Genomic DNA, 72,089 nt, shown 5'->3' on the forward strand with positions numbered 1-72,089 from the left:
CTCAAAGAATTCAATTAGGCTTGTGAGGCATGATCGCCCCTCAGAAAGCCATGCTGACTATTTCTAATCAAACTGTGCTTTTCCAAATAATGGTAAATATTATCTTTCGGAATACTGTCTAATAATTTGCCCACCACAGACATAAGACAGACTGGTCTGTAATTCCCAGGATTATCCCTATTCCCTTTCTTGAACAAAGGAATAACATTTGCCACCCTCCAATCTTCTGGTACTACCCCAGTGGACAGTGAGGATGCAAAGATCATCGCCAAAGGCACAGCAATCTCTTCCCTCGCTTCCCGTAGTAACCTTGGGTATATCCTGTTTGGACCAGGGGACTAATCTATCCTCATGTTTTTCAAAATTTCTAGCACAATCTAATCTCCTTCCTAACATTAACCTGTTTGAGCATATCTGCCTGTTTCACACTGTCCTCACAAACTGAGTTCCTTCTCACAGGTCAATACTGAAGCAAAGTATTCATTAAGGACCTTCCGTACCTCCTCTGACTCCAGGCTCAAGTTCCCTCCACTGTCCCTAGTTGGCCCTATCCTCACTCTGGCCATCCTCTTGTTCCTCACATAAGTATAGAAAGCCTTGGGGTTTTCCTTAATCCTACCCACCACGGTTTTCTCATACCCGCTTCTAGCTCTCCTAAGTCCATTCTTCAGTTCCTTCCTGGTTACCTTGTAACCCTCTAGAGCCCTGTCCGATCCTTGCTTCCTTCTTCCTCTTGACTAGATATTCCACATACCTTGTCATCTAAGGTTCCTTCACCTTACCATCCCTTCCTTGCCTCAGTGGGACAAAACTCATAGCAACTGCTCCCTAAACAACCTCCACATTTCTGTCATGCATGTCCCGGAGAACATCTGTTCACAATTTATGCTATTAGGCAAGAGCTGTGGAGCATTGTAATTCCCTCTCCCCCAATTAAATACTTTTCCATACCGTCTGCTCCTATCCCTCTCAAAGACTATAATAAAGGTCAGGAAGTTGTGATCGCTATCACCGAAATGCTTGCCTACTGAGAGATCTGACACCTGGCCTGGTTCGTTGCCAAGCACTAAATCCAATATGGCCTCCCCTCTAGTTGGCCTATCTACATATTGAGTCAGAAATCCTTCTGGAAACACCTGACAAAATCTGCTCCATCCAAATTATTTGTGTTTAGGAGGTTCCAGTCTATATTAGGGAAGTTGAAGTTGCCTGTGACAACAACCCTATTACTTCTGCACCTTTCCAAAATCTGCCTCCCAATCTGTTCCTCAGTGTCTCTGTTGCTATTGGGGGGTCTACAGAAAACTCCCAATAAAGTGACTGCTCCATTCCTGTTTCTGATTTCCACTGATACTGACTCAGTAGACAAACCCTCATCGATGACCTCCCTTTCTCCAGCTGATACTATCCCTGATTAACAATGCCACTCCCCACCTCTTTTATCTCCCTCCCTATTTCTTTTGAAACATCTAAACCCCGGAACATCCAACAGCTATTCTTGCCCCTGTGTTATCCAAGTCTCTGTAATGGCCAGAACATTGTAGCTCCAAGTACTGATCTATGCTTTTAGTTCATCACCCTTATTCCTGACACTTCTTGCATTAAAATAGATACACTTCAACCCGTCACACTGACAGCAACTTTGCCCTATCAACTGTCTATCCTTCCTCACAGACTGTCTGCATACTGTATCTGCCTGTGCACCAGCTACCCAATCCTCTGATCCGTAGCTCCGGTTCCCATTCCCCTGCCAAACTAGTTTAAACCCTCCCAAAGAGCTCTGGCAAACCTCCCGCCCAGGATATTGGTGCCCCTCCAGTTCAGGTGCAACCCGTCCTTCTTGTACAGGTCCCACCTTCCCCAGAAGGTATCCCAATGATCCATATATCTGAAGCCCTCCCTCCTACACCAGCTCTGTAGCCATGTGTTCAGCTGCACTCGCTCACTATTCCTAGCCTCACCAGCCTGTGGCACCGGTAGTAATCCTGAGATTACTACTTTGCCCATCCTGCCTTTTAGCTTCCAACCTAACTCCCTATATTCACTTTTCAGGTCCTCATCCCTTTTCCTGGTTATGTCATTGGTACCGATGTGTACCACGACTTCTGGCTGCTCTCCCTCCCCCTTAAGACTCCTGTAGACTCGATCCGAGACATCCCTGACCCTGGCACCCGGGAGGCAACATACCATCCGGGAGTCTCATTCGCGACTAAAGAATCTCCTGTCTATTCCCTAACCATTGAATCTCCTATCACTATCGCTGTCCTATTTTCCTCCATTCCCTTCTGAGCCACAGAGCCAGGCTCATTGCCAGAGACCTGACCACTATGGCTTTCCCCAGGTAGGTCGTCCAAACCAATCATAATTAACCAGGAAGTTAAGGATAGCATGAGATTGAATGAAAACAAACATATAATGTGGCAAAGGTTAGTGGTAAGCCAAAGGATTGCGAAAATTATGAAAAACCAACAAACGACAACCAAAAAAAAGGGCGGAAATAAACTTTGAATGTAAATTAAGAGTTTTGTAGGCCCCTTAGAGAATGAAGTTTGGGAAATAATTGGGAACCAGGAAGTAGCAGAGGAGGTAAATAAATAGCTCGCATTAGTCTTCACCGTAGAATACACTAATAGCGTCCCGACATTTCTAAATATTCAAGGAGCAAAAGGACGGGAAATAAATGCAAAGACAATCCCTAAAGTGCTGGGGAAACAATGGGGCTAAAGACTGATAAGGAAGTGGCTCCAGAGATAGCGAATGCACTGGTAAGAAGCTTCTGATAATCTTTAGATTCTGGAAAAGAACTGGAGGGTTTGAAAACTAACAATCTAACACCTTTATTTACAAAGGGAAAGAGGCAAAAAAAATTAGTATCAGTTATTGGGAAAATTTTAGAATCTATTATAAAGGATGTAATAGTAGAGCATTTTAAAATGCATAAAATGATCAAGCAAAGTCAGCATAGCTTCATGAGGGAGAAATCATGCCTGACAAATTTACTAGGATTCTTTGAGGAGGTAACAAAGCAGTAACAGACAAAGGGGAATTAGCAGGTATATATTTGGTTGTTCAGAAGGCGTTTGATAAGGTATCACACATTAAGCTACTTAAGCTATGAACCCATGGTGTTGGAGGTAGAAATTTAACATGGAAAGAGGATTGGATAACTAATAGAAGGCAGAGAGTTGGAATAAGAGGGGTAATTTCAGGATGGCAACTTGTAACTAGTCGTGTGCCACAGGGATCAATGCTGGAGTCACAATTATTTGTAATATATATTGAGGAGTTGGGCGAGGAAAGTGTACGTACTGTAGCCAAGTTTGCTGATCACAGAAATAGGTGGAAAAACAAGTGGTGAGGATGTCACCAAGGGTCTGCAGATGGATATGGTCTGGTTAAGTGAATGGGCAGGAACTTGGCAGATGGAATATAAAGTGCAGAAAATGTGAGGTGATGCATTTTGGTAGGAAGAACGGAAGAGCTGAATATGATTCAAATGCAGAAAGTTATGGAACAAGGGGATTTGGGAGTCCTCGTCTGTAAATCAGAAAAAGCTAGAATGGCAGAGCAGACTCAATGGGCTTAATGGCCTACTCCTGCTTCTGGCTGTTATGGTCTTATTTTGGGAAGAAAGCTGCAACTTTTGTTTTTAAATGAAATAGAAGGCTTCTACCTTAGGTCAGGAACTTAAACTAGAAAGAAAATAATGGCTATTTAAGTTGGTGGTCTGTACTCAAATAAATCTGTTGTCAAAATGCTTTATAATCCAGGGCTTTAGTGAGGATTCTTATATAAGCACTTAATGGTACTCACTGGTGCTACTGTGGTGTGATGTGACGTGATGACTCATGATCTTCAACTATTATCTTGTGATACTTACATTGGCTCCTGTAACATACAAATGTGATGTAGGTAACCTAGTGCTGAAGAATTCCATAAACCCTTATTAAAGCATCTGATATCTACATTTGCACACTGCAATCACAAGCACTTGAGAGTTCAGATATACTGTAGCATGCTTCCCTCATATGCCGTGCTGCAAGTGGGTTCAGTAAGATGGAGATTGAGACCTTTAGTCTATGGCATCACATGCCACGTTATGGTGATGAAATTATGAGCATTTCCCTTAAAGGTATATTAATTACCTGTTGTGGACATAACAATGATGGTGTTCCCTCAAGAATTTGCAGCTTGACCTCAGTTTAATAATGCATTAGCAACTGCTACAGATTTATAAGTACAAATTTGCCATTATCCCACTCTTTCCTTAGACAGAGAGACAACTTGTCATGAATGTAACCTGGGGGTCACTACTACTCAGGTGAGGGATGAGTTTGAGAAGGCATGACTGTCATTGTGACCTTAACCAGTGCAAAAACATAACCCATGCTGTTGGTGTCGTTCTGCATCTCAAACCAGCCGTCCAGCCAACTAAGCTAACTGATGTATAGGCCGCAGATTTATAAACTGGTTTAAACTACATCCTTTTGCACTCACGTTCTTCTCTAATTCCAAACTTATTTAGCTTTACTTTCTCCATTGGTAGGCCAGAGGTTGGGATTATTATTCATTAATTAACAGCTATCATTAATTCAGCTCAGAGTATTAAAAAAAACACTTTTTATTTTTCTGTGTTTTTGATTACCATTTTCTCCCCCCATTTTTGATTGCAAAGGAATTGTTGCAAGCTGTTGGGGATGTGAGATAAGATGGCACAGCACGGGGATGTGAGTGGAGAATGAGATTTGGCCAGCAACAGATAGCTGTTTGGTTTGGTAAATTGTGACCAGTTGTGGATGCTGAAGATCATAAGCCTGACAAAAGGTCTCTGATTGGATGCTGGGCAGATGAACAGTTGGTGTCTGTAAATGATACAGGGGCAGAAAGTCTCCGGATAAGAAGAAGCAGGGTCTGTTATGTCAAACTTTACCTCAGTAACATCAGATTTGAACACATAGACAGCCCAAAGATCACAAAGTAGGGATTCTTCATACCCTTGGCATCAGGTCAACTCCAACATGAAGGGAAATTAAGATTAACCAAGGAAGTATTCACAGTTGTTAGATAGAACAAAGCCTATAGTTTACATTGGGTCACAGAATCCTTCATCCATTTATACTTGACTTAACCCTTGAGGAACTTTGGATGTTTCTTTCAGGTGGTATGTTAGCAAAGTGCTTGATTGTTCTCAAAAGCCTCCTGATTCACTGACATTCTTTAGGGAATGGAACCTCTATCAGAATGGCCTGCACGTGACTCTAGTTGTTGATTCTTAATACTCTAAGCCACAAGCCGTGGGCAATAAATGCCACTTCCACTTAAACCCCAAGAAAAAATGATTTAGAAACAGTAGACTTAAAAGACAAGTAGATTATATACCAGAACTAAAAACAAATCATCATGAAAAAGTTACTCCATATCTGGCTTTATTTTGGAAGAGGATGTGCAGTCATTCAGGCATTTGACTGGATTTACATTGTCAGCAGGAGAGGAGAAATTACGAAATAGAAACATACTAATGTTGTTTGATTTTCAAAGGACCTCGGAATGACTTTGCACTGCAGCAAAATGCAGACACAAAGTGAAAGCACAGAAATCATCAACAAGATTGCTTGTACTGCAATGCTGAAAATAGCCTCTGTGGGTTGAATTACAAAGGAACAGATGGTGAGCAGACTATTGATCTGTACCTCGAGCCTTATGTCATCAGAAAGTGCTGACTGATTCCCAATGTCAGTTCATTTACACTGAAGCGACAGCTTGCCAGAACCATGGGCCTGCCAGGCCTGATTACTCAGCAGATCACAAGTGGCCTTGTCACGTCCGTCTTATGCCCTTGTGTTCATTCACCGCTGTAAAATAATGTCCATTTAGAATGTTGTGTTCATGAAAGGATCTCTGCTGATGCTGTGCTTCAGTTCTGCTTCTGATTTTGTGTTTGTTAAAATGGCACCGTGCTACTGGGATGGGGGTTAGCCCTCGTCCTCTTCCTGGAGAGTACTTCATCCAGTTCCTCATTTTCCTTCCTAGAGCATTGATTTTCTTTAAGGGGTACGAGCATTCCCATATTTATTGCACATTCCTCATTACGCTTGAGAAATTGTTGTTGATAGATCAATAATTCCAGGGTTTTGGCCCAGTGATGATGGCTGTGCAGTGCCACAACGATGCTACCCGAAGGTTGTAGGAACAGCAACTCATATTCCGCTTGGGAACCCTGCAGCCCAATGGTATCAATGTGGACTTCACAAGCTTCAAAATCTACCCCCCACTACCGCATCCCAAAATCAGGCCAGCCTGACCCCACCTCTCTAACCTGTCCTTCCTCCCACCTATCCCCTCCTCTCACCTCAAGCCCCACCCCCATCTCCTACCTACTAACCTCATCCAGCCCCCTTGACCTGTCCGTCCTCCCTGGACTGACCTATCTCCTCCCTACCTCCCCACCTACACTCACCCTTACTGGCTCCATCCCCGCCTCTTTGACCTGTCTGTCTTCTCTCCACCTATCTTCTCCTCTATCCATCTTCTATCCGCCTCCCCCTCTCTCCCTATTTATTTCAGAACCCCCTTACCCTCCCCCATTTCAGAAGAAGGGTCTAGGCCCGAAACATCAGCTTTCCTGCTCCTCTGACGCTGCTTGGCCTGCTGTGTTCATCCAGCTCTGCACCTTGTTGTCTTAGGGTAGTTAGTCACTTGTGTATCCTGATTCAATACCTCATGTGGGAACACAAATCAGGATGTTCAAACTGTGTGATATTTGCACTCACAGTTTGATGTGTGATTGATGCACCAGCACTAACTCTCAGGTAGCAATGCTCTTTTGCTACTCCAATGAGTAATACAAGGTTGGAGTAGGTCAGACAGCAAACAGTTCTCCTTTTCCCAGAGGACAATAGACCTATGGAACAAACTGTGAGTATTGACTGTCTTCACATGAGAGCTGGGCTAGTTCCTCACTGCGTGAAAAAAAAACAAGCTTTTTGTTGAATATAGCCTATTAGGGTAATTTTCATCTCTTTAAGTGGTGTGTGTGAGAGAGTCGGTAAGAGAAAGGTAAATATTAGCTATCTTCCAGATTCTTTTCCAAATTGATCTGTTTTTTTGTTACTTTCCCCAGGAGCCTACATGGGTTGTTAAATCATGATCCCTAAAGTATCACAAACTGATTTTTCTGCCTGCCATTTTATTTATTTGTCTATTTCTATACATGAGAAGAAAGTTATCCCCCCAGTCAATACTATCAGACTTAAGAATTAGGAACACTCTGGACTGAGAATGAACCATTGTGAGCCTTCAACCTCTCCTGATGAATTGACCTTGTCCACATATTTAGTCATTTCTTTTGTCAAATATTCAGCTCCTGCTTGAATTTTGTCAGGTCTTTGCCACCCTCATTCTCCCCTACTTTATTCACACAGTCTGTCTTTCTTTATCAATTCTCATTTGAACCTTAGTGCTCAGAGAAGGAAATCAAAGGGACAATACACAAGTTCCTATAAACAACCTGGAGGAATTTAAAACCTATTTTGTATCTTTTCTCAGTAATGAATGCAAAAGCCTTAAGAAGAAAAATGGTGTCAAACATAATTCCAGGCTTCAATAAATGGTAAAGGGCTTATGTTTTGATAGAGTTGCTGCTTCTGTGAATTCAAGGCACAGCCTGAGGTGCCCACATATTTGAGGCTAAAGACTAGAACTAGGGTCAAAAGAAGGATCTTTCATTTACGACAGATGAGGAGGGTCATTAGTGTTTGAAATTCTCTCTCCCAGCAAGCAGCCATGGCTCATTGTATATACTGAAGGGGGACTTAGACTGATTTTCTTTTATTGTTGAAAGATATAGAGGGCAGGCTGAAAGTTCAGCCAAAGTCAAATCAAATCAGACAGCAGTTTATTGAATGGCAGATGAGGCTCAAGGAGCAAAATGACATCTTATGGCATGGCAGAACTTTACTGAGGATGGCAGCACAGTTAGAGGTGCCAATTTTCCAGATAAGATTCATTTGCCCCCTCAAGTGAACATAAAAAATGCTTTGGATTTATTGGGTGGACATAAGGAGGGTTTGTAGATTCAGTTAACCAGTATGGAAAACAAATTGTCTGGTTATTTATCATATTGTGTACAGGTTGGCTGTTACATTTCGCTACATAACAATAAACCCCACATGTCGAAGATTTTTCTCAATTAGCCATGAAACACTTTCAGGCATTGAGACATTCTGAGCTCGTGATAAGTTTTTTTACTTACATAAGCACCTTAAAAGAAGAAGATTGAACTGTAAAGTCAAATACGTCTTACATTGGGTCAAAATTAAAATTCAACCTTAAGGCTTCTCAGCAGGAGATAACGAACTCTTGTACTACATGGTTTTTAAACAACAAAGTGTATTGTAGGTGTTCTGGTGTCTGAATCTACACCCCGTAGCACAAAGCCTGCACAGTTATTGTTTAAAGAGATGGGGCAAGAAATGGGCAGACACTTCACACATGGATGATGGTGCTGTTTACAGAAGTCTAGTCCTAGAACAATTGGTAGAAATTGTTTTGGAGCCTGTGCCACTGAATCCAGCCACCACTGAACATCCGAAACAGGATACACATCCACTAGAATTAGAAGGAGAATGAGAAATAATGGGAAAACTTGCTTTTATTAGTGACCTCCAATTCAAAGTCACCAGAATTTATTTAGTGTCACAACAAAACAAGTATATAGTGCTTAGAGAGAAAAGAGGCAGAAAAATCAAAAGTGTAATCATATTACATTTGAGATTTATTTGCTACAGGGACAACAATAGACACACTGGGATCAAACAGTGAAAGGGAGCAGGAGAATCAGAATCCCTCTCAGTACAACACTATTCGCACACAAATCAGATGGAGTACTGTATTTACTATAGCCAGATGATGTAAAACAGGACTCAGTTCCTGGTCATTGAGCTTTGACAAGATTTCATGTGGAGAGGAGGCCAAAAGTGAACTTATTGGACAAATTTTAGTGGATTCTGAAGAAAAGTCATAACAGGTTCAAAACAAAAACAAACAATGCTGGAGAAACTCACCTGTGGAGAAAAAAAAAAAAATGGAGTTAAAAGGGGTTCTCATTTGGAAGAAGTGCAGCACCAGTGAAATAGTCACTCGGGCATGCATGCTGAACCTGGTGGTTGTAGTGACTATGTTGGGGACTTTGGTATGTATTACAACATGGGGAACATACAGATCAAGATTTTAGCTAACATTTCAGATTGCTCGAGATTAAGAATATTCTGAAATTGAACCTTCCTCACTCAGCAGTGATACCAAAGAAAGGTCAGTAGTCGATACATGTAACCTTGAAAATAGAATACCTATCTTCCATTCCACATTCAAAACTTGGTTGTTCTTATCCTTTAAATCAGCATGCTTTAGTTCTTGTTTTCCCCTCATTTATTGTTTGAGGATTAGTCACACCAAGACAATAAGAATTACAAGATCTCTAGGATAGTTAACTGGTAATCCCTCAGGCATAAAAGAGTTACAACCTCTTGAGTCAGGTCACTTGTGGTACTTAATTCTTTATACTATGTTTTATTACTACCTCTTCAAAACTATTACTTCCTAAAAGGCAGTGTGCAAAAACAGTGATCACTGAGAATGTTCAGCTGTCAAAGCTTATTGAATCTCAATAAGCAATCGCTAAGTGAGGGATAGTGTTGAACAGCAGTATATTGTGGGTTTAAAGCTCTAAATTAATGACCTGCAATGGTTAATTTAGTTTATCTTGAATTATGCAAGGCAATATTAGACCACTAAATAGGATATATATTTGCAATTTGGAGTCTTGGTATCATTTACATTCACAACAGACATTTTGACACAAGTATCTTGGCTTAATGTTGACAGATGTGCTTTCAAGCCAATGTTGGTTGCCTCAAGAGAATGAGTAATCATTAAAACAATGCTTTATTCTTGAAGGAGGTCAATATATTGAAGAGGTTTTTGCAAACATCAAAAGGAACCCTGAATGAAATTTAAGCTGATTTAATGTTGAAAGCGATAGAGACTATGGACAGGATTTGGGAAAAACAAATGGATTCAAGTTTCTGTTTACACACTGGATTTTGTGTATATCAACTAGAACATGAACGTCTATCTTAATATAATAAACCTCTTGACAGCATAATCAAGAAAAATGGCAAGTTAAAGCATTTTAAGGCAATATTCTACTTAGACAGCCTGGACATTCACACATTACAGAACAAGCTCAGATCAAAAGCACTTTCGATGGACTATTGATGGACCTGACTCATCATATTCTTGTTTGGTGATCCACATTTGTTGGAATGTGGAGAGAGAAGCCAAGATAGACCCACCAATCCACACTGAATACTTCCTTTCAGGTGGAGCAATGATTTTAATCTTCATTGTGCTTGGAGCCAAGGCTGTGATTTCTTTTTGCATTCGATCAGCAATACCTGGGTACATGGTGGATCCACCCGACAAGACTGTATTGGCATACAGATCCTTCCTGATGTCTATGTCACATTTCATAATGCTGTTGAAGGTGGTCTCATGGATTCCAGTTGTCTCCATTCCTAGGAAGGAAGGTTGGAAGAGAGCCTCTGGGCATCTGAAACGTTCATTGCCGATGGTGATGACTTGACCATCTGGTAGCTCATAGCTTTTCTCTAGGGTTGACGAGGATGCAGCCATAACCATCTCAGACTCAAAGTCAAGAGCCACATAGCATAACTTTTCTTTGATGTCACGGACAATCTCCCTTTCAGCTGTGGTTGTGAAAGAGTACCCACGTTCAGTCAGAATCTTCATCAGGTAGTCAGTCAGGTCCCTGCCAGCCAGGTCTAGTCGCAGAATGGCATGGGGCAAGGCATACCCTTCATAAATAGGTACTGTGTGAGTCACACCATCACCAGAGTCCATTACAATACCTGTCGTGCGGCCAGAGGCATACAAGGACAGGACAGCCTGAATGGAGACATACATAGCTGGCGTGTTAAAGGTCTCAAACATAATCTGAGTCATCTTCTCCCGGTTAGCTTTGGGGTTGAGAGGTGCCTCTGTGAGGAGAACGGGATGTTCCTCTGGGGCAACTCGCAGCTCATTGTAGAAGGTGTGATGCCAGATCTTCTCCATGTCATCCCAGTTGGTCACAACCCCATGCTCAATTGGATACTTCAGGGTCAGAATCCCTCTCTTGCTCTGGGCTTCATCACCAACATAACTGTCTTTCTGACCCATTCCCACCATCACTCCCTGAAATTAGGAGAAGAGGATCATGAGCAAGGCCAGAATCAAACATGTTTCAGCTGGTGGAACACACGCAAGGTGCATTTAGACTTGGGCACGAACCAAAAGATTGACACTAATTCAACAGGAAGGGTGTGTTGCACATTCAGAGGTGCTACTTTTCATGAAATGTAATACCAAGACTCCTATTTGCTTTCTCATGTGGATATAGATTTTAAAAAATGGGAGTATTTTAAAGTACAGCAAAGGAATTACACGTGTTCTGGCCAACAGTTCTTCTTCAATCAACATCACAAAAAGCAGATTTTGTTCATTGACATAGTTTCCTAAATTGCAATGACTATATTTCAAAAGTCTTTCATTTCTTGTAAAAGGGCTTTGGGACTTGGGGGAAGGACTATGTAAATGCAAGTCTCTCTTTCCAAAACAATGTAAATGGAATCTCAATATGATCTTGAATGGGAAGAGACACATGGCAAAAATGAATAGACAGTGCTTTAGGGCTAAATGTTGGTCAGGACCAATAGGATAGGAGATGCAATTAAATCAAGTGGATCACAGCATTTCAAGGGAACAGCTCACCAGTTTCACTTAATTGTAGAAGTCATAGTCGTGTGACTAGGATAAATTAAAAAAAAGACACTTGTAATGTGTGTCAGGGAAGAAGTAAGTCATTGAAGGTTCTTTCGCTGTTGGGCACTGAACTGAGAGAGGATAACTTTTCATTCAGTATCAAACTAATTTATTCCCAGATCTGGGTGTTGATAGCAAAATTGGGATTATCTGCTGGCCTGCAAGGTGGCTCAATGGTTAGCATTGTTGCCTCACAGCACCAGGGACCCAGGTTTGATTCCACCCTCAGGCAACTGTCTATGTGGAGTTTGTACATTCTCCCCATGTCTCGTGGGTTTCCTCCCATAGTCCAAAGATGTGCAGCGTAAGTGGGTTGGCCAAGCTAAATTGCCCGTATTGTCCAGGGATGTTTAGGTTAGGTGGGTTAAACATGGGGAAATGCAGGGGAATTGGTCTGGGTGGAATGCTGTTTGGAGGGGTGGTGCCGACTTGTTGGGCCAAATGGCCTGTTTCCACACTGTAGGGACTCCGACTCTTTGTCTGCTTGGTCACAAAAAAACAGAAGGTGACTACAGCTGAATTGCTCACTAGGTCATTTCAGAGGACAACCAAGTCACTATGGGACCAGGATCATCAGCCTGAATGGTATTTTCTGCCCTGGAAATAAAAGGACGTTGTTGAACAAATTTTACTTTATCAGCAGAGTGCTTCAATATCACTTTTACTGACAGTAGCTTTTTGTTCCCAGATATTTTAAACTGGGATTGTAATTCATATTCTCTGGATTCTGAACTGCTACTCTAGTAACAGCCACTGCTTTTGTCATAGTTAGTTTGCAAGCTTCCTTTTTAGCTCAAGCACGGAAAGACACAGGTTAACGTTTTGTTGCTGAGCCTGAATGCTTTCAAGCAAATCCGAGTAAAGAACTGCAATACAAAGGAAATCTAACATTATTTCTCATGTTAAAATCAGCTTAGTTTTTGACCTTAATCTTGGAGTTGTAGGTGAGGAATGAAGTTTACAGTTTACAAATCCTGGTTCAACCAATAGAAGTATTCCCATTATTATCTCTTCCAAAAATAAAAATCAAAGTCCTTGTTAAAATACAAAAAGCAAAATATGAAAGATACTAGTTTGTCAAAATACTTAGGTTCTTTTATTGTAGTTATTTGTAAACTAGATCAGGATGGAACAAATGTTTTTAATTAAAAATGCATTTTGACCTTTGCCCAAAAGAGAGAATATCCTTTTTGAAGGATTTCTCTTGCTCCTGTAAATGATGGGTTAACATAGAACAACAGGATGCAGTCATGTTTCCTAGCAACCCAACTGCTGGTCCACGTAGCCCAACCTAGCATTGCATTCCCAACCTTCACAGACCTCCGCAAACTCCCCACTACCAAGAGTCTTGCTCATTCCCAGTAACCCTGCTTCAGATGTCAGATGCAATTGAATGGCTTCATAGGCCATTTCTGAAAGCAGTTAAGAGCCACTCTAAGTCAGTGGGAGTTAAATCGAAAACAAATTGAATAGAAACAGAAGAGATTGTCCTTGAAAAAGACTATATAAATGCAATTCTCTTTCCCATACAATGCAAATGGAAACTCAATATGATGTATTTGAAGATACATGTGGAAAGATGCACAGACAATGTTTTAGGGCAAATAGGAGATGCAACTTACAGAACAATCATTACTGTAAAAAAAGAGAACTTAACAGTTGAAAACAGTACTAAAAGCAACAAAATCTTAGTTTTCTTTCCAAACATGATTTTGTATTGTTATGGGATTTGAACTCATGTTTTCTCAGATAAGTATCTGGATTGTTAATCTAGTAATATAACCAATATCCTTTACAGATCATGCAAAGGAGAGCAAGAGCGAGAGAGCAAGCCCCAGAGACTACTTCAAACTCTTCCTCAAAAGTATAAACTAAAATTTGAAAATCTTCTTAAAATATTTTATTTTGAATAATAATTGGAATAAAATTACCTGGTGGCGAGGCCTTCCAATGATGGAAGGAAATACAGCTCTAGGAGCATCATCCCCTGCAAACCCAGCCTTACACATCCCAGATCCATTATCCACAACCAGAGCTGCAATCTCCTCATCCCCCATGACTCAGAATCTGCTAGAAAATCACTGCAAAGAGAACCAAAAATCACAACATTTCACAGACAGAAAGAAAAGCAAACCACATTCTTGCAGTAAGTTCACCAGCAAATCTTACCTTCAAAGATAAGCCCAGCACAACTCCTCTTGCATTACAGCACTCAGCAAATATGATTACTCATACATTCCTCAGCTCATTCACTGTTCTTTTATACTGCATCAGATTCAGCTCACTTATATCACATGGGGGGAGGAGCTAAAAATACTTCTATTAAATTCATGTTTAAACCTTTTAGTTTCAATTTTAAACAATTACCCCCATTTTAATTTGCCTTTTCTTTAATGTAAATGAAAAAAATTCTTTAAATCGGATGTTAGGTTTAACATCCTAATTGTCTTGCTTACATTTGCATGGAACATTTTGAAATGTAGACTCAAGCTGAACAGAATTTACCAACATTGAATTGCTTTGAAATGGCTGGCTGTTGTTGTGTAATCATTGTGTGCACATCATGATCCCACAAATAAGGATAAAAATGAAGTGTAGTTGAATAAATTTTTATTTTTGAAAGTTTAATATTGACCAGGACAGTGATACAATGACAGTGGAATTGTTGGCTGATCATGGCACTTGATTTGTTATCAATGAAACAATAACAGAGCCAGGCATAACACTCAGAAGTGGAGAGCTTCGGGCCATTGGTCTAAAGTGGCTCCCAAGTAATGCTCACAACATGCTATTCCTCATGTACTGTATTACAAGACACTATTTTCCCAAATAAATCAAGCTTGTATTTGAATGAATCAATACCATCCACACCCACCTTTTTCTTCAGCATACTATTTCCTAGATTAACCGCACTATAGCAACAATTCCCTACATTTATACCAAATTTCCCTTGCAATAAATACTAGCATTCCATTTACTTTCCAATCCTTTGACCTACGTTCATAAAAACTTCCTCTGATTTGTGTACTGGAACAATTAATTCCCTCTGTACCATGGAGTTATGCAGTCCCTCTTCATTTAAGTAGTATATTGCTTTTTATTCTTCCTGACAAAGTGGACACACATTTTCCTGCATTAAACTCAATCTATCAATTTTTGCATTCACTTAACCAATCTAAATTCCTTTGTAGTCTTATGTCCTCTTGACAACTTACTTTTCAACCTACCCCTCTGACAAACTGTCATTGCTTTTTAAAACTAAAGTAGATGGATTTGCAATCTCATTTTGAATTGAAGCATGGAACAACAAAGATAAACTGGAGATTAATCCTATCAGTGTCTATTTTGTACATAAAGGGCAATGTCAAGATTGCAAGAAACACACATAATCTAACTATTCTCCTGGAGGCAGAGTTTCTGGAAATTGCATGAATCCACTGTATGTGTATGGAAGCTCTTCTGTTTGTTTGTTTGTTTGTTATAAAAACAATGGCGAAGGAAATAAAGGCCCTTTCTCAAGGTGAAACTAACAATTAAAGTACACACTTAGAAGATATCAATTAAGTCAGGCAGAGTCATAATGATTTTATGAAAGGGAAATTATTTTTGACTAATTTATTTGAGTTCTTTTAAAAGAAATAACACACAATGTAGATAAAGGAGAACCAGATTATGTGGTATATGAAGATTTCCAGAAGGCATTTGACAACTAGTAGGTTGCTAGAAAAAACAATGGATGTGTTTTCGGATTTTGAAAAAAAAAATTGGCAATGTGTTTCATAAAAGCTTATTTTTAAAAAAATGAGTTTGCAGCTAATGCATTAGCATGGTCAGAATGGTATGAAGATTCAGCCCACAATCATTATGAATGAATGTAGGTCATTTTCAAATTCTAGGTTTGACCATAATTGGGAATGGCAAATCTGAAACAAAACACTACTGGTAGTTGCGTGTTCCACAATTGTTCGTCTGAATGACATCTGGAGAGTACCAACATCAGTCTAAACTTGAAAAAAACAACTGACAGAACCCTTGAAGTGGTGCATTGTAGTGTAAGGGACTGAAAGCTGGAATCTTGGGAAGGCTGATGAGAACAGGATTTTGCACAGTGGCTCTGGTGGAGCATCCTTAAATCAGTTGAACAGAGAGAATAACCAACAGATTTAGAAAATTGGAAATGCATTACCTCATGGGCTTTTAGCTGAAGTGAAGTAGCAGAAATGGAAGGTATACTACCTCTGAAAAAAGTGAGATTGGAATTAAGTGTTGGTTGACAATAAAAGGTAAAACATTAGTCAGGTGAGATGAGGACTGAGTTTATACTTGAAATTCAGCCCATGCTCCTGACCTTTGGCCAAGTAGTTTGGTGGCAGGGAATGGAGAGAGGAATGTGGTAGACAGATCAAAGGACCCCCTTGTTGTTGTGCTCTTGGGCATGGTCCAGTTGACCATCAGGAGGTCCAAGCAGCAGGCTGCTGAAGTAGTCATTGACCTGTCTGACTGCCTCTGTTTCGAGGTCACATCTGTATCTGTATGCTCCTGTATTCTTGAAGCATTCAATGACCAGTGGGTGCCATGGGGTTCAGGAGGGAGTCATTGTCTTAAGTAATTTCATTTTAATTTGAAGGTTTCTTTTTAACAACTTGTTTTAAATTGCGAATACTTGAATTAAAGTGCTCCTTACATGAGGTTGATTTATTTATTTGTTATTTAATTATTTTAAAAGCATGTAAAGAGATGCTTATTTACACTGTTTGTGGCTTTTAGAGTTAGGAGATGTACAGTTATAAATATGTCTCACTTTGTTCACAATGTACAACTGAGTAAATAATTGTTGAATAAATTCAAGTCAGAAATCTAGAGATTTTTAGATACTAAGAAAATGAAAGAATATATCGAAGGATATAACTGTGGATACTGCATAAGTGTGCTGCTTAAGTAGAGGGTTGACTATGATCTAACTGAATTACAGATAAAGCTCAAAAGACCAAGTGGTCTACTTCCTCTATTATATAAAACCAAAAGAACTGTGGATGCTGGAAAAACTCAGTGGGTCTGGCAGCATCTTGTGGAGAGAAATCAGAGTTAACGTTTTGGGTTAATTGACCCTTCAGAACTCTTATTATGTTTGGCGATGTGGGTGATGGAGGATAGCATTATTCTCAGAGAACTGTCCCAACGTTATGCTTAATACTTATCTTTCAAACACCACCTTTCACATTACCATCTGGATATTTAATCTCCATACTGCTATCTTCACGTGTGTTTCATTGCAATGGGGGTACCAACAATTGGTGGCCTTTGTGGTAGTTCGCTGCCTCCAATCCTCCTTTCTATATTAAATCTAGGGGTCTATCCAATTAAAAGTGTAGAGAATAAACCACTAGAGAGAAGTACCACATCTACAAATATTCCAATTCCTCCACTACCGACGCTCAGTAGTAGCAGTATACATTTACTAGATGCTCTGCAGAAATTCACCAAAGTTCTTCAGACAGAGCTTTCCAAACCCCATGACCACTTCCATCCAGAAGGACAAGGACAGCAGAGGAGCTCCACCACCTGCAAGAACCCCTCCAAGCCACTCGCCTTCGTGACTTGGAAACATATCATCGTTCCTTCAATGTCAAAATCTTAAAATTCTCTCCCTAAAGACATCATGAGTCTGTCTATAACATGTGGACTACGGCAGTTGAAGATGGCAGATCACTGCCATTTTCTCAAGGTAAACTACGGATGGGCAATAAATGCTGGCTCAGGCAGCAACACCCATGTTCCATGAGTGAATCAAAAGAAAACTTGTATTTTATGGCAATGTATCACTTATTGTGTGATAGTAATTGGTACTGTTATCTAGTTAGGCATAATTACAAATATCAGGAGCCACATATGCCTTATCTGTCTCCATTGGGTTCTTGAGCAACAGTAGGTATTTCTCAGGGATTTGCAACTTCAATGTTAACTTTTTCAGAACCATTTCCTTATACAACATTGGCCATCCTGATTTAGAATCATAGAATCCCTACAGGCCATTTAGCCTGTTGAGTCCACACCAACTCTTGGAAGAGAATCCCACCCAGACCCATCCCCTATCCCTGTAATCCTGTATTTCCCATAATCCACCTAACCTACACATCCCTGCATGCTATGGGCAATTTAGCATGCCAATCCGCCTAACCTGTGCATGTTTGGACTGTGGGAGGAAACTCACGCAAACACAGAGAGAACATGCAAACACAGACAGTTGCCTAAGGGTCAAATCAAACCCGGGGTCCTTGTGCTGTGAGGCAGCGGTGCTAACCACTGAACCACCATGCTGCCCTAACTTTCAGAGCTGGAACTCAGCTGCCATCTCTAATTTGTTAGGGCTCCTGAGAGAACTTTGAAATGGCTTTTGTAATTTTACATGAACATGAGGACAGATGGAGCTTGGTGTAACTTTAGCGAGAGCTTTACTGTTGGATTGTGCTTCATGCTTCCTTTCATATTATTTTGTGAATAACACCCTGAGGATGAAGGTTAATTGTAAACCCTGGACACTATATCCCATAGGCACCTGTCACTAGAACCCAATGGAGAGATCCTGGCATCCCGTCCTGAATGGTAAAGTGGGTTTACATACAGTACATGGATTGTAGTAGTTCAAAAAGACAGCTCACCACCACCTTCTCAAGGGCTACAAGGACTGAGTAAAAACTGCATGCCCAGTCAGCAATGGGCATGTCCCATGAGTGAATAAAAAAATGGCAACTGGGCTTAAAGAATGGCAGGTGGAATTCAGCGTCAGACGATCTACTGTGTTGAGTGTGAATAGCAGCACCCTCAATTATTATGTAGAAATAATGATAGTACTTCAGTGGCTTAGAGGTTTTTGTGGATTTCCAGATCTCAGGAAAATGACTACAGGCAAGTTCCACATTGGTTACGGTTAACATGTCCAAATGAGCCAATTTTAACAGAGAAGCGCAGATAATGGAACAGCTCTCCAATCTCCTTAAAAAAATGTGGCACGGTGGCTCTGTGGTTAGCACTGCTGCCTCACAGTGCCAGGGACCCAGGTTCAATTCCACCATCGGGTGACTGTCTGTGTGGAGTTTGCACATTCTCCCCATGTCTGCGTGGGTTTCCTCGGTGCTCTGGTTTCCTCAGCCCAAAGATGTGCAGGCTAGGTGGATTGGCCATGCTAAATTGCCCATAGTGTTCAGGGATGTGTAGATTAGGTGGGTTTACAGGGGAATGGGTCTGGGTGGGATACTCTGTGGGTCAGTGTGGACTTGTTGGGCCAAAGGGCCTGTTTCCACACTGTAGGGATTCTATGATTCTCCAAGGTTTACAGTTGCCTGTCTCACATTTAAGAAAGATCTAATTAGTTGCAAAAATAATTTATTCAAGCTTTTAAATGTATCAAAAACTTATATGCAATTTTCACATCAAGATTTGTTTCAAGTGCTTTATTGAACTGACAAACATTTTCAGATGCAAGCTGGGGGCAAGAAAACATCCAAGTCCAGGATCATGGTTTTAACAGAAAATGATTGTGGATACTGTGGATGTGAAGAAAACAAAGTGCTGGAGAAACTCTGCACATCTAGTTGCATCTATGGAGACAGCAACAGTTTTGTGATCAATGTGACTCTTCTTTGGAACTCTCAGTTCCTATTCACATTAGTTCCTAGTCATATTACCTCAAAACATTAACTTTATTTCTCTCTCTCTCCACAGATACTGTCAGATGTGTTGATTTATCCACTATTTTATGTGGCCATGGATTTGTAGCAAATAGTGTTGTTTTATTCACAATAGGTAATTTATGTTCATCAATAGGCTATGGTCCCACAACTGTCTAAGGTCTATTGCATCAGCATTGACACCACTGCCAGAGGTTGGTGGGGGATGGGGAAGCAAATTGACCCTGGTGCATTTTACTCCTGAGCCAAAATAATTGTACTGAGGGTGAGTAAAAAGAAATTATAGGAGTGACAAAGAGCTTAATTTATCAGAGAATAACAAAGCTTTGATGTTTCACCAGACAATACTTTGATGGAAGGGGTGAAGGAATAGTAGACTTTAAAGGATCAATGCCAGTGAACTAAGATTGATTAGCAGTTGCCAATACTTCTAACACCATTGTAGGTTTGAGGGGAGCAAGAAATTATTAATTGAACATTGAATTCAAAGCAATGGATATTATCAATCTTATTATAATAATCTGAGGATTATTCACATAGAAAACAATAACCATTATTGAGAGAGGAAAATCCATGAAGGACAAGACTTGAGTAGACAGCTCATAACTGTGGGTCATTCCAATCACATCTGTAGCAGAACACACTCCTGTTAATGATTCACAAAGAAAAAGCACTCACTGTCTTGGAGTTTAGAATTGGAGTGGCAGACCAGAACTAAGTACAATAGAGAGTTCTGGAACTGTAGAATTTGAGTAATTTATTTCATCAATTATTTAGAAGCACTTGCATGTGACTATAAAACTCCCTAAGTTGTTACATTCCTTCATAGTAATCTATCAGAGAGTCTGAAACACTCATTGTCAATGACAGAGACAATTAAGGAACTCGTTACTTTCTTTCAGGCTGCGACAGCTATACTGCCACAGCCATCTCAATCTAAATTCAAGATTCACAGAACAGTTTTCGTCGTTGTCATACAAGATCTTCATCTCAGTTGCAGTAGTGAACTGCAGCAAACCAAATGGAGTCAGGATCTTGTAGTCAGTGAAACCCCTAGTAATGAGACATGACTCAGTAGGACATGGGGAAAGGCAAACCCCTCATAGATGGATACAATGTGGGCCATAGCAAAGCTGTTTTTTCTTTTCTAAAGAAGGGTCCAGACCCGAAACTTCAGCTTTCCTGCTCCTCTGATGCTGCTTGGCCTGCTGTGTTCATCCAGCTCTACACCTTGTTATCTCTGTTAATAATACCCATTGTGTAACCAAAGATACAAAAGCCAACACAGCTTGGATGGTAACAAAGGTGGACAGTATGACAAATGTCTCAGGCTCAGATGATTTTTGGGGTTCAGGTACCTTGGGCAATATGTTGTTCTTCTGAGGCAACTCATTGCTCACTACAAAATGTGTAATAACTCAGGAAACCCAACTGGAAAAGGAATACTGTTTATTGGTGTATGCCAAAATAGAGCTACAACTTTTGGCATATATATGCTGGTCCTAGCTGAGGCAGACTCGTCCCTGTGTCTGCTTATTTTTCTTCAATATCCAAAAGTGTTTATGCAGAACTGAACATTTTTTTCCCATCACCAAATCACCTTGTTATTAAATATTAACCATCACCACCAGTGAAATGCTATGAAGCCAATTAGATATTTACATGTAAAACCCACTACAGGCAATTGGAGATAACAAGGTGTAGAGCTGGATGAACACAGCAGGCCAAGCATCATCAGAGGAGCAGGAAGGCTGACATTTCGGGCCTAGACCAGGCAATTGGATTTACTTTATAAAGGGCTCATGTGATGAGATGGAGTTAGGCAGGCCATTGCCATTTCTAAGGGAACTCACACTCAGCAAGCTTCATGAAGAGATTAATTATTGATACCCCAAGGGCCTTGTAGGGGTTATCACAGAAGGAATGTTTAAATTTCACCTTACAGCCTTTGTCCTGACAATGTCTAGCTGTAGATTTGAAGCATCCTTTAGAACTCATTGTGCCCTTACTCAAGCACCACCAGTTCAACTACAACTTGTATCTGTCTGACAAAGTGTAAAATTGAACAGGCCCTCACACAAGGCAAGACAAATTCAATTTGACCAATTATTGCCCCATCATTTTACTCTCTTAATCAGCAAAAATGTAGTGGAAGGTGTTAATAGCCCTACCAGGCAGCAATTAATCACTAAATAACTTATCTACTTATACTTAGTTTGGGTTTTGGCAAGACCATTCAACTTCAGTTTTCATTACCGCTAGTGTCCTAGGCTCAACTATCTTGAGCTGCTCCTACATGACCCTCCTTCCATGATAAGCTGAGAAGTGGTGACATTCATTGCTCAATGTACAATGTTCAGAAAACAAAAGATAAAGCTAGGGGCTTGGAACCAGAAATTGGAAGAAAATGTGGACAAAATAATGATGTGCTAGGTGTAGTACTAGGTTTTACGCATGTCAGTTTGCCAGCACACTAAACTCATACTTCTTACTGAAGTGGTTAAAAGTATATAGCTTATACCCACTCAAATTGCTAACTTCTCAATGAATTAACACCATAACTGAGATTTAAAAGAGTGTTTTAAACTGAGGGGCAGAAACTAAAGGAATTAAAAATATTACTTGTGTATATATGAGACAGGTAAGTGAAAATTGTTTCCACATTAGAATTCTAGGATCTCTTACAGAGTTGTTGTTTTGAGTTTAATGTGAATCTTCTTCAGAAGTGGTAATTTGCAATGGTCTTCTCATCGGAGGATATAAGTAACATTCCAGTGAAAGCTGCATTTCAGTGGAATGAAAAGGAGGGAGGAACTCAAGAAAATTGCAATTGACAGGGAAATGGTACTGAGTAAATTGTGGAGCTACATGCTGACAAGTCCCTGGTTCCGGATGGACTTAATCCTAGTTTCTTAAAAGAAGTGGTTTGTGAGATAGTTGAAGCATTGTTTCTAATTTTCCAAAAGTCCTTAGACTCAGGAAAAAATTGATTGGATCTGGAAGATAGCATATATAATCCCTTAGTCAAAAAGGGAAGGAGACAGAAAACAGGGAAATACAGGCCACTTAGAGTTATAGCAGAACCTTTAGTCCAACTCATCCACGCTGACCAGATATCCCAAATTAATCTAGTCCCATTTCCCAGCATTTGGCCCATATCCCTGTAAATCCTTCCTATTCATGTACCCATCCAGAAGCATTTTAAATGTTGTAATTGTACCAGCCTCCACTACTTTCTCTGGCAGCTCATTCCAAACAACCACCACCCACTTCGTGAAAGATTTGCCCCTTAGGTCTGTTTTGTATCTTTCCCCTTTCACTTTAAACCTATCCCCTCTAATTTTGGTCTTCCCCTACCCTGGGAAAAATACCTTGGCTAGTCACCCTATCTATGCCCCTCACGATTTTATAAACCTCTTTAAGGCTTAAACATCAGCCTCTGATGCTCCGGGGAAAATAGCCCCAGCCTATTCATCGTCTCCCTGTAGCTCAAACCCTCTAATCCTGGCAACATCCTTGTAATCACAGGGAAAATATTAGAAGCTATAAAGGCATTATAGTAGGAATTTTAGAAAAATGCAAGATAATCAAACTGCGTTAAAATGGTTTATTGAAAGGGAAATGATGTTTAATCAATTTGTTAGAATCCTTTGAAGAAGTAATATGTGCTATGGATAAAAGGGAGATGGCAGTGAATAGTAGTGTCACTGGTCTAGAAATCCAGATGCCCAAGCTAATGCTCTGTGGGCAGGAGATCAAATTGCATCACAAAGTGACTGGAAATCAAACTCAAGCAATAAATCTGGAATTGAATGCTAATCTCAGTAATGATGACCACAAAAAGTATCATTGAATGATGTAAAAACTCATCTCATTCACGAATTATTGTTTAGGGAAGGAATCCTGTCTGCCATCCTTATCCTGTTTGGCTCACATGTGATTTTAGACCCAGTCCCAATGTGGTTGAATCTTAGTCATCCTCAGAAATGTTCAAGCAAGCCATTCAGTTCAAGGGCATAGAGATAGGGAACAGATGTTGGCTTTGCTTGCTCTGTCTACACCCATGAATTGTTTTAAAGAAGTAATGGAACACGCATTGAGGTTATCAGTGAGGTGACAGAAGTTTCAACAAGGGATGAAGAAAAGAACTTCCTCCACTTCACTCACAGGAGGGAAGACCAGTATGAAAGGGTGCATCAGGGATAAGTCCATGAGGTAAATATTTTTATGTCGCTGTTCATGGGTCAGAGGGAGCAGGAATATTTACTCCTGAACCACCAAGATTACCTCAACACAGCCTGCGATCTGACTCCCCAATCTCCAACTCCACTACTCATTCTCTTCCCCAGAATCTCCAACTACCATATTTGATCTTTGACTCCCTCACCCTCATCCAGTTTGGCTGAATGTGATGTACTGATGAAGGGAGGTCATTCACAGTGTATCAAAAATTTGCCCACTAAACAGATAAAAAGTATAATCTAAGAGGGAATTTTTTGTGAAACTTTACAGGCATACACATTTATTCAAAAACGCTTTCTAAAAATGTGATTTTATATGGTGGAGACTTTTAACTGGACTGCCCTCTCTACTGATCCCTCCCCCAACCCACAACACCATCCCAAAACTTGTCCCTATCTCATGTGATGTCAATGAGCTCAAAACTTAGGTAGTATTAAGAGAAGATCAATAAACACAAATATGTCACTTAGGTAGCTTAACATTGGATTTGATTTTTAGAAAGTTAGTACATAGGAGGTATAAAATAACTACCGTTTTCTTTATATGTAGATGTACTTTTCTTTTTTCTCTCTTAATTTCCAGTAATTTCTAGCAGGTTTTGAATCATGGTGGATGAGGAGATTGCAGCATTGATTATAGATAATGGATCTGGGATGTGTAAGGCTGGGTTTGCAGGGGATGATGCTCCGAGAGCGGTATTCCCTTCCATCGTAGGGAAGCTTCGACATGAGGTCAGTATTTAATAGACTTTTTTTTTAACTCTTCTAATTTTTATAAGGGGCCTTCAACTTGCTAACAGATATCATCTTGTAAGTTCTTTAAGGAAGCAAACTGTATGTTAAACGATGAATTTAGAGACTGCAGTCAATATTTCAATGGTGTTATTTCTCTAGACTTCTTTTCTCTTTTTCTCTCCCAATCTTATGTGTTTAAGTAATTGGTGTTTATGAATAAACACTGAAAAAGTATAATATTCAAAAATTGGAAGCTCACCAATAATGCTGAGCCAAAAGAAATATTAGGAGGAGTAAATAATATATTTGTCAAAAATGTAAGTGAGGAGTGAAAAAAGTAGAGAGGATTGGTGCCTAGATAGTTGAAGAAATTGCTGCCAAAGTTGGGACAAAGAAAGTACAAGGTATCACGGAGAGATTTAAAATGCATAAAATATTGGAACTGTCAAATCTGTCAAAGAACTGCCAAAAATCACTTTCAAAACTGTCAAACAACGTTGAATTGTTCTATGGAGATGGTACAGTGACGTTTACTAGAAAGATGCCAAGGATGAAGACTTTAGTTATGCAGAGGGGCAAGAGAAACTAGGGTAGTTTCTATGTTTTCCTTGCAACAGAGAAGATTAAGGTAGTTGGGCAGGTTTAATAGAGATGCTCAAAATTATGGGAGAAAAATTTGAAAAGATTGATAGGGAGAAACTGGTTCCAATTATGGAAAGTAACTAACCAGAGGAAATCTATTTAGAATAATTGACCCAGATGTGATATAAGGGAACCTTTTTTAAACACCGAGACAACAAGGTGCAGGGCTGGATGAACACAGCAGGCCAAGCAGCATCATAGGAGCGAATGTACTGTCCAAATGAAAGGTGATAGCAATTAACTAGGAATGCTCAAAAGTGAATTCAGTAAATAGCCAAATGAGAAAAAAAAATGCAGGGTTATGGAGAAAGAGAAATGGAGTGTGATTGATTGGATATCTCAACTAAAGAACCAACACAGGTATGACAGGCTATATGTTTTCCTACTCTTCTGCTTTAATCTATAACTTTATGGGAAATCCATATGTGGTCCTGCAGAGTTTAACACTGTGGACTACCATATTATTTGAAGCCATCCCACTACTCCATCTATGTGCAAAATACAGTTAGCTATATTGTAAGGTCTGTTGGTTAATGCAGAAAATAGACACATGTTTCAATAGACAAGCTTTTCATTTGCCCTCAACTGGACAATTCACAAGAAATACTACAGTAAAGGGAAATAAAAATTGCACTGTATGAGAGGACAGTGCTGATTGACAAGTGGGCTTTGCTTGCAAATGGCATTGTCAGTGAGAATCCACCATTTAATGATGACTGACCGTTATCTGCCAAGATTTGTTTAAATTTTAAACATGGTAAGTTGACTCTGACTGGTCAAGACATTGCCACAAGAAAGGGACCAGAGAATGGCTATTATTTATTTAGTTGCATCGAAAAATGAGCAGTGTGTGTACATGTTCATTCTGCAAAGAACAAGTGCTCTGTGTATTTGTACATGTAGCTTCCACTGCCCCGTAAGTTGCCATACTGCAAATCTGATTGATCATCGACATTGGTTGTCACTAATGTTGTCCAATTGCAGAATCACATCTAATATTGGATTTTGTGAGAAACTCACAGCATAATGTCTAACATTAGATGTGATTCTCTTTTAGTTTAATATTACTTACAAGTTTTCCTAATGAGGGCAGGATTTTCAACAAAATGTGCCTTTTTTCAGCAATACTCAATTTCAATACTACCAGGCAACTATAAGATCTATTGGGCGACTTTAAATTTAACATTAATGTTTTCAGTTAAGGTCAAAAATCACACGACACCAGCTTATACTCCAGCAGGTTTATTTGAAGACATAAACTTTCGGACTTTCACTCATTCTTCAGGTGTCAGTGAGAGGGGTGGCATCAGACACAGAATTTATGAACAAAAGATCAAAGGGTCATAGACCAGTGTTGAACAAACCTAAGATGGCTGTTAAATCTTTAATCAGTTAGAAAGAATTACTATGCAAATTCCAGAATTTCTTTCAAGTCATTGGCCTGAGATAGCCAAAGGTTTTATCAATTCCCTCAGTATAACATAGGTGACATCCCAGGTCAGACAATGCATTTTAGGTGTGAGGCCTTGTTTCGAATCTGGCTGTGCATCAAATTGGAGTCAGACTGGTTTTATTTGCAAAGTAGGAATTTATAAAATGCCACATTGACTGTCTACAAATTGTGTGCTTTTTGAACAAAATAGAATGTATCTGCAATTACAGATCTGCAAATGCAAATACAGCCCATAGATTTATGGATGTGCTCTGTGTGTGTGTTTGTGTGTGTGAGGGAGCGGTGCGTGTGTGTGTGAGGGAGCGGTGCGTGTGTGTGTGAGGGAGCGGGTGCATGTGTGTGTGAGGGAGTGGGTGCGTGTGTAGATAGTGTGGTGGGGTCACCTGTAGCATGACATGATTGCAAGATCCCTGCTGAGGCCACCCTCTTGGGTGCCGAATTTGGTCATCAGCCTGTGCTCGGTGACTCCACCCTAAACATATTAACACAGGCAGGACAAGTCCTACGCATACACAGACATAACACAGTGTGGAGCTGGAGGAAAACAGCAGGCCAGGCAGCATTAGAGGAACGGGAAAGTTGATGTTTCAGGTCAGGACCCTTCTTTTCTGAAGAAGGATCCTGACCTGAAACGTCAGCTTTCCTGTTCCTCTGATGCTGCCTGACCTGCTGTGTTCCTCCAGCTCCACACTGTGTTAACTCTGACTCCAGCATCGGCAGTTCTTACCATCTCTATGCATACACAGGATCTGTTCAGATGAGGAGGAATGCAACGGATGCCTGTAGATGCTGAAGGACACCCTCATAAGAATGGGATATGATGTTGAACTCATCAATCGACACTTTCAATGTGCCACAGCAACGAACTGTAATAATCTCAGAAGGCAAATATGGGATACATCCGACAGCGTACCCTTCGTTGTCCAGTACTTCCCGGGAGCAGAGAAACTACGCTGTGTTCTTTGCAGCCTTTAACACATCTTCAATGATGATGCGCACCTCGCCAAGATATTCCTTATGTCTCCACTTCTCGCCTTCAAACAACCGTCAAACCTTAAACAGACCACTGTTCGCAGCAAACTACCCAGCCTTCAGGACAACATTGACCACAACAACACACAACCCTGTCATGGCAATCTCTGCAAAACATGTCAGATCATCAACATGGACACTACCATCACACATGGGAACACCACTCACCACGTACTTGGCAGATACTCATTTGACTCGGCCAACATTGTCTATCTCATACGCTGCAGGCAAGGATGCCCCGAGGCCTGGTATATTGGCAAAACCATGCAGACACTACGATAACAGATGAATGGACACCGCGCAACAATCGCCAGACAGTAGGGGAACACTTCAGCGGACAAGGACATTCGGCCTCGGATCTTTGGGTAAACATCCTCCAAGGTGTTCTTTGGGATACACAACAACGCAGAGTCACCGAGCAGAGGCTGATTGCCAACTTTGATCCCCATGAGGACGGCCTCAACCGGGATTTCGGATTCATGTTGCACTACAGGTGACCCCACCACACTATACACACATGTGCACAAGCGCACATACACAGTCTCTCTCTCTCTCATGCACATGTATAGTGTCTCTCTCTCTCTCTCTCTCTCTCACACACACACACACACACACACACACACAGTCACTCTCTCTCTCTCTCACACACACACAGTCACTGTCTCTCTCTCTCACGCACAGTCACTCTCTCTCTCACGCACACGCACGGTCTCTCTCTCTCACGCACACATACATGCACACACACTCTTTCTCTCACACGCACACACGCGCGCACGCACATAAATCTATGGGGTGAATTTGCATTTGCAGATTTGTAATTGCAGATACATTCTATTTTGTTCAAAATGCACACAATTTGTTGATAGTCAACGTGGTATTTTAGAAATTCCTAGTTCGAAAGTAAAACCAGTCTGACTCTAAGTTGATACACAGCTAGATTCTAAACAAGGCCTCACACCTAAAATGCATTGTCTGACCTGGGATGTCACTTCTGTTATACTGAAGGAACTAAAATAACCTTTAGTTATCTCAGGGCAGTGACTTGAAAGAAATTCTGGAATTTTCTTATTAATCCTTTCTAACCGATTTAAGATTTAACAGCCGTCTTAGTTTTGTTCAATACCACATCAGTTTTTATGACCCTTTGATCTTTTGCTTATAACTTCTGTGTCTGATGCCACCTGTCTCACAGACACCTGAAGAAGGAGCGAGACTCCAAAAGCTTGTGTCTTCAAATAAACCTGGTGTTGTGTGATTTTTGACCTTGTCCATCCCAGTCCAATATGGGCACCTCCGCATCATATGTTCAGTTAAGGGAAAATTCTGACCCTTGAGTATGTAGTACATGAACAGACTATCTTAACTAGGTAGAATGACAGGTACTAGGAGAAAATGAACAATTTCTAAACAAGATACATTTAAATGTTGAATTTTAAGCTTACATTTATTGGTGCATTAATTATGTAAGCGTGGAAAATGAAGGGGTGTTGGGTGAAAGAGCAGGTCAGAGGCTAGGAATTCTGCAACAATAGCTTATCTTCTGACTCTCCAAAGCCTGTCCACCATTAACAAAGTACATGTCAGAATTGTAATGGAGTTGTCTTCTATTGCCTAAATGAGAGCAACTGCAATGACACTCAAGAAGCTTAGCAACATCCAGGACAAAGTAATCTGGTTAACTGGCACCCCATCCACAAGCATTCACTCTCTCCACCATTGACACTCAGTAGCAGCAATGTGTACTATCTATAAGATCCAGAAGTTTACCAGGCTCCTCAGACTGCACTTTCCAAAAGTTATGACAACTACCATACAGAAGGCCAAGGGCAGAAGATATATGAGAATAATATAACTTGCAAGTTCCCCTCCAAGCCACTCACCATCTGTTTTGGGTCACCTTCACTGCGTCAAAATTCTGGAACTCCATCTCCAGCATCATTGTGGGTCCACCAACAGCAAATATACTGAATCAGTTCAAGAAGACAGCTCACCACCACCTTCTGAAGGACATCTAGCGATGGACAATAAATGGTGGCTCAGCAAGTGATGGCCCTGTCCCATGAATGAACAAAAAAAAAGAAATGGGAGGAGGATGGTGGAACATATAAACCTCCTTGTCTTCAATTTCTTTTACTAGAATACTTCACAACTAATAATTGTTGCCTGGACCATAATGACTGAACATAAGTTGTTAAAGAGATAGCATCATGTCTTTTAAAACTAATTTAATTTTTTTTGTGAAAGAAGATTTATGTATTCTGAAATAAAATTCTACAACACAACAATTCCCTACAACCAGATGTGAATGTATTTGAATCCTCCACTCTGAGAAATTTAAATTCAATGACCCCAGTTTTTGTTCCCAAATCAGGAATGCAAAAATAGGATATTTCCTTGTATCACAAACCCAACCTGAGAAAAAAGACCCCAGAAGGTCTAATTTATATTCCGAATGGCAGAGTTCCTTGCGAAGCAGGCTAGGCAACCCCAGAATGAGAGTGGAGGATGCTGGTCGTGGATACAGACTAAGCTGCAGATCTACTCTGTTTGATTTTTGAAAGAAAAGAGAATGAAACCAAAAACGTCCCTCCAGCTCTCAACCTTCACACTTTTTCCCCAACACACTCCCCAGGCCCCAATCCCTTCCTGCCACTCTATAATCCTCTACTCATCCCAATGGCTCATCATTCACACAATGCCACCCTGATGCTCAGAATTGGACACAATATTCCAACTTAACCAATAGGCTTAACCGATAATTATATAATTGTTTGGCTTAATGTCTTGTGCTCTTGTCTGTTATGTATTATATCTCATGCATACGAAGATATGGCACCAGTTTCTTTATCAAAACCAGAGTTTGTAGTCATGAGATTTCAGATTACTTTTAGTTTTTGGGAAACCACACCTAGTTTTGACTAACAGCACACAGAAAGAAGGAGTCAGACACATATGATCAAACATCAAACAATTGAACAATTAAATACTGCCATCACTATTTTTAAGGTCTGAAATCCTGCTCTTTTTTTTACACATCTTTCCCTATTCAATCAAAGATTTGTGTGTGTGTGCTCCCAGATCACTGTTCCTGTACTAACGTATCATTAGTTTATATTATCACTCCTCATTCTTACTACAAAAATGATTCACTTCTTTATTTGGTATCTGTCTTCCTATTTCATCAGTGTCTCTGTATCTCCTAAAACCCATCACTTTCCACCTCACTGTTCTTTACATTACCATTATCACATTCTGCATTTGGGTAATTAAAGTCTTCTATTATCGCTATTCAATGATATTTGCAACTCTGTAACATCCTTGTTGATTTGTTGCTTACATCCTTTTCACTGTCAGTGCTCTATAGGCTAAGCTGAGCAAGTAATTGTACCCTTTTTTAATTATTTAGTTCTAGCCAGTGCATTTCTACTGAAAGAGACCAAAGTAGCTTCTAGTTTCTTTTTGCTTTTGCTGCTGGTGACTAAAAGTAACTGGTTCGAAGTGTTTGAAGGCTTTCATGTATGTGATGGACTCACGTTGAATAATGATAGGATGCTGAACTATAGAGGGCATTGGGGAAAGTGACTTAAAATTTTGTAACACGGGATGTGGCTAAGGACAGGTAAGCTGTTTGTCTCGGTGCTTACAATGATTAAACAGAGATAGATGTTGGAATATGTACTAGTAGGTGTAAGGAAGTGTCAGCTGTGTGACCTAAGTGATGTGAGAAGTGTTGGTCTGTGGCTATTGTGCCAATATACCAATGGTGAAGGGCAGCTCCCGACTGCCAGTGCTTGGCTGGGTGTGTGGCTAGAGTCAAAAATGGTACCAGTGCCAGGAAGTCCATGATATCTGAGTCAATGGCAAGTACATCTGCTTATGGCCACTGAGAGAATTGGGCTACCATTGGACAAACAGGATGCCATAGAAACATGATAGCTCTATATGAGGCAAATTTGGGATGACAATGCGAGCAACACATTGTGCTTCATGAAGGCAAACCCAATGAAAATGGTATTTAGCTGATTTCTGGTAAAATTCTGTCCCAAATTTCAACCCATTCCCCAAAACCACCACTTCACAGTGATTAAAATCCACCTCTATGCCAAATCTTTGTATTTGATTTAACTGATTCTCCCTATTTCAGTCTTGTAGATGGTGGAGTCTACTTGCTTAAATACTCAAAATTGAGACTTTAGACTTTCTCAACTTCTAATAAGCTGTTTATTTGTGGCCTTACCCTCTCAGCCTAAAAGATGCAAAAACCAACCTTTTCTGTTGAGATGAGTTAATCCATTAATTGGGCTCTTTCCAGGAAAGAGACTGTACTTGCTCTTGACACCAGCCAAGTCTCCTCCAAAATGTCCTAAAATATTCAATCTCTAGGTTTCTTAAATTAAAACATTGCTTTTATCTTAAACTCCCCAAAAAAGTGGTCTTCGATGTTTACCTTACTGATTATAAACAAACACAACATGTAATAATTTTCCCTAATACTCCAGAGGTACCCTAATCTTCCAAAGTTTACTTGGTTAGTTCACTATTCAGGGAGGACTGCCTGCCCTAGTGATTTTTTTTTTACAAATACCGTTCACAAAAATGACTAACATGTCACACTACTATGGGGCTATCTACAACAAATGAACTGCAGTGGTTCAAGAAAACAGCTCACCACCACTTTCTCAAGGGTGGCTAGGGACGGGCAATAAATGCTGGCCCAGGCAGCAATGCCCAAATCCCATGAATGAAAAAAAAACACACCTTTCATCACACTTTCCACAAGATAATAAAAATGTATCCATAAGTGGCATTTTCATCATTTCCCATAAAAACATTTAATACTATTTTACTGCTAAATTAACAGTAATAATATGTTCACATTAAACATACAATGAACTACACGGTGCCATATTTTACATAAAACTGTTTGGATCGTAGCAATTGATATCCTTTGGAAAAAGCATCAGCTATAATGTTATCTTTGCCAGGAACTTTAATTATTTTTAATTTGTTCGCCTGGAGGATGAAACTCCATCAAAACAACCGAAGGCTCTTGATCTAAATTCTCCAAAAATAAAACAAAGGGTTGTACTCCGTATAAACAACAGTTTCTTCAGTGTGTTAGTGATGTAGACTTCAAACTGATTTTGAGACATTACAAGACAATGTATCTTTCTCTATCATTGAATACATGCATTCAATTTTGTCAAAACAACTGACAGACCATTCTATCACCATTTTGTCATCTTGCTGTAAAACGGCACCCACACTGATGTCACTGGTGTCAACAATCTGTTTAGAAATCTTTTCATAATTTGGTGCTGCTAAAACCAGTGTGGTTTCCAGTACAGGTTTCAAGCTATCAAAAAATTGTGTTCTTGCATCTATTCAAATTCACAGTCTTCCTTTAACAAATTTGTCAAAGGAGGAACTGTGGTGTGGACACTTGAAACAAATGTCCAATAAATTTCATGCAAGGCAATATATCACAAATGTTCACATTTTGTCCTAGGCATGGGAAAATCCAAAATAGCCCTTATTTTTATCTCTCTAGGTCCTACTTGGTGTTGTACCACTATGTAACCCAAATATTTTATTCAGATTTATAACCAAGCTAGCTCTTTGTAGATAATGAAATGGTTCTTTCAAGTGATCTAATGTTCTTTCCAGGCAGTGGCTGAACACAACCAAACTGTCAATGCAATTACATAGCCCCTCAATGACTTTATTGTTTAATCATTGGAATATTCTGGTGCATTTTTCATTACAAACAGCATGACTTTGTACTGAAAAATTCCATCCAGTTTACAAAAGCTGATATTTCTCTCCAGCTCTCAATCAATGGAACTTGCTAATATCCTTTCAGTGAGTCAATTTTGTTGATGAACCCGTACAGTACATGTCAAAGTCTTTCAATGCAGTTCTCAAATCTTGAAATAGGATTTGAGTCAACTTTTGATTTTTGTTGATTTTGTGATAATCAATACAAAAACTTTGTGACCCATCACAACAGGTGAGCTCCATCTACTACGACTCAGTTCAGTAATGTAACTGTTAATCAAAACTCCTTCACTTGGGCTAATTGTGATTGTAAAGACATTGTTTTATAGCTAACACATCCCTACGTGCACATAATGAACTACCAAAGATGTTTTCCTGAACTATTTACACAAATTGATTTATGATTCTGTAATAGCCACTTTCATAGCTTTCTGGAAGATAAATTATCTTGCTGTGTAATGTTTTAAATTCCTCTATTATTATTCAAACTGATTATGGAGGATCAATTTGTAATTTTTCAAGTTATGATTAATTCTCCAACTACCTGATAGTATTTTCATTTCAGTCCCTACTTCTTTCACATACCATATATACACTTTTCTCCTCATTCTTCCCTGTCATGATGTCTCTTGGCTGATTTTTCTTCCTCTCTGGAGAATTCACTTCATTATTTTCTCACTTTTTTAATTCTTTCATTCATGGGTCCAGCATATTTTCTCCATCCCTAAGCGTCCTTAAAATGTGGTAATGAGCTGCCTTCTTGAATTGATACACTGCAATCACTGTAGATTTAGGAAAGGAGTTCCAGGATTTTAACCCAGCAATACTGAAAGAACTGTGAGATATTTCTAGGTCAGAATAATGAGTGGCTTGGATGGGAACTTGCAGGTGGTGGTGTTCTCATTTATCTGTTGCTCTTGTCCTTCTTCATGGCAGTGGCCATGAGTCTGGAAGGTGCATCAGAGGTGCAGGAAGTGAATGTTTGAGGAAGTGGTTTCAACCCAGCAGGGGATTTTTTTTCCTTTATTCATTCACGGGACATGGGTGCCGCTGGCTCGGCAGCATTTATTGCCCATCCCTAATTGCCTAGAGGGCAGTTAAGAGTCAACCACATTGCTGTGGGTCTGGAGTCATATGTAGGCCAGACCAGGTAAGGATGGCAGTTTCCTTCCCTAATGGGTGTTAGTGAACCAGATGGATTTGTCTGACAATCGACAATGGATTCACGGTCATCATTAGACTGTTAATTCCAGATATTTTATTGAGTGCAAACTCCACCATCTGCCGTGGCGCGATTCGAACCCAGGTCCCCAGAACATTATCTGGGTCTCTGGATTAACAGCAATAATACCACTAGGCCATCACCTCCCCTACTACTTTGTCCTGGATGGTGTCAAGCTTCTTGAGTGTTGTTGGGGCTGCACTCACTTGGGCAAATAGGAAATATTCCTTTACACTCTTGACATGTGACTTGTGGATAGTTGACATGCTTTGGGGAGTCAGGAAGTGAGCTAATCGCTGCAGGATTCCTAGCCTCTGATCTGCGCTTGTAGCCTCAATATTTATATAACTAGTCCGTTTCAGTTTCTGGTTAATGGTAACCCCTAGGATTTTGATGGTGGGAGGTTCAGTGATGATAACACCATTAAATATTAATGGCCAGTTGTTAGATTCTCTTTTGTTGATAATAGTCCTTGCCTGCCACTTGTGCAATGCAGATGTTACTCATCACTTGGTAATCTAAACTTGGATATTGTTTAGGTCATGTTTCGTTTGGACTGGTTCAGTGTCTGAGGAAACATGAATGGGATTAAACATTATGCAATCATCAACAAATGTCCCCACTTCTGACCTTATGATGGAGGGAGATCATTGATGAAGCAGCTGAAGATGGTTGGGCCCAGGACATTACCCTGAGTAGCTCCTGCAGAGATGTTTTGGAGCTGAGATGGCTACCAACATTCCTTGCTGTTAGTTATGACTCCGAGAATGGGATAATTTTCCTTCTCATTTCTATTGGCTTTAATATTGCTGGGGTTCCTTGATACCACATGCAGTTAAATGGGAACTCGATGTCAAATACAGTCACTCTTACCTCCCCTCTTGAGTTCTGTTCTTTTGTCCATGCTTGAACCATGGGATGAATGCTGACATTTGTCATGCTGGTGACCTCCAGCCAGACTCTTTCAAATGCTTCAGCCTTGCATTTTGTACTGATGTTCTGGGCTCCTCTATCATTGAAGATGGGCATTTTTGAGGAACATCTTACTGTAGAGAGTTGTTTATTTGTCCACAATTATTCACAACTGGATGAGACAGGATTGTAGAGCTTACATCTGCTCTGTTAGAATCATAGAATCCCTACAGTGTGGAAACAGGCCCTTCGGCCCAACAAGTCCACACTGACCCTTGGGGCATCCCACCCAGACCCATCCCCTTATAACCCACCTAAGCTACACATCCCTGAACACTAAGGGCAGTTTAGCATGGCCAATCCACCTAATTTTCACATCTTTGGACTGTGGGAGGAAACCAGAGCACCCGGAGGAAACCCATGCAGACACGGGGAGAACATGCAAACTCAAAAGATATATTGGGTGCTTGTGACAAAGGCATGGCAATAATTAAAGATGATTTTAATTTATATTAAAAATTGGAAAAATTAGATTTATAATAGTAGCCTTGATTGAGAGTTCATAGAATGCTTTTGAGACAGTGTCTTAAAGCAGCACGTTCTGGAACTGACCAGATATGAATTCGGATTACTTGTAAGTAGCAGTGAGAATAATATGATTGAATTTTACATCCAGTTGACAGGAGAAAATGTACATCAAAGTCTTGTAGTTTAAACTTATATAAGGGCAACTAACTGAGTATGAGAAGAAGCCAGTTAGAAATGTAAAAGTGGATAGCAAGAGCGTCTACAGGTATCTTAAAAGGGAAAAAGAAAGCAAAGTGAGTATTTGTCTTCTAGAAGATGAGACTTGGGAGTAAATAAATAAAAAAAGAAATGGTGGATGCACAGAATAACTATTTTGCTTCTTCACTGTTGAGGATACAAACTGCAATGCTTGTAAACAAGAGGTTGAAGGAAGAGGGGTACATGGTGAAATTATAATCCTTAGGGAAACAGTCTAAGAAAACTGATGGAGGTTTGCTTGATAAATCTTTGGGTCCACATGAACTTAATTCTTCGGTCTTGCAAGAGGTGGCTATTGAGATATTGGATGCCTTGTCAATTTTCCAAAGTTTGCTAAGTTATGGAAAAGTTTGAAAAGCAACAAGTATAACACTTCAATTCAAGAAGGGAGGAAGGCATAAAACAGGAAATTATGGCTTGTCCGTCAAGGGGAAGGTATTAAAAACTCAAGGTAATCAGATAGCATCAGTATGGTAGTGTGAAAAAGAAATGACGTTTAGCCAATTTATTGGAATTCTTTGAAGGAGTGACATGGGTTTTAGATATAGGGGAATCCACTGATGTACTATACCTGAATTTTCAGAAGGCATTTGAAAAGATTTCACATAAAAGAGGTTTTTTGCCCAAAGTGTATCGGGGTGATATACTAGTATGGATTGATTTCTGCTTGGCAGAATGTGATGAGTGGGGATCTGTGCTGAGCTTATTAATTGTTTACAATACATATTAATTCATTAAGATGAGACGATTGAAGTGATAGTGGCTAGATTTGCGGTTGACACAAAGCTAGGAAGGAAGGTGCGTTGTACAGATGACATAACAAGGATACAGACCTGCTGGCCTTATGCAGTCTGGCTCATTTGGAAAACCAGGCCCGCAGCAGTGTGGTTGTCACTTAACTTATCCTGAAGTGGATTTGCAAATTTGTCAATTGTAACAAACTGTTAGAACAAAAAACTACCTGAGCTGCAGGTGTTCAGAAAGAACTCCCAATGCCACACTCTCAGGGCAACTAGGCAGTGATTGAAAAATGTTGGCCTTGCTGGAAATCCCACACTTTATAAGAATTAACCCTTTTAATAAAGGAGGCATTTCCCCTTCCTCCACAAGTTTACACACGTTTTGAGATCATAGTCCCATGAGGTGACAGTGATGCAATGGTAAAATTAGCAGGTTAGTGATCCATAATGCCATTGGGTTTGTTAATGTTCTTTAGGGAAGGAAGTCAATTGTCCTTACCTAGCCTGGCCTACATGTTTCTCCAGATCCACAGCAATAGGTTTGACTCTGAACTGCCCTCGGGCAATTAGTAATGTAAAATAAGTTCTGACCGTGTCAGTTACACCCATATTGCACAAATGAATAATTTTAAGAAGACTTGTTTATGTGCACTCAATAAAAATGTAGGTGATTAGTTAATGCCTCAACATTTGCTCCCTAGCCAGAAAGTGTCCCCGTTGCTGCACTCATCTCAGTCAAGGTGACCCAGATGGTGGAATCCTTATTTTGGGGGAAATAAGTGTAGGATGGTTAGCTGCACTGCCACTGAACACCGATCTGAAGTGACTACAGGAGTTACCAAGTGCTTAATATGCCCACTCTCTTTCTCTGGGACGTCATTTTTTTTAAATGTTAGGCTCTCCAGCTGTTAACATCACAAACTCTGACCCCTGCCCACTCCCCATATTCATTTGTAAGCTCACAGGAATCCTATTAACTTAGTGCCAGCTCACAGTTCCCTACCCTTCCTCTTGGCTCCTTATATCCTGACTCTACGTCATGCCGCAAGCCCCTACACTTTACCCATAAACCATCCATGCCAACTCATCCAGTACCCACTGTGAGAAGACCTTAGAATCCATGCTGAGATAAAGTAAGATTATAAATATCCATCAGAAACTCTACTCTACATAAAAAAATTGTGAAATCCTATTCAACAAATTTAAATCCCATCAGTTTTTTAATCCTTATCAAAACAAACATTTGTATCTATAATCCCATTTCAAAGGCAACTAATCCTTTAATGACCTCTTTGAGCTTCCAGTCGTAGTGTTAATTTACATATTTATAATGATAGACTGTGGAAGCATTAATCATGACAAAATGATAACACTTAGGGTTATGTCAATAAACAGCTACTTAATGAGTGCTCACGGTACAGTGCTAGTGTCCCTACCTCTGACCCAGGAGGCCTACATTCAAGTCCCATCTGCTCCATATGTTATGTAATAACATCTCTGAACAGGTGGATTAGCAAATAGTGAAACAGTTTCTGAAACTGCCTGAACAGGTTTTACTAAACTTATTCAACAGACAGGCATTTTTCCAATTTTCAAAGGGCTTCATGTTAAATATATTACAGATTAGCAGTTCTCCAGATATTATCTATTGTTAATGAGGATGGATGGTTTCTCCAATTTCCAGTGGTGGGGCAAGTTGTTAGTTTAGGATTTTCAGACCTGATGTCACTCCACTAATTTTGTTAATGCTATGGAGTTTCCATGACTCTGAAATTCAGGCCTAATATCACTGAGTAACAAATTATTAATACAGTCCTGATCACCATTTTATAGTAGTCTGTATATAAATCAATTTGTGGCATTGATTTAATTGGCTCACTAAGACCCGATGTTACTACAGCCCTTTGTTTTCTAAGCATATAATTTTTCTACCTTTTCTTTTCCAGGGAGTGATGGTGGGAATAGGTCAGAAGGAGTGTTATGTTGGTGATGAAGCCCAGAGCAAGAGAGGGATTCTGACCCTGAAGTATCCAATTGAGCATGGGGTTGTGACCAACTGGGATGACGTGGAGAAGATCTGGCATCACACCTTCTACAATGAGCTGCGAGTTGCCCCAGAGGAACATCCCGTTCTCCTCACAGAGGCACCTCTCAACTCCAAAGCTAACCGGGAGAAGATGACTCAGATTATGTTTGAGACCTTTAACACGCCGGCTATGTATGTCTCCATTCAGGCTGTCCTGTCCTTGTATGCCTCTGGCCGCACGACAGGTATTGTAATGGACTCTGGTGATGGTGTGACTCACACAGTACCTATTTATGAAGGGTATGCCTTGCCCCATGCCATTCTGCGACTAGACCTGGCTGGCAGGGACCTGACTGACTACCTGATGAAGATTCTGACTGAACGTGGGTACTCTTTCACAACCACAGCTGAAAGGGAGATTGTCCGTGACATCAAAGAGAATCTATGCTACGTGGCTCTTGACTTTGAGTCTGAGATGGTTATAGCTGCCTCCTCTTCAACCCTAGAGAAAAGCTATGAGCTACCAGATGGTCAAGTCGTCACCATTGGCAATGAATGTTTCAGATGCCCAGAGGCTCTCTTCCAACCTTCCTTCCTAGGAATGGAGACAACTGGAATCCACGAGGCCGTCTTCCACAGTACCACAAAATGTGATACGGACATCAGGAAGGACCTGTATGCCAGTATTGTTTTATCTGGTGGATCCACCATGTACCCAGGCTTTGCAAATCGAGTGCAGAAGGAAATCACAGCATTGATTCCGAGCACAATGAAGATTAAAATCATTGCTCCACCTGAAAGGAAGTATTCAGTGTGGATCGGTGGCTCAATCCTAGCTTCTCTCTCTACCTTTCAACAAATGTGGATCATCAAACAGCGATATGATGAGTCAGGGCCATCGATAGTCCATCGCAAGTGCTTCTAATCAAGTTCCCTCAGTGGACCTGATCTGGCTTTGGGCATTATCACAAGCAAAATGATCCCGTATACAGTTTCACTAATCATTTATCTAACTTCATGAATCAGTAATTTTCTTTATTCTAAGTGATATTGAATTCCAAATACGACATTCCTCGAGATTTTGTTCCAAATAGTTAGTATTCTAATTTGCTGCCGGGGGCCTTCCAATTGTTCAGAGGCTCTTTCCTGTGTTATATTACAAAATTAAAAGCCAATTAATTTTCCATTTCAAAATCTTAATTTCTTTCATCTTTCCGACATGTTCAAGTATTGTCCATGTGTTTCCTTTATAATACTTGTTGTACACACTTAGCTTTGATGTTCATATGTCTGTGAGTCTCATCTCCTACAACAGCCTTTGTGCAAATTCCTCTATGTATAACATTGTCAATAAAATTGAGATGATCCATCTCTTAAAAGAGACTCAAGACACACTGATACAAGATCTCGCATGCCTTGTTGGCAGGGGCAACATAAGGCTCTTGAAAGGTGATCCTGTTGCTGCCCATCCCTTCTCTTTGCTCCTTCTGCCACGTGTTGTATTGTCCATTCTGATCAATCCTGCTGGCAGATTACCACCAGCCCCACCTCCCCGCTGAAGTCATACTTGTCAGTTCTGTTGAAATCCAACTGCTAAATTCTTTCAGTATTTCTGAATTATGTGGTCACAAAGGTCACAAGGTCACAAAGCCACAAGTGGAAACAGGAAGAGAAATCAAAGAATAAAGAGAAGGAAGTTAAAGTTCAGTTATCAGAAACTATGTTTGATCAAATGGTTAAGAAAAAGTCAAGAACAGGTGGAGGACAAAGTGGATATTTTCAGTTCAGAGAAATTAGATGGATTACAACAGAAAGATGCAAAACTAAAGCAGTTGTATCAAAAGTCATTCACAGAAGAAGAATCTGAGTGTATCCCAGAATGTTACTACCTTAAAAATGAAGTCTTGATGAGGAAATGGAGACCATCACGTATTCAGGCAGATGGGAAATGGGTAGAAGTTCATCAGGTTGTATTATTGGTGGGTTATAGAAAGGAGGCCTTGTGGGTAGCACATGAATGATCAAGCAGGAGGTCATGTGGGAGTATTGAAAATTCAAGCCAAAACATAAAAATGATTTTATTGGTCTGGGCTGAATAAGGATGTGGTTGAATTTTGCCGGACATGTCATATTTGGAAAACCTCAGGCAGTGTTAAAACCAATTTTGGTTATTGGCTTGTAAGAATCCTTTTAACTTGCTTGAAGAGGTGAATTGATGGGAGCCAATGGGGAGTCCAATTAAGAAGTTGTTTGGAGGATTGCTTTGTGTTACTGTCATCATTAGCTGTTGACTGAAGGTGGTTCGTGACATTGGGGGTTGGGGGTTGATAAAATAGAATGATGGAGAAGAGTTTTCTATTATACATAAGTTGCATCTGTGGTATTGTGATGAACAAAGTGAATCTTGCTTTAGTAAGAACATTCTTAAAATCCTGGATATTTTCTAATCATCTTACTCAGATATTAAAATATGTACCTGGAACAAGAAGAGCTTTTATTCATTCATGAAATAAGTGTGTTGCAGGCTCGACCAGCATTTATTACCCATCCTTAATTGCCCAAAGGGCAGTTAAGAGTCAACCACATTGCTGTATGTCTGGAGTCACAAGTAGACCTGACCAGACAAAGATACAGTTTCCTTCCCTAAAGGAAATCAGTGAACCTTAAACCCAGGCCTCATGCCACAAGAGCGCAAGGGATTCTGATAAGGTGGAGTTCAGAAGTGAATGGAATTACCAAAGAGATGATGACACAAAGTAAAGAAGGGTGTTAATAGGAAAATAAGGAAATACTCAGCTTCAGGACAGCTGAGCTGGGACTGGAGGAAGTGTAGGGGGCTAGTGCTTGGGGTGGAGATTCTGTACTGATCTGTGATCCCAGGGTGGTCTAGTCTCCAAGGGTCTATTGCCTATAATTGACTACAGTAGCTTAAAGTCTTATACTATTTTCCAGGTTATTGATGTTTTCTGGGCTGCATTTAGTTTTTTTTTGCTCTAAATGTGGAAGCAGGGATTTCAAAGATAAGTAACTCCTGCCCACACAATGAGTACACCGGTCAGATCAAGGGACAAATCACACATGTCAGTAGCGACCTGACGGGTTTCTTGGCCATCTGTATCTCACCAATGAAATCCTGCCAAACCTGAAGCTCTCAACCAGTCAGAGGCCAGCAGCAGTTAATGGAAGCTGGAGAACAGTGATGGAACCCAAGTTAGTCAAGTCTTTAACGCCGTGCTGTCGAGGAGTTCAGTCCCTTTTTTTAAAGTGAAGGGATCACAGCGTGGGTGTTGCAGGAAGATGGGTGTCAGTCACTATCATTTGCCCCATTCTGCAGATCAGGGGAAAATGGAGGACCCAGTTGTCAGGCTGTCCTGCTTTCCTTATTTTGGAAAGCTGTTGCTTTTCTTGCCTGCTGGGAAGGCATGAACTTTGACCTCAGGCCTTCAGGCCCTAACTGATTAATTGACCATTTAAGGGCCTTTACTTATGATAGGCCAGCAAGGTCACCCATGGACTTTCCTGCCCAGAATTTAATGGCTCAGGTGGTTGGTGTTGCAGTGTCAGACTGTCCCATTATTAGAGATAACACCGTGTGGAGCTGGAGGAACACAGCAGGCCAGGCAGCATCAGTGGGACAGGAAAGATGACATTTCAGGTCGGGACCCTTCTTCAAAAATGGGGGTGGGGTGGGGAAGAGAGCTCAGAAATAGAGAGAGGAGGGTTGGGTTGGGCAAGGTAGGTGGGATGGTGATAGGTGAGTGCAGGTAGGGAGTAGTGGGGATTGGTCAGTGAGGTGGGAGGAGCAGATAGGTGGGAGAGAAGATGGACAGGTTGTGTCAGGTCAAGGAGGCGGGGATGAGAGGGAGGGTTAGTCATAGGATGAGGCTGGGGGTGCTGGGGAGAACTTGAAACTGGTAAAATCCATGTTTAGGCCATCGGGCTGTAGGCTCCTGAGGTGCTGCTCCTCCAGTTTGCGGGTGGTATCATTGTGGCACTGGAGGAGGCCCAGGATGGACATGTCGCCCAGGGAGTGGGAGGGGCAGTTAAAATGGTTTGCGACCGGAAGGTGTTGTCGTTTGTCAAGAACAGAGCGCAGGTGCTCTACAATGTGGTCTCCGAGCCTCCGCTTGGTCTCACCAATGTAGAGGAGGCCGCATCGGGAGCAGTGGATGCAATAGGCCACATTGACAGATGTACAAGTGAACCTCTGCCTGATATGAAAGGTTTGTTTGGTGCCTGGAATGGAGGTGAGGGGGGATGTGTAGGGGCAGGTGTAGCACTTCCTGTGGTTGCAGGGAAAGGTGCCGGAGGCAGGGTGGGGCTAGTGGGGAATGTGGATCAGACAAGGGAGTTGCAGAGAGCAGTCTCTACGAAACGCAGATAGGGGTAGGGAGGGAAATATATCTTTGGTTGTGGGGTCGGATTGTAGGTGGCGGAAGTGGCGGAGAATGATATGTTGAATCCGGAGGTTAGTGGGGTGATATGTGAGGACAAGGGGGATTCTAGCCTTGTTTTTGTTGCGGGGAGGGGATGTGAGGGCAGAGGTGCAGAAAATGCAAGAGATGCAGTCAAGAGCATTTCGACCACCGAAGGGGGAAAGTTACAGCCCTTGAAATAAGAGGCCATCTGGATGTTCAGGAGTGGAGCACCCCATCTTAGGAGCAGACATGGTGGAGGAATTGGGAATAGGGGATGGCATTCTTGCAGGAAGGTGCGTGAGAGGAGGTGTAGCCGTGGGCGTTGGTGGGCTTGGAATAGATGTCAGTTTCGAGGCTGTCTCCATCTCTGGTGACTGAGGTCTAGGAAGGAGAGAGAGGTATCCGAGATGGCCCAGGTGAACTTGAGGTCAGGGTGAAAGGTATTAGTAAAGTTGATGAACTGTTCAAGCTCCTCGTGGGAGCACGAGGCGGCGCCGAAACAGCCATTGATGTAACGGATGAAGAGGTGGGGGATAGGGCCAATGTAGCTACGGAAGAGGAATTGTTCCACGTATTCTACAAAGAGGCAGGCATAGCTTGGGCGCATGCGGGTTCCCATGGCCACCCTCTTAGTCTGTAGGAAATAGGAAGTGCCCCAATATTAGTCATTTCCACCATCTGCCCTGTCAGATCAAGGGATTGGAAAATTGTATGTAACTAATCAAACTCGATCTGAACCCATCTTTTGTTTCCTTAATTTGAGCACTGAATATTGGCCAGGGAATATATAAAATAGCTGGGATCTTTTGAATCCACCTAAGATGGTAGATGGGGCCTGGGTTGAACATTTCGTTTGAAAGGTGACACCCAGTACAGTGCAAAAAGTACCACAGAATAATGTTTGTACTAAAGCAACAGTGCTATATGGGTTTATTTGGACATTGACCGTTCATAAAAACTAAATTGGAATGATTTCGTCATACAAAGAAATTTTCATCCTGATAAGAGTATTCTAAACACAGAAGAAACTGATATCACCAAGATAAGTATTTGATTGCTTGGCTGCTTTTCTGAGCAGTGGAATGCAGTCATGAAAGAAATACCAACCTTTGACCCCCTCTTTCTTTGCAAACTGCAACCCCAACTCCAAAATTCCTTTCCTCTCCAATTCATTCCTACCTTTCCTGGAACAAGGCCATCAACCACGTTAAACCTGTTTTCTGCACTTCTGCCCTCATTCATCCTTCTCTCTCTCCGAAACACCAATAGTGTTCATCTTGTCCTTACTTTCCACCCGCCAGTCTCTTCATTCAAAGATCATCCTCTGCCATTTCTGTCACCTCCAGCAGGATATAACCTCCAAACATTTTCTGTGCTGCTACACTGTCAGCTTTCTGCAGGAAATGTACAATGAACTCCTCCATCACTCCTAAAGCTTGATCACACCACATAGCATTTCCCAATTTATTGCAGGTGTAACACTTTCCAATTCACTTCCTTACTGACCTAGATCCCAAACTTCCAGGTGAAGTAGTATTTTACTTTGTAGTTCTTTCAATCTCGTCTACTGCTCACAATGAAGTGCCCTTTACATTGGAATGACTAAATGCTGGCTGGGTGACCACCTTGCAGAATGCCTCTACACTTTTCATAGCATTGACCCTGACCATCCAATTGCTTATTTTAATAAACCACCTTGCTCCCAACCAAACATTTCCACCCTGGGCCTGTTCCAATGAAATTCAATGCAAAATTGAGGAACAACACTTCATTTTCCACTTAGGCACTTTACAGCCTCTAGAACACAATATTGAGTTCCACAATTTCGCAGCATCATACCTCTCCGTTTGACTTACATTTCTCACCATTTATTACCAGCTCCACTACACCCCCTGCTACAACTCCCCTCAACAAAGCCATCACTTGTTTATGTCTTGCTGACTTTGCTGTCAGCAGATCAGACCAATTTTCTCCTTTTTACACATTTGTTGACACCCACGTTACGTCTCTATCTCTCCTGGGCATCTTTGCAGATAGAACGGATACACATTGAAACAGAAACAGAAATTGCTGGCAGAACTCAGTGGGACTGGTAACATAGAATAGAATCATAGAATCCCCACAGTGTGGAAACAGCCCATTCGGCCCAACCAGCCCACACAGGCATTATGAAGACCATCCCACCAAGACCTATCCTCTAATCCTTTCCTGCATTTCCCACGGCTAATGCATCTAACCTACACATCCCTGAACACTATGAACAATTTAGCATGGCCAATGCACTTAACTTGCACATCTTTGCAGCAAGGGAGGAAACCGGAGCTCCCAGCGGAAACCCACGCAGACATGGGAAGAATGTGCAAACTCCACACAGGAAGTTGCCCGAGGCTGGAATCGAACCTGGCTCCCTGGAACTGTGAAGCAGCATACTAACCACTGAGCCACTGTGCCCTGTAAAGAGCATAATGGAAGCAGCATTGTGACAATAAAATGTCAACCTGGTGAAGACACACCGTGCAGCTGAACATCAGAAGCAGTGTGCAATAGCCAGAGTCAAGCAAACTGACAGCAAGTAAATCAGATCAAAGCCACATAAGTTTGCCACATCCAGTAATGAATGATGGTGGTCAATTAATGATTACTTTAAATATTCCCATACTAATTGATGGAGATTTTGCAAACATCTCAAGCTAAAAGTACGCAGTGCAATATCCACCTCAGCCAATTTTTAAGTCCCCACCATTATAGTCATGAGTCTTCAGCCAATTTGATTCATTTCATTTTACATTAAGAAATAGTTGGGTGTACCAGGTACAACAAATACTAAAGGCCCCAATAATATCCTGAAGGGAGTGATGAAATTTCATGCTTCAGGATTAACATCATCCCAAACCAGGCTGTTCCTATAAAGCTTCCATAATATTATTATAGCACCTTTAGTACTGCAAGGAGCTTTGCAAGAGCATTATAAAATGAGATATGACACCTTGGTCAAAGTGAGAGGTTTTAAGTTCTGAAAGAAGAAAAGTAATCTGGAGAGAAGGAATTCCAGAACTTTGGTCCCAAGCAGCTGAAGGCACAAACACAAGTTGTGTAGTGGTTACAATTGGTAATGCAGAAGAGGCTAGTATTAGAGAAGATCAGATCTCCTGAAGAGTTGTAGTGTTGGAGGAGATAGGGAGGGAAAACGCTACGGAGGGGTTTGAAAATGAAGGTAAGAATTTAAAAATCAGAATGCTGCTTGCCTAAGAGCACAGGGTGATGTGGGAATGGGATGTTCCACAAGTTAAGACAAATAACAGATTTTTGTTTCCTCAAGTTTACACTGGCAAATACCTGACAAAGTGAAAACACTTACATCTTGGTTGTGTGCAGAAAAAACAACGCATAAAGGTTAACAGTTATCTGATTGTGCACACACTGGTCACTGTCATAAAGTAAAAATTGAGAACATTGTAAATATTGAAAAAGTAGTTTCAAACTGAAGTCTAATTTAACTAAGAACTTTAAAAATGGCAAGAGAAATTGGAGGTTAGTCAACATTCAACAGAAGCTGCAAGTCAGTGGCAGTTGAAAGTCAGCTGTCAATCATTTGTAAGTGATTGTCCAAATAAGGGACAATTACAGTGAACGGGAAGCTGAGTGAGCCCTTAGAACTTGGGTGTGGCTCAAATGCTGGTCAAATGTGAATTGACTCTGAGAACGTCATAATAGGAGTGTAAAGATTGGGAATTTGGTGAGAGTGAGCATTCAACATAGAGAGCGAAGAAGAAGCTGCTTTGCCTTCAATACTTGGAGTGGTTCCAGGTAGCGGTAAGGGTTTAATCTAATCTACCTGTGATCTTAAACTAGATCAAGCAAATAGTACAAAATAAGTTAGAAGTTAGAAGCCAGGTTGATTATGCACGTGTGCTAAAATTAATTAAATAAAGCAAGACTAGATAGGGATCCCAGTGCCCGGTGACGTGTCATGACTGCAGTGGGTAATAATTTATGGCAAGATTACAATTCCAGAGAATGACTTCCGCAATTAAGTTGCATCAGCAGTTCAGCACAGAGTTGTTGAACTAGAGTCCAAGGTTGCAGTATTGAGAGGTATCGGAGAGGAGGAGAGTTAGCCTAAGATAGCATTTTGATTCACGAGGCAGTCACACCCCTTTGGTTTGGATTTTGCATTCTTGAACAGGAGTGTATGATTGTGAATGAGGCAGGTAAGTAAATCCCAGATGCAGTGTCGGAGGAGCTCAGCCTTTGCATTTAGCCAAAAGGGAGATATCTTGAACCTGTTTGATGAGGTCAAAGCCTGCAGGTTGAACAATCAAAGCACCATAGTATTAATAAAGTGGGACATTCATGTTGTTGGAGTTTAAAGTGATGTGCTACTGGGTGAAGAAAATTACAGTCCAGGAGTCTTACTGTTCTGTAACTACATCTGGGAGTTACGTTGTCTTGCCTGTGCTGGCATAAAGGAGGGCTGGGGAGAATTTGGTCTGATCAATGTAGGAATCAATGACTTAGGCAGAATAAAGTATGAGGTTCTTCTAAGAATCAGGGCCAAATTAACAAGGGAAATCATAAAGGTAATGTGGTAAATACCTGTTTTACTTTGAGGTCAGTCATTAAACAGGTCCTTTAATCTTGGAACATGTTTTACGGTTGGTGGTAGATTTCCAAAACACTCTGAAAACTGAGGAGATGCCTGGAGACAGTCAGCGAAATTATTACTCAGCGAAAATGGGAATACAGAAACTCATTAGAAACTGACCCAACTTTAATTCAATGGAGAGTATAATGAGGGAGAAGTATAGAAAAGGAATATAAGTTTCTGTGGTTCAAACTACAAGTTCCCAACAAGAAGGAAATAGTTTTTAGTCAATAATTTAGCCAGTTTAGTACTTTGTTATACTAACGTTAAAATGTGAAAGGTTACTGTGCCATTCTTTCGAATATTAATTTGCGACTTGAATATCTTTCAAAGTGCTACAGTCTCTATGGTAATTAGACCAATATATATTTTGTTGAGAAATTAGAATTCCATGAGAAATGTGATCCATTTGTGGATAACAAGAGGTTAAAGACAGTATTTTAAAGACTGACGTAGCTTTGTTTTTACCAACAAGGAATCAAAGGTTACCAGGGTAAGTGGAAATATGGAGCTGAGGCCCTCATCAGATCAGCCTTGAACTTGCTGCGTGGCAGAGCTGCCTGTTCCTTACTGTATCATAGTTAGATAACAAGGATCACATCAATGAATTCCTCCACCATGAACATACTGCTGGTTACCGCTAACTAGGGACTGAACTGAACCAGCCATATAAATACGATGGCTGCAAGAGCAGGTTAGATCCTAGGAATTGAGGCATGTCGCTCCTCTCCTGTCTCCCCACAGCCTGTCCATCACCTTCAAAACACAAAGCAGATACATAATGGAATTCTCTCTACTTATTTTGATAAATGCAGCTTCAGCAACACCCAGTAAGCTTAACTCTAACTAGGACAAGGCACCTCCTTTGATTGACACCCCACCTACCAGTTTAAATATTCACTGGTTCGCTGTGCTCTAATGTTTTCTGTATCGATGCATTCCAGTACCTCCAAAGCGAGTGACTGTTTTGAAGAATAAGGCCACCAGGCAAATGGGAACATCACCATTTGCAAGCTATCCTCCATGCCACGCACCTTGCACAACTGGAAATTGCTGTTCCTTCATTGTCACTGGCTCAGGATTCTGAAACTCCCTACCTGACAGCACTATTGGAGAAAACTCGCCACAAGAACTGCAGTGATTTGAAAGCATGGCTATCATCACCTTCTCAAGGCCATCAGGGATGGATAGTAAACACTAGCCTTTCTGGCAATGTTCACTTAGGATTCAACAGTTTGAAAAAAATCATTCACCTCATTTCCCCTATAGTCCATTAAATTTTCCTTATCCATTTCGCTTTGTAAAAGTTATTGTTGACTTTGCTTTCATTACCCTTTTGTCCCTGTATTCCAGATCATCATAACCTCCTGTGTCAACTTGTCATTCTCTCACCTCACCATTAGTTCAATACAACACTCCTTGAGCACTATACTGAACTGTCAGAAGTATTATTAACAGATCTTACTTTTCTTCTCTCTCAGGGAGTTCAAGGTGATGTTCAGTGGAGGTTAATATGCATTGATTGGGTAGGGAGAGGTAGACTCATTTTACAGAGCACACAGCTGGACTTTGGGCAGAATGGAATTGCAATGCCAAATTGCATTCTCCTGTCCTTATGTTTTTAAAGAATATATGTTAGATGAGGTTAATGCTGAAAGTCTGTGAGAATGAAAAGTTTTTGAAGATGATGGAAACAGTTCAAGAGCTTGAGAAGGCCAATCTCTCACTTGTCTGCTTCCTTACCCCCCCACATTGGTGCTTTATCTTGTACTTTAAACCAAGAATGGTACTTGCACATTGAGATACTGATCTGGATCATCTCTGGCTGTGGGTGAAGTACAACATAATGGTTCTGAAGGGTTACTGTTTGAGATCTACCCAATCTGATGTAATAAAGATTTGTGTGGCAACAGTCAGAAGATCTTGGGATTTTGTGGATTGAAATCCGATATCCACAGTAGTCTTAATAACAATGTCTAACGTACTAACGTAACTTGTACATGTTTGCCATCATGCAATAAACTATATCTTGCTTAAGAGTAGGGCCTCTTGTTCATCTCAGTCGTAGTTTTCTTCTCTCACTGTAAACCAACAAGTCATTTAGACCCTGTCAAGGACAGGGGATGATGGCTGCAAATTACTCTAACCACAAGCTGGCAGTGGTTGGCATCACAACACAAACAATAGTGGTTCTGTTCATACACTGTCCATAGGCTGCTTACTCCTTATCTCTAGTTAAGGCAACTACTTACGGATTGTAACACTCCTTTATTTACTTATGTTGACAATAAGTCCTCAAATACAGCTCTCAAACGTTGTGTGCAAGACCCCTCTCTTCACATGTTTATCTAGCTGGTGTCTTTTCTCTTTCTGATGTCAGAATTATATGTATAGTTACATCATCATGATTTATATAAATCTCATTCTATCACAGTTACCACTTTTTTTTAATTTCTGTGTTTTTTTTCACACAGGTTGAGTCATGGCTGTGGTGGTGGATACTGGAACTGGGATGATCAAGGCTGGATTTGCAGCGGATCAATATCCCAGAGCGGTGTTTCCGTCTGTTGTGGGAATGCATCAGGTAACCTTTATAATTTGCTCAAAACTGAAATACGTTCAAGAGAACAAATTTCATTTTAAATCTCCTTCTAGTTGCTGGTGACTTAAACCATGTTCTCACCTGTGTCCACTCTTTTACCAGAAATATTTACTTGCACCCATGCTACAGGAGACAGCTGATCTGTTCCCAGAATGGTAAATTAAGGTTGATGAAATGGTCGGGGGTGGGTATTAAAAGGGCTTGGATGATATTTCATGTTGGTTCATGATGGGAGAAATTAGAAGACACTAGCTGCTTTCTGAGATGTGTCATCCTGATCTCCTGATGGATGAGGATACTTAGGAAGACAAGTTAGGAGGTTAAAATAGAAAAAGGATATCAGAATATAAAGGATAGAAGTTGGAAAGAGGAGGTGAGATATGCAAAGATAAATGACAGATGGAAAAGGAGATCCTAAAGGATAATGTCAGGTTCGAAGGTGTTGCCAGTTAAACCTCTGAGAGTTACATTATTGCATCCTATAGACGATGTTCCTTCTATATGTTTATTGATGAATGGTTGTTTAAGCCAGTGAATGAGTTCCTGGATGGAGTATTGTTTTAATCAAGAGATGCAGATGTCAATGCCAAGATAAATTGTATTCCTAGTTATCATGATGACCTGTTAGATAATTTCAGCGAACAGTTGATTTGACGTCTTATTAGGGAGTTAGCTATAGATTAAATGCATAAGGACAGCAGGTTTCCTTCCCTAAGAAAACTAGTGAGCAATTTAAATTTTTATACCAGTCTGAGAGCTTCATGGTCACGTTTTAGCTTTTTACTTCCAACATTGTAAAACAAACCTATGAAGTGGTATGAAAGGTTTCTTCATCTGAAGATTAGTGAATACAGTTGAACACACTGCAATCATGAGTAATTCCATTTTTGATCTAATGAGGGAGGGCAACTAATTGAAGGAGAAATAGAGAACTGGGCTTAGAATACTACCTTGACAAACTCCAATGATCTCCTGGTGTTAAGGTAATTTGTCTCCAATAACCATAACTGTCTCCCTTTGTGTCAGCCACCGTATGAAGGAAATTTACAGCACAAAGGAGACCATTTGGCCTATTCTTGTTCAAAGTCCCACTTTATAGCTCAAGGGTTGTGAAATAACTCCACAGAGGCTGGTATCCTGTTACCATGCCATCCTTTATTTACACGCGAAGAATCCTTGACACTGATCCAGCTCTGAGTGAACAGAACCCCTGATACTTCTGTTTATATCTGTCAGCCAGGGCTCCCTGTTTGAACCAGATTAACTGTCCCAAATCAGGTAACCCATATTCTATGAGGTCCACCTGGCTGACCTCATTATAATCACTATATATTGCCATGCTGTAGGTTAGAGCATCATGATTATATCTGCATACTTAAATATAATGAGGATTTTTCACTCTATTATCTTTTCGGGCACAGAGTCTAATATATTGTTATATACTATCAAAAGCAAACAACCCAGATCCAAAATCTGTAGAACCTCAAACATTACTTCTTGCCACTGAGTCAGCTTGCCACTTGACCTTGGATCCCATGAGTTGTTACTTTTCTAACCATTCTGCCGTTTGGGACTTTGTTAAAAGCCTTGTTAAAATTCATGTAGATTACATCAAATGTGCATCAAATATCCTCGACAATTCCTCAAATTTTCTTTAAAAAGTCCACACTGACTGTTCTTGATGAAGTCATGCTTTTCCTAAATAAAATTTTATAATGTCCCTCAAATTTTTCCAATAATTTTCCTGTCACTAATGTCAGCTGACTGCCCTGTAAATGCTTGATCTATGTCTTCCTCTCTATTCAAAGAATTTTTATTCAAGGTTGTCAGTCACAGTGACCCAGACCTGGGCCACAATCCTGGTCTGTGTTGGAATGATCTAGACATGTGACACACTGCTCGTGGCCTGCTTCAACACCCTCCTATTTTCAAACAGAGTGGAGACTGTGGGCATTGATGTGAACTCTCCACTATTTGACCAAATTCTCCCATTTCACACTTCTAAGTGTCTAGCTATGCCCTCAACTCCTCTGCCTTATTCTCTTATCTATGTGCATTGAAGTACATACCACTACTCATGGAACAACCTTCTTGACTATATTCTACAGTTCTCTTTCCCTAACATAATTGCTTACCAATTTTCTGCTTTTTATTTCTAGTATTCTTTCTCTCCTTTCTGAATCTGCACTCCAGTTCTGATCCCTTGTGCCAAGTCCATTTAAAGTCTCTCCAATAGCACTGGTAAACATTGCTGACATGATATTGATGTTGGTTCTGGCACCAGTGATGAGCAAACTATCCAGCTTGTATAGGTCCTACCTTTCTTGAAGATGGCCTCAATGATCTTGGAACCTAAAAACCTTCCTCCTGGACCAAATATGCTTTGATTGGGACTGACAACCAATTTCTGTGCTCAGTAGTGCATGGTACTGGGAGTAATGAGGAGATTACTTCTCTGAAGACTTACTTCTGAATTCCTTTCCTTTCTTTGTAAAATCTACCTAATTTCTCTTTCTACCTGTGCTATTGGTACAGATATGAACAGCTATTTCTGGCTTCTCATTCTCCCTCCTCAGAATGCCCTATAGCAGCTCAGTGAGATTCCTAACCCTGGAACTCAGGAAGCAACATTACAGCCTGGTGTCAACATTTGCATCCATGGAAATCCCTGTTTGTTCATCTAAATATTGATCCTTCTTCAGTATTACTCATCTGACCTTTTCCCTGCCTCTTTGTACAGTTGAAATACCTGAGGAGAACCACTGTCATCACAGCATTTTGGACTGAATATCAGCAAAGTACTGAGGCACACTTGGTGGAATTACTGCACTAAATGCTTGTCGTGCTTTGTCTGTCTGCTGCTCACCCATTTCCTCTCTTCCTTCACACTGTTAAGTTGGTATGGTGACCATCTTCAGAAATGTATAATCTACATAGCTGTAAGCCACACAGCTACATTGCAGCTGATGGCATCGACTGCACAATCTCCGAAACCTGGAGTTCAAACTCCTTCAGCTGATGATCCTTTCTATACTTGTGTTTTCCCTCTGATCCCTGTGGACCTTTTAACTAGGTCTCCTGGTACAGCATTTGTTGACTTATTTGATGTCAAGGGCAGTCATTCTCACCTCACTATTCCTATTTAGTTCTTGAAGTTTGAATATAAACTGATGGAACTGTAATTGACTGTGTTGGATTTATTCTTCTTTATGTGAATAGGACACACTCATACAATTTTCCACTTTGGGTAGACACCAGTGTGTAGCTGCCCTGGAGCAATCCGGTTAGCAGCAAGGCCAGATCAGGTAAACAAACCTCAGTATTACGGTAGAGATGTTGTTGAACTTCTTAGTCTTAATTGTGTCCCGTTATTTCAGTTACATTGAGAGATTAGAGTGGTTGGGACTGATTTCCTTGTAGAAGGACAATCTGACAATCTGACAGAGGTGTTTAAAATTATTATGGCTCTGGAAACAGTGAATAGGGAAAAGATATATTCACTGGAAGAAGGATTGAGAATAAAAGGTCACAGATTTTAGATAATTGGTAAATAAAAGCAATGGAGAACAAGAGAATAGTGTATTTCTTCACACAGCAAGTGGTTAAGATTCCAAACTGAAGGAGGAGGGTAAGACATTCCACAGGGAATTGGATGATAATCTGAAAAGGAAGAATGTTGTGAGTTACAGGGAGAAGATGAGTGAATGACATGAGGCAAATTACTTAACTTGGGGCACTGGTGGAGATATGACAGGGTAAAATGTCCTCTTCGGTGCTGTGACCATTCTGTGCCTTGTGCGTTCTGTTGATTCTTGATGTCGTGTTCAGTGACTCTAGACTGGTATCTATGATGGCGAGAACCACAGAGAGAGGCTAAACAGGAGTGTCCACATTCTGGCCTTTTCAGCCTGGCCTTCCACATTCCAATGCTGGGAATAACTATAGGTAAAAACAAGGATGGTGCTCAATTGTCCGCAGCATTGCTAACCTTATATGCCAGATCGACAGAGCTTTGCTCTGATCTATTGGTTGTGAAACTCTTAACTCCGTCCATAGCATGCTATTTTCACTTTGGAATACAAGAAGAGTTGGTGGGTATATGTTATGTGTGTATTGAGTTGCTGGCATGCTGTTCGTTGTCCGTTGAACCAAGATTCACTATTTAACATGCCAGAACTGGAGAAATGAAGGATATAGGCTATAAGGTTACAGATTGTGATGGCTTCTAATTTTGCCGCTGCTGTTTGTTTCCTAGTGCCTCATGGATACACAGTTTTGATAGGCTTTATCTGCCTTTAATCAATGAGACAAATGCAGTGTCTTCTGTATGAAGTCGCCTTTTTTTAAATTTGTTCATGGGTTGTGGGCATTGCTGGTTAGGCCAGCATTTATTTCTCATTCTTAGTTGCCCTGGAGAAGGTGGTAGAGAGCTGTCTCTTGAACTGCTGCAATTATTACAGCATAGGTACACCTACAGTTAGTAAGGAAGATTTTCATCCAGCAACAGCGAAGGGACAGCAATATAGTTCCACGTCAGGATGGTGAGCGGCTTAGAAGGGAACTTATAGGTAGGTGGTGTTCCCATGCATCCGCTGTCCTTGTCCTTCTAGGTGCTAGAAGCCATGCATTTGGAAGGTGATATTGAAGGAAGCTTGGTGAGTTATTGCAATGCAGTGTGTAGAGGTACTGCTATCAATGTGGATTGGTGTTGAAAGGAGTGAATGTTGAAGGTAGTGGATGGAGTGCTAATCAAGGACTCTGTGACAACTTGTCAGCTATACTTTGTTGACCTTAAGCCAGTTCAGTAAGCGAGGGGGCTAAACAGAGATTGCTGAAAAAGCTCAGCAGGTCTGGCAGCATTTCTCCTCACAGATGCTGCTAGACCTGATGAGCTTTTCCAGCAACTTCTTTTTTGTTTCTGATTCACAGCATCCTTCGGTTTTTATTCATTAAGTGAGGGCTCTGCCAAGCCACATTTGATTTGGTGTCATGGTCCCCTGTGCTAAGCACATTCTGTTATGCTTGATGTTTTTCAAAATGTGGTCAACATGGATCACCAGCTAGGGTAGAGAGTTACATGATAATCGAAAGTTTTCTATGTTCATAAAACTAGATGAGGTCCAAAGTTAATGTTGAGAATGCCCAGGATCATTTCCCTCCCCACACCCCCCCAACTTTGCATCATTGTGCCTCCACCTGTGGTGGGTCTTTTCTGCCCTGTATAGGACATATATGCCTATATAGACCTATATTGGGCCCTAAATACCCAGGGATGATTATGGATGAGTTAAAGGCATTGATTCTTTGGCTACGACTATTCCACCTGTTGAAAGCTGTTTTGGATAGGATTTTTTAGCCTATGTGTAACTTTGTTATGTGCTAATTTGGAAGAAAGACCATTCTGAAGAAATACTGAAAAAAAGGATTAAAAAGATATAGTGGGGGATAAAAGGGAATTATAAACAACAAAACAAGCCAATGTGAGAATAAACAATAGGGCAAGGGTTAGATAGGTTCAACAGCAGATTGTCTATAAAGGGAAGATGAATGACGACATAAGGAAAGGCAAAAACAAACAATAATGTTTTCTTTTCTACTTTAGGATGCTGTGCTCAGAGCAGACCTAAATAACTACTGTGTTGGGAAAGAAGCCAGGGACAGGCCAGATATTTGGATCTCCAAATACCCAATCAAACATGGAATTGTGACCAACTGGGATGACATGGAGAAGATTTGGCAACACATCTTTAACAATGTGTTGAGAGTTGCTCCAGCAGAATATTCTGTTCTCTTCATGGAGGCACCTCTGAACCCCAAAGCTAACAAAGAGAAGATGGCCCAGATGATGTTTGAGAGTTTTGACACACCACATGTCTTTGCTACTGTTCCTGGCTTACTCTCCATTTATGGAACAGGCCGCATCAAAGGCGTTGTATTGGACAGTGGGGAGGGTGTGACCTCTGCTGTGTCAGTCAATGATGGCTATATCATACCTGATAGCATTCGACGCCTAAACTTTGCTGGCAGGGAGCTAAATGACAACTTAATGGAGAGGTTGATTCATCGTGGGTACCACTTCAGCACGGCTGCTGAGAGATTGCTTGCTGAAAATATCAAAGAGAAGCTTTGCCATGTGGCCCTTGATTATGACCAGGAGATGACAGAGGCTACTACATCTTCCACTCTGGACAAAAGCTATGAACTTCCAGATGGTCAAATCCTCACCATCAATAAGGAGTGTTTCCAATGTCCCGAAGCTGTATTCCAACCTTCCTTTTTGGGAATACCATCCGCTGGCGTCCACGAGACTGTCAATGACAGCATCGAGGCATGTGAAGATTGTATCAGGAGTGATCTCTACACAAATATTATTCTGGCTGGCGGATCTACCATGTTTCCAGGCATTGCTGATCGAATTCAGAAAGAAATCACAATCTTGGCTCCAAAAACAATGAAGGTTAAAGTCATTACTTCATCGGAAAGGAAGTATTTAGGCTGGATTGGTGGCTCAATCTTGGCTTCTCTCTCTGCTTTCCAGGAAATGTGTATTACCAAGCAGGAGTATGATGAATCAGGACCCTCTGTTATCCATCGCAAATGCTTCTAAGTGTTACGGCCGGGTTGGGGGCAGAGGGGTGTGGTGGGGAAGATATTAAAAATGTACTTAATGACGTTATTCTCTTTAATTTATGATTGATATCATGATGATGGTGACAGTGACTCTAATTCTATTTCTGAGTTTCTATGCCTTGGCCTCATTTCACCTACTTCTGTGATTTTTTATATAATATCTCTGATTTGACTGCAACAGGCAGGCGAATGATGCTTTCTTGTCTGAACAAACCAATTCCCAGTGACCATAATTATGTGAGATGGCCAATTTCCCAAAGCAATGTATGGCAATCACATAAGATCGTGGAATCTGACAGTACATGAATTATTTGGCCTGTGATATCTTTGGCAGCTCTTTGAAAGAGCTATTCAATTTAATTCATAGCCCAGATTCTTCCATCTGACACTACAAATTATTCCTTCCAAGTGTATTATCAATTACCTTTAAGAAGTTCCTGTAGAATTTGCTTATAAGGAGTGTGCTCTGGATTTTAACAATCCTTAATGGTGAAGAAATTACTGCTCACTTCCCTTTAGATTTTTTTTGTGAGTTGAATCTAGAGTTACGATCTCTGGTTACCAATCCATAGAACATAGAACAGTGCAGCACAGCACAGGCCCTTTGGTCCATGATGTTGTGTAAAATCAAAGTGGAGAATGTGATCATTGATCCCACTACCTCTCACATGTAAAGCAGTCACTCTACCATTTGAACTAATTCCCCACACAAGTCCAATTATGAAGAAAAACATTTAGGTCCTAATTGCTGTACGCTCTGCCTTTTATTAGCTTTTTTTAAAAGCATATATTCAAAAAGCTAAGTATTTCATATTCTTTCTTAACTGTCTTATCAATTTACATTGCCACATTCAAGGAGTACTCATTCTCTGGTCCAGATGTTCTTGTGCAGCTCTCACAGTGGTACTTTTTACATTTTGCTGTTTCTGCAGTTGTCCTCTCAGAGTGCATTACATCGCATTTGCAACATTGAATTAGATCTGCTGTCTGCATGCTTATTTCATGAGTCTGATGCCGTCCTCCTGAAGTATGCTATTTTTCTGCTTTATTATTTACAGTTTTGAGTATTTTATTTAATCTGTGAACTTAGATATAGAAAGGACAATTCCAAAAGTTCAGATCATTCATATAAAACAAGAAAAACAATGGTTCCCTTGAGGACCCTGCTGCAAAACACTCTCAGAAAAGCATTTATTCATCATTTCACTGCACCTCCTAGCCCTTAACCAAGTTAGTGTGCAAGTTCTCAATAGTAATGCCATATGTTTCTATTTTCCAAATCAGCTTGTTATGAGCTACTTTATCAACATACTTTTGAATATCCATGTAAAAATTATTTACTGTGCCTTTAATTAACCCTCTTTGTTAGTTTATCAAATAACTTGATCAGATTTATCTTTGAGAAGCAAGGTATAATTTTATCAAAGACAATAATTTCTCAGTTTCTAAGACTTGCTTTAGAATGATCTTTAGTTGTCAGCATTATCCCTTCAAGATTACTGCAATGGCAAGAAACACACTATCCAGAGGATATCAATTACGACCTCCCATGATGCTGTTCCATAATGTTTTGGAATAATTCCAGGAGTTCTATCTCCACAACACTATCTGGAAATTCTATTATTGGTCATATTACATTTACTGGTTGAAACCTGTGTCCGATGATTCTACTCCCTGGCATTTTAATTTAAAACAGCTTTTTTCAAATCTCTAGAATCTTCCTTACAACTCTCAGCCCGATACTATGGATCAGCCTCAGGAATTCCTTTGCACAGTCTCTACTGCTTGAGTATCTCATTTTGGTTTTTGATGACCAAAGCTAGGCTTAGTATATAAGGCTCAGTCTGACCAGAGCTAAGTAAATCTCTGCTATGACTTTCTTCCACTGTTGACTTTTTAATAGCTTTGTTGATTGCTGTTCTACATTAGGTTGAATATATTACAAGTCTCCTCAAACAATTTCAACTTCACTTTTAGCTTTCCAGCATTGCTCATGTTCATGAGTCTTGATCACTTATTATCACTTTCTATTGCAACGAAATATTAAAAGGGTAATTTAGTTAAGATACAGCTCAAATTGCAATTGGCTAGTGATGGAGCAAAGTTTGTTGCTGTAATGAATAACTCTCCATCCTAGTAAATTATGGAGGTTGCATTTAAAAATGCTTATGAAATCAGGCCAGGTGATTGTCATGTGGATAAAGAAAGTATATCATCAGTGCTAATGATTAAAGAAAAAGGTACCTGAATCAAATTCCATCTATTATTGTCTCAGATACTTTCACACCATCTCCAAATAGTTCTTTACTTCATCAGCAGTGAGTTGTTATGGTATGCAGCATCTGCAAATGTAACTATTTTACCTTGACTTGCAGAATCTGGGTTCCATATAAAAATTGGGATCTTGGCATCGAGACTGAGTGCACCTCAATCCGCATCAAAGGGGAGTTTCTCCAGCAAAGTCTGTTTTTTTTTTAGATCTCCAGAATCTGCAGTTCTTTCTTTTATTCCAGTGTTTGACTCACTGCTACGTTTCTTTGAGGTATGCCCACCTTAAAGTTCTGCTCCTCTCTCTCTGATAGGATTTCCATTTAAGTTCTTGCGAAGATTTGTAGCTTGAGTTGTGGATGAGGCTGTTGGCTTGCTCGCCGAGCTGGCTGGTTAATGTACAGACGTTTAATCACCATGCTAGGTAACATCATCAGTGCAGCCTCTGATGAAGTGATGTTGTTCTACTCCGCTTGGAATTTATATGGTCCCGTCTGTTAAGTTGGGTTGTGTCATTTCCGGATCTGTTCTGTGTGGGTTTGTACATTCGGTCTAATTCCACATATTTGTTGATTGCATTACGGGTTGAAAACCAGGCCTCTAGGAATTCCTGTGTGTGTCTGTGGTTGGCTTCAGCTAGAATGGTCACGTTGTCCCAGTTAAATTGATGGCCTTCATTGTCCGAGTGCACTGAGATGAGAGAAAGTTCGTCACATCGTTTTGCTGTTAGCTGGTGTTCGTGTATCCCGATGGCTAATTTCCTTCCAGTCTGGCTGATGTAATCTTTGTTGCAGTCTTTGCAAGGTATTTTGTAAACTACATTGGTCCTGCATGTCATGGGTATGAGGTCTTTGGCCTTGTTAGTGTTTGTCGTAGTGTGGCTGTGGGTTTGTTTGCTACCATGATTCCTAGAGTGTCGTTGTCAGTTCAGATATGTTGTTGATATTGGATAGTGTATTGGGGCATACTGTGTCCTCTTGGCATTGCCTAACTAGTAGATACCTGTGGATGAAGTTGTTGGGATATCTGTCATTAGCAAAGACCTTGTATAGGTACTCTTCCTCCTTCCTGCGTAGTTCTGGCATGTTGCAGTGAGTTGTGGCCCATTTGAATAGTGTCCTAACACAGCTTTGTTTGTGGACGTTGGGGTGATTGCTGTGGAAATTGAGGATTTGGTCAGTGTGGGTTGCCTTCCTAAATACTTGGTTTGGAACACCCCGTTGGTCATTTGTTTTACCCTGATATCTAACTTGGTGCACCAACGAACCAAGTTATAAGAGACACACCATCTCATCAACAACATTTTCACCGGGATCAAACTTATAAGAGAAGAGGAAGACAACAATCAACTTCCGTTTGCAAATGTCAGGGTAGAACAAATGACCAACGAGGTGTTCCAAACCAAGTATTTAGGAAGGCAACCCTCACTGACCAAATCCTCAATTTCCACAGCAATCACCCCAACGTCCACAAACAAAGCTGTGTTAGGACACTATTCAAATGGGCCACAACTCACTGCAACATGCCAGAACTATGCAGGAAGGAGGAAGAGTACCTATACAAGGTCTTTGCTAACAACAGGTATGCCAACAACTTCATCCACAGGTGCATACTAGGTAGACAATGCCAAGAGGACACAGTACGCCCCAATTCACTACCCACACTACCCTACATCAAGAACATATCTGAACTGACAACGAGACTCCTATGACCACTAGGAATCGTGTTGGCAAACAAACCCACAGCCACACTACAACAAACACTCACAAGGACCAAAGACCCCACATCCATGACATGCAGGACCAATGTAGCTTACAAAATACCTTACAAAGACTGCAACAAATATTACATCGGCCAGACCGGAAGGAAACTAGCCATCAGGATACACGAACACCAGCTAGCAGCAAAACGACACGACGAACTTTCTCTCATCTCAGTGCACTCGGACAATGAAGGCCATCAATTTAACTGGGACAACGTGACCATTCTAGTTCAAGCCAACCACAGACACACACAGGAATTTCTAGAGGCCTGGTTTTCAACCTGTAATGCAATCAACAAATATATGGAATTAGACCCCATATACAAATCCATGCAGAACAGAACCAGAAATGATACAACCCGACTTAACAGACCGGATCATATAAATTCCAGGAGGAGTAGAACAACATCGCTTCATCGGAGGTCACACTGATGATGTTACCTAGCATGGTGATGAAACATCTGTACGATAACCAGCCAGCTCGGCGAGCAAGCCTAAAGCCTCAGGATTTCCATTCTAATCTTTCTTCTTGTTCACCATTACTACTTTCATTTTTGCTCTTAGGATTTGACTCACTCCTTCTCCCCTCCACCTCCTGCCATTATCATATACACCACCTTTTCTTTGCTACCATTAATTCTGAAGAAGTGTTACTAGACTTGAAATACTAAATTTGCTTTCTTTCTACAGATGTTGCCAGATCTGCTGGGGTTTCTAACAATTTCTGTTTTTGTTTAAAATGAATCAATCTTTTGGAGAATGGAAAAATGATGCGGAATTTGCAGAATAGCAAAGATTCCCAGTTCCAGAAATAAATTAACAATTTAAAGCCAGGAACAGTTTTCCATTGCTATCGTTGAAAACAAGTTTCTGATTATTTCAGTGGCTCAGTGGTTAGCATTGCTGCCTCACAGTGCCAGGGACCTGGGTTTAATCCCATCCTTGGGAAATTGTTTGCATATTCTCCCTGTCTCTGTGTGGGTTTTCTCCAATAGTCCAAAAATGTGCAAGTTAAGTAGATTGGCCATGGCAAATTGCCCGTATTGTCCGGGCATGTGCAGGCTTAGTGAGTTAACCATGGGAAATGCATGGTGCCAGGGATAGGGTAGGAGACTGAGTCTGGGTGGGATGCTGTTTGGAGGGTTGGTATGGAATTGATGGGTAGAATGGCCTGTTTCCCAACTGTAGGTGTCCTATGATTTATTTACATATCTGCATGAAATATTGTCTCCAGGGTGAGCTCAGTTTATCTTCCCTGTGCACAGCTTTATCCAAAGCCAGCATGCTGACAGTCAAAAGGCATTAACAGTGTCGTGTGGGATAAGATTCTTTCCAAAAAGGACCTCCTCCTCTCAGTCCAAAATGACTTGTCTTTTAATCTGAGACTGGTTCTAAACCCCACAATCAGGGGAAACACTGTCAATCCCTTTAAGAATTTTGTAAGTTTCTGTAAGAGTGCCTCTCATTCCTTAAGCACCGTAGACTACAGAGAATGTTTGTTGGAGGTCTGTCATCTTAACTCTGTAGGGGTTTGTCAGGCTAATGTCTCAGGCCCAACTATCTTCAACTGCTTCCTCAATGTCAGAAATGGGGATATTCACTGATGACACACAATGTTCATTCACAACTCCTCAGTAGTCCATATCCAAATGTATCAAGACCTGGACAATATCCAAGTTTGGTCTGATAAGTGGCAAGTAACATTTGTACCAAGCAATAACCATCTCCAAAAAGAGAGCATTTAACTTAACATTCCAAGGCATTGTTGTTGGTGAGGTGGGAGGGTTGGTGTTTCACATTGACCAGAAACTTCACTGGCCATATGGACACAGTGGCTACAACAGCAGGTCAGATGCCAAGAATCCTGCAGTGAATAACTCACCTCCTAACTCCACAAAGTTTGTGCACTAACTACAAGTCAGGAGTGTGATGAATGCAGTTCCAGTAACAATTACTTTTAACACCATCCAAGACAAAGCAGCTTACTTGATTTAGAATCATCGAATCCCTACAGTGCAGATAGAGGCCATTCAGCCCATTTAGTCTGCATTGAATTTCCGAAGAGCATCCCAGCCTATTCCCATAACCCAGCATTAATCATAGTTAACTCACCTGGCCTACACATCTTTGGACTGTGGGTGGAAACCGGAGCACCTGGAGGAAACCCACGCAGACATGGGGAGAATGTACAAACTCCACAGAGAAAGTAGCCCAAGGCTGGAATTGGACCGGATCCCTGGCACTGTGAGGCTGCAGCACTAACCTCTGAGCTACTGTGCTGCCCTTGATTAATGCTGCTTGATTGGCATTTGCATCAACAAGCCTTCACTCCCTCCACCACCGATGCTCATTAACAGCAGTGTGTACCAGTGCATGATGCACTGCAGATATTCAACAAGGTTCCTTTGATAAAACCTTGTGATCCGATGACTACAATCATCTAGAAGGGCAAGGGCAGTAGATACATGGGAACACTGTCACCTGCATGTTTCCACCCTGATTTAGAAATATATCTTTCTTTCTTTCGATATTACTGGCTCAAAACCTTGGAAGACACCACCGCCCCCACAACCAATGGCATTGTCAGTGAGCCTACTTCACTTCAATTGCAACGATTCAAGAAGACAGCTCACCGCCACCTTTTCGTGGGCAACTAGGGATGGTCAATAAATTCTGGGCTACGTAGTGACACCACATCCCATTAATGAATACAAGTAATACCTCCTCAATCTCTTTGCGGGGCCGAAGGGGCTATTCTGTTCTGTATGACTTTATGACTCTCCTCAGATCAACCCACCATCCCAGGATCACTCTGGTATACTTCCTGACTGGTAAGGACATTCTTCCCCCTCAGAACTGCACATAATCCTAGCAGAGCGGTCTCATTAGTTGCCTTTATAATTGAAGCAAGACCTTGTGTCTGTAGTCAAATCCTCTTACAATAAATGTCAGTGCACCTTTTGCCTAATATTGTTTATTCTCCAGTGTGGCACTTTAGCAAAAGTTTTCTGAAAATTCAAATAAACCACAGCCACTGGTTTCCCCAATAAATCTTGCTAGTAACATCCTTGAACAAACAATAACATGTGTATAACATAAATATCCCTTCATTAATCTATGTTGACACTGTCCAATCAGGCAATTATTGTCTAAATATCCAATACTGGTATTTATCCTATAACATGATAGTTGTGTTCTTGTGTAACCTAGCACTGTAGAAAATCACATTATAGGGAAATCGCTGTAGAAAATCGTTATATCTGTACAGCAGAAAGTTTGTGTTACCCAGACAGCGTCCGCTATTCGTCAATTGCATTGCAGCTAATTTGCATTAACGAAACAAGCGTTATAGCAGAACTACCTGTAAACACATCCTCTATGATGGATTCTAGAATTTCTATAGGTCAGATAACATCAATTGAAAGAAAAAAGATATAAAATGTGTCCAAGGTTAGTGGCAAACCAATGGTTTGGGAAAGCTACCAAAAGATGATCAAATAAAAATAAAGAGGGAGAGATAAAATATCAGGCTAAACTAGCAAGTAACATAAAAACAGGAAATAAAAGTTTTGTTAAATATAGAGAAAGGAATAGAGAAGCTAAAGTGAACATGAGTCTCTTAGAAAATGAGGCTGGGCAAATAATAATCGAGAAACTAGGGAATGGCATCAATATTCACAGTGGAGGACTCTACATTCAAAAAATACAAAATAATCAAGAGGCTAAGAGGAGGAGGATAAATAAATACGACTCGAGAAAAAGTCTGAGGGAAAATAATGGGCCTAAAGGTTGATACATTCGTGGGCCTGATGATTTCCATCTTAGTACGTTAAAGGAAAATGCTACAGAGGCAGTGAATATACAAAAGTCGTAACCTGCCAATAATCCTTAGATTCTGGTAAAGTATCAGAGAACTGGTAAACTGCTAATATAACACCTGTATTCAAAAATAAAGGGAAGGAGACAAGAAACTGATAACTCTGAGGCAGTTATCTTAATGTCTGTCATTGGAAAAATTACACTATTATAAAGTATATAATTGCAGAGCACTTAGAAATGCATAATATAATCAAGCAGAGTCAACATGGCTTTGAGAAGGTGAAATCATGAATGACAAATTTATTAGAATTATTTGGGCAGGTAACAAGGTTCCCAATTTACTCACCTTAACATTTACCTAGGAATTGTTAGAGGTAAGAAAACCCACTCTGACTCCTGGATTACTATAAAACCAGTTCCCTAATTACTGACACTGCTCCCCATATCTCTCACACTGACCTGTCCCTGAACACCTGATCCATCCACACACACACCACGCTACAATGATACCAACCAGCCTACACTCTGAACACCCAACTGCCCTGACGCCTGATCCACCTTTCATGAGTTACTCTCCATCTGTACCCCCAACCCTTGCTTACCCACCTGCCATCCTACTCTCTTTCCTGCTTGTTATACACTTACTTCTTGGGAGATCTCAAAGTAATTGAGAAAGTAGTTCGTATATGGCAGCAATTGCAAAAAAAGGAAGGGTTCTGGTTTCTGTGACAATCCACTCAGACACTGCTGCAAAGTTTGCAGACTGTGTCTGTCGTGATGGATCCTGCATCGAAGTCCATCTGTAAAAATCCTGGGAAGGTAAGTGGGCAACCTTTAGTCTGATCTTGGTCAGAAGTAGGAATTCCGCCTTTCCAAGGTCAGAAGATTCAGGCTACAGAAAGTAATGCCATACGGTCATAGAGTTATACAGCACGGAAACAGACCCTTCGGTCCAACTCGTCCATGCTGACCAGATATCCTAAATTAATCTAGTCCCATTTGCCAGTATTTTGCTCATATCCATCTAAACCCTTCCTATTCATGTATCCATCTAGATGCCTTTTAAATGATACAATTGTACCAGCCTCCACCACTTCCTCTGACAACTCATTTCATACATGCAGACCCTCTGCGTGAAAAAGTTGCCCCTTAGGTCACTTTTAAATCTTTCACCTCTCACCCTAAACCAATGCCCTCTAGTTTTGGACTCCTCCACTCTGGGGAAAAGACCTTGTCTATCCATCCTATCTGGTCTCTATAAGGTCGCCCCTCAGCCTCTGATGCTCCAGGGAAAATAGCCCCAGTCTTTTCAGCCTCTCCCTATAGCTCAAAACTTCCAACCCTGGCAACATCCTTGTAAATCTTTTCTGAACCCTTCTCTGAGATAAAAAGTATGCATCACTTTCTGATATCACTCGTAGATGGACCAGCTGTAATTTGAAGAGTGCACTTTGTTTGGATTTCTCCAAGAGAGGAAATAGTTTGTCTGCATCTAAAAAAAAGATTCGATCGTTCTATCATTTTAACCTCTTCAATAAGGTCACCACTCAATCTTCCGTACTTCCATCTTAAGCTTTGTTTGTTCAACCTCTCCTCATTGTTTAATGCTTCACCCCCTGTGAATCTGTGTTGCAGCTTGCCCATGTTAATGTAATTGCCTCTGACACATGGTGCCCCGAACGGAACGTAGTTATACACTGCTGGGGGGCAATAAGACACAATAAAGACTTCCCTTGATTTTGGCTGGGCAGAGCCAAACTGTAATCAGAGAGAAGAGTGCTTCCTTTAGGTAACATGCAGTTAAGCTGTGGACATGGCCCAGTCGGAAGAGAAAGCTGTGAAGACAATTTCATTGCATTGGTCTGCAGTGGGTTAAAATCTCAGTGAAGCAAGGTGTTCTCACCCACGGCACTGCCTGTCATTGCTTGACCAACAATATTAGTTGTTAAATTCTCCACGCTCTTTTTTTAAAACTGTTTTTAAACATGAAGTGAGCTCACAAAACCGAAAGCTGAGCGTTTGATTGGGCAGCTGCATAAGTATTTGTTTTGGTTGACACCCACACACAACTGAAGCACTATCTACCCATAAAAAAAACAAAGCCAGGTCATCCTGATCATCAAAGACATATTCAAGGCCTGAGATAATAATTAACCACTGTAACCAATAGCTAACTTATGGGTAGACAGGCTTCTGCTGGAGTGTCGCAGCAGTTTTGACTGGAATCTTGCGCAGGAAACTTCTCAAGGGATGAGATTCTGGTTGATTGCACTTATGTGTGTTGGGGCAGTTGCCATGGGGAACGGAGCCCCAGTTGTACGGACACCAACATCTAAGGATGCTTTGTATGCTGCTATCTACAAGTACAATGCAGGGTCCAGCCAGATGAACCTCTTTAAGCTGTTGGGACCCACCTGCATTGCAATCAAGGTAATAAAGGTGTAACAGAAGTGCTAGAATTAGGATAGAGGCTTGAAAGTGAGCCTATGTGCAGCTTGCTTTTATGGCTGCTGATTTGGCCGCAGGAGCTGCGTGGGTCAGCTTGGCAGAAGGAACCTAACCAGGGGTGAGAGGGGCAAGAAAAACGTCATAATTGGCTCAATTCACCTGGCATTAACAGAGGAGCAATAGGGTCAGTAACATTATGGACCCGTTATCATCAGTGACAAGAGATCCATTTTCAAAAAGCGACTGGTGGGTGTCCAAAACCAACACCTGTTAAGTAACTGGCTTTCTTTCGCATCAAAGTCCTATGGTATAAATAGACCCTTTAATCGCCATTTTAAGTTGGAACTTGGTCAGAGACTGTGTCGTGCACAGCCCAACTATGTTCCTGCCCTCCAAATGTTCTAATCTGTGTGCTGCATCCAGATTTTCATTGTGCAGGCTATTTTATCTTGAAAGCATCAAAGATTAGACTAGACTCGAGAAGTTAGCTTGCTTTCTCTCTTGTGGATGCTGTTGACTCGCTGTGATCTCCAGCATTTTTTGTTTTCAGTACAAATCCTGCACATGCTGTTATTGTCACTAAAATTCTTTGTTGCTGGGTTGGTGGTCAGCTGATTTTAATTCCATCTTCCTAATGACAGCATTTTTAAAATCTCCTCTCACACACTCCAATACTCCTCCCCTAGAAGGGTAAGTGTGGCTCAGTCAGAGCTGGCTGTTTATTGGACCTGAGCCCTGTCAGTGTGAATTACTGACTGGATTTCATAGGGTGCTATATTCCCCTTGTTTCTAGTGATGTGTTTAACTGCTGCCACAAATGAAAGTGAAAACAAATTGCGATAGTTCTATGTGGTCACATGACCACAGCAAGTCACTCTGTACTCAATGTACAAATGCGTTTCTCCAAACATTCCTCCTTTACTTAAATGAAAACAAAAAGAGACTGCATGCATTAATATTTGCAGTTTCAAGTTATCGCAAAAGTACAGACAATAACAAAAGTAATCATTCTTGAAAAAAGTGTTAGTTCTAGCCTATCCCACATTCATCAGTCTCTTCACATGCACTGGATACATAAGCTAAAAATTATGCAACTCTTCTAATAATACCTGTGTGGTGATGTTGGTTGTTCATTGGTATCTGTTTGTTTCCAAGGTCCTGTTCCTCCTATAAGTAGTGAGTGCTGTTGCCATGGTAACTGTTGTTGCATATTTATTTCTGTTGTTAGACGGTGGTGGACATTTAGGACTGAATGTTTTTCTATACTTTGTGCAGGTGGTGACATCATACCTTTCTAACCAACTGCCTGAAATGGAGGATCAGTTTCTCTAGTTGTAGGTTAATGTCTGCATTTGTGATAATGAATCTGGTCATTCCCATTCACCGTGTCTGGACAAGGTGATAACTGCTTTGCACAGGACTCAAGTTGCCATATGGGAGCTGACTCTTATTGAGGACATTGAACTTTTGCACTCTGATTGGCTCTCCAATGCTCAACTCTGGCAAAGATTCAGCAGTTTCAACAAAGTGAAATTTAGCCCTGTTGTTTTCAACTTGATTTTGTCCATTATACAGTTCCTACTTCCACCTTCAGTAGCTTTTCACCACTGGAAACTACGTTCTAGTTTTCTTTCAAGCATTCTACAATCTCACTGGCAGTTGATGACATTTGACGTGACAGGGTAATCAGTTCCTCCAAGATTGAAAAGACCTAATCCAAGTTTCATTCATAATCTGTCTGGGATGTAATGTGTCATGTGCAGCTTTTTAGTTTGTTTTCTTAGATAGTTACTACAAGCTCTGCACTGGCTGGTGTGTCCTTGATCTCATTGCTCATGTTGGGCACATTTTTATAGCACATCTTGCCTTGCCTAGACTGGACTCAGTTCTTTGACACAGCTTTAATGTTTTCCTTGGAGAGAAGGTGGCTGAGAAAAGATTTGATAGAGGTTTTCAAAATCATGGTTAGGGACAATAGATAGGGAAAAACTGTTCCTGCTCAAAAAAGAACATACGTTTAAAGTGATGTGCAAAAGAAGTAAGGGTGATGTGAGAAAAGCACTTTTTCATCAGCGAGTGGTTAGGGCATGGAGTGTACAGCCTAGAAATGTGGTGGAGACAGGTTCAAGTTGAGGTATTTAAGAGCACATTTGATGATTATTTGGACAGTAATGGTGTGCAGGGATATGTGGAAAAACCGGAAATTGGCACTTGGTAACAGAACAATTACACTCATGATAGGTTGAATGGCCTCCTTCTTTGCCATAACAATTCTGTGATTCTGTAAGAAAAAAAATCTGGTAGTTTCTGGTGTGATTTGAAGAGTGAAGTCATCATTCTATTAATTTGTATCAGAATATCAACAGGGAAGTCGAACATGTACCTGAACTCCACATATCCACCTGCACATCCATTGATACGCTTACTACTATCTAGAGTAGTTGGCAAGATACCTGGTTCAGAGTTAAGTGTTGTTAAGAGACTGTTATCTCCAACTGAACAATCTTCCATCTTTGATTTATGTGCTTTCTATCCGACAAATTCCACCCACCCTGTCTTATTTATACCCTGCAGGAAGCCGCTAATGTGACATCATTCTAAGCTTGTTTCAGGATCCTAAAACCTTTACAAGACAGAATTTACAGAGACTCTACTTAAAACTTGTCAATCTTTGATCAGTGCCAGAAGACTTAAGGATTACAAGAATTACGCACATTCAAACGAAGGAGAAAGGAATAAACCCAGAAAATGCAGACCTATTTCTAATTTTGATGTGGGTGAAACTTTTCAAAAAAATTATTTCAAGAGAGGAGGAATTTTCACACGGAGAGAAATGAATCTGTGGAATTCTTTACTGTAAAAGGCTATAGAGGCTGGATCATTAAATCCGTTCAAGGCCGAGATGGAGATATTTTTAATCAGTAAAGCAATCAAAGCTTATGGGGAAAAGTTAAGAAAGTGCAGTTGAGGATTATCAGATCAGCCATATTGAATGGTGGAGCAGAGTTGATAGACTGAACGTAGATACAAAAGGTGACTCTTCAGCCATATAGGAGTTTACCATCATCATAATTGAATAGACCATGGAGCTCTCACCAACGAAGGCCATGACATGCCTTTATGTGGACCTTGAGCATTTTAAACTTTATTCAGATGTAGACAGCACAAGCCATGCTGTACAAATACTGGAGGAGTTTGAGTGCAGTAAGATTACTGAAACCTTGTACCTCTGTCAACCCCCACCCCCCAATTCACCCAAGAAACACAGTCTTGCATATTACAGCATGTTCTGACGTAGAGTTCAAAGTGATAGGGCAGCAGCTCCACACCCCTGTGCAGTGTGAGACCTGTGAAATGTGTTCAGAAATTGTGGACTGCAGATGAAATTTTAAAGGTCATGCGTGATCTTTTCTGCTTCCCAGAAATTACGATGATTAATTTGTAATGATTAATGACATGGTCAGGATTGCTTGTGGCCAGGATTTCTAAACTATGGACATGGCCAAAACATGAGGTGCACATACAGAATTTTGTGGTGGTAGACATACCCAATCTCAAATCTGAGAGAGTGATTAATGCAATTGCCCCTGGAAGGGGAACAATGCTTATAAGTGGAGACTGTTCCCTCAGACAATATACAACAAACTCTGCGTGCATGTGCAGGCAGTATTTTTCATGTTCATTGCGTGGTTGAAATTTGGTGCAAGATGGAATGCTTTCCAGATTTTACTCGAGAGAGTGAATTGCAGGCTTCGTCCATTATTCCAGATGCCTCTCTGCTCCACCAACCTTCGTGTTCCTTTCTGCATTGAAGTCCCTGTCAACCCTATCAGTGTTTATTCTCCCCCCACACTCACTCGACCTGTTTATTTAACTAAAAACCAAAAGAACTGAGGATGCTGTAAATCAGGAACAAAAACAGAAGTTGTTGGAAAAGCTCAGCAGGTCTGGCGGCATCTGTGAAGAAAAATCAGAGTTAACATTTCGGGTCCGTCGACCTCTCCTCAGATGCTGCCAGACCTGCTGAGCTTTTCCAGCAACTTCTGTTTTGTTTCTGTTTATTTAACTATTCATCTCTGCATTTTACCCTTTGAACTGCAGGTTTAATGCCCACCATAGTGATCCACTACCCCCCTTTGAAGCAAGCATGGTGGTGACTCTAGATGATCCTCCCTCCTGCAGTACCACATGACCTCCCATGCTATGTCAGTCCCCAACCCTGTATCTAGAAATGTCACTTTCACAGTTAATGTCCACTCTGCTTTGTAGCATCAGATTCAATTTTCCCAAAACAGCATTGGTCCCTGATATCACCCTTTGACATACAGGACACCAACATGCAGGACTGGCTGTAGCCTACCA

General features: G+C 40.8%; 4 protein-coding genes across 10 annotated transcripts in view; 3 read left to right on the forward strand and 1 right to left on the reverse strand.

Annotated features, from left to right (window-relative positions):
- Positions 1-8,344: 8,344 nt before the first annotated feature.
- LOC109915807 (actin, cytoplasmic type 5-like) lies at positions 8,345-14,156 on the reverse strand. Its single transcript, XM_048595570.1, has 3 exons — positions 14,050-14,156; positions 13,812-13,961; positions 8,345-11,253 (listed from the first exon to the last, which is right to left on the reverse strand). Exons 2-3 carry the CDS (start codon positions 13,935-13,937, stop codon positions 10,249-10,251), a joined length of 1,131 nt encoding a protein of 376 aa, XP_048451527.1. The 5' UTR covers positions 13,938-13,961; positions 14,050-14,156; the 3' UTR covers positions 8,345-10,248.
- A 10,259-nt stretch (positions 14,157-24,415) lies between these two features.
- On the forward strand, positions 24,416-40,060 carry LOC109915817 (actin, cytoplasmic type 5-like). 5 transcript variants are annotated; one of them, XM_048595584.1, is made up of 3 exons: positions 24,416-24,541; positions 39,056-39,540; positions 39,733-40,060. In XM_048595584.1, the coding sequence occupies exons 1-3, from the start codon at positions 24,416-24,418 to the stop codon at positions 40,058-40,060; spliced, it is 939 nt and encodes a 312-aa protein (XP_048451541.1). The 5 variants fall into 5 exon arrangements, with proteins under 5 accessions (XP_048451541.1, XP_048451540.1, XP_048451539.1 ...); XM_048595583.1 differs by having other exon boundaries at positions 39,056-39,175; positions 39,287-40,060; XM_048595582.1 differs by having other exon boundaries at positions 24,416-24,545; positions 39,060-40,060.
- A 7,592-nt stretch (positions 40,061-47,652) lies between these two features.
- LOC109915836 (actin, cytoskeletal 3-like) lies at positions 47,653-57,407 on the forward strand. 2 transcript variants are annotated; one of them, XM_020515514.2, is made up of 3 exons: positions 47,653-47,764; positions 50,673-50,782; positions 56,403-57,407. In XM_020515514.2, the coding sequence occupies exons 2-3, from the start codon at positions 50,681-50,683 to the stop codon at positions 57,405-57,407; spliced, it is 1,107 nt and encodes a 368-aa protein (XP_020371103.2). In that variant the 5' UTR covers positions 47,653-47,764; positions 50,673-50,680. The 2 variants fall into 2 exon arrangements, with proteins under 2 accessions (XP_020371103.2, XP_048451542.1); XM_048595585.1 differs by lacking the exons at positions 47,653-47,764; positions 50,673-50,782 and adding an exon at positions 56,064-56,086 and having other exon boundaries at positions 56,417-57,407.
- A 10,061-nt stretch (positions 57,408-67,468) lies between these two features.
- LOC109915735 (cathelicidin-related peptide Oh-Cath) overlaps positions 67,469-72,089 on the forward strand; it is an 18,781-nt gene continuing 14,160 nt past the window's right edge. For both annotated transcript variants that reach the window (XM_020515410.2, XM_020515418.2), the window contains exon 1: positions 67,469-67,709. In XM_020515410.2, coding sequence (XP_020370999.1) covers positions 67,530-67,709 — 180 coding nt within the window. In that variant the 5' untranslated portion in view covers positions 67,469-67,529. The remainder of the gene's footprint in view (positions 67,710-72,089) is intronic.

Source organism: Rhincodon typus, chromosome 4, assembly GCF_021869965.1.
Source record: "Rhincodon typus isolate 14 chromosome 4, sRhiTyp1.1, whole genome shotgun sequence".
Classification (NCBI taxonomy): domain Eukaryota; kingdom Metazoa; phylum Chordata; class Chondrichthyes; order Orectolobiformes; family Rhincodontidae; genus Rhincodon; species Rhincodon typus.

Excerpts from the sequence above, each read along its gene's own strand:
- LOC109915807 (XM_048595570.1), bottom strand. The coding sequence starts at position 13,937 with ATGGGGGATGAGGAGATTGCAGCTCTGGTTGTGGATAATGGATCTGGG. Across the intron at positions 11,254-13,811 it reads TTGGAAGGCCTCGCCACCAG|GGAGTGATGGTGGGAATGGG; the intron begins GTAATTTTATTC and ends TCCTAATTTCAG.
- LOC109915817 (XM_048595582.1), top strand. The coding sequence starts at position 24,416 with ATGGTGGATGAGGAGATTGCAGCATTGATTATAGATAATGGATCTGGG. Across the intron at positions 24,546-39,059 it reads GAAGCTTCGACATGAGGTCA|TGATGGTGGGAATAGGTCAG; the intron begins GTATTTAATAGA and ends TTTTCCAGGGAG.
- LOC109915836 (XM_020515514.2), top strand. The coding sequence starts at position 50,681 with ATGGCTGTGGTGGTGGATACTGGAACTGGGATGATCAAGGCTGGATTT. Across the intron at positions 50,783-56,402 it reads CTGTTGTGGGAATGCATCAG|GATGCTGTGCTCAGAGCAGA; the intron begins GTAACCTTTATA and ends TTTCTACTTTAG.